At 32.2% G+C, this 72,089-nt stretch overlaps 6 protein-coding genes, 1 long non-coding RNA gene and 2 pseudogenes across 7 annotated transcripts in view; 5 read left to right on the top strand and 4 right to left on the bottom strand.

The window, feature by feature from the left end:
- Positions 1-842: 842 nt before the first annotated feature.
- Positions 843-2,334, top strand: LOC105126965 (cytochrome P450 94A1-like; annotated as a pseudogene).
- A 30,317-nt stretch (positions 2,335-32,651) lies between these two features.
- LOC105126754 (transcription factor bHLH3-like) lies at positions 32,652-34,995 on the top strand. Its single transcript, XM_011027716.1, has 2 exons — positions 32,652-32,827; positions 33,095-34,995. Exon 2 carries the CDS (start codon positions 33,183-33,185, stop codon positions 34,695-34,697), a length of 1,515 nt encoding a protein of 504 aa, XP_011026018.1. The 5' UTR covers positions 32,652-32,827; positions 33,095-33,182; the 3' UTR covers positions 34,698-34,995.
- Positions 34,996-38,309: 3,314 nt separating this feature from the next.
- LOC105126753 (F-box/kelch-repeat protein OR23-like) lies at positions 38,310-42,782 on the bottom strand (annotated as a pseudogene).
- Positions 39,821-41,509, bottom strand: LOC105126752 (uncharacterized). Its single transcript, XR_842474.1, has 2 exons — positions 40,771-41,509; positions 39,821-40,738 (listed from the first exon to the last, which is right to left on the bottom strand). It is a non-coding gene; the product is annotated as an uncharacterized LOC105126752 (long non-coding RNA).
- Positions 42,783-47,448: 4,666 nt separating the features above from the next.
- On the top strand, positions 47,449-48,661 carry LOC105126751 (transcriptional regulator SUPERMAN). The gene is made up of 2 exons (XM_011027714.1): positions 47,449-47,540; positions 47,693-48,661. The coding sequence occupies exon 2, from the start codon at positions 47,725-47,727 to the stop codon at positions 48,313-48,315; it is 591 nt and encodes a 196-aa protein (XP_011026016.1). The 5' UTR covers positions 47,449-47,540; positions 47,693-47,724; the 3' UTR covers positions 48,316-48,661.
- Positions 48,662-54,924: 6,263 nt separating this feature from the next.
- On the top strand, positions 54,925-56,249 carry LOC105126750 (transcriptional regulator SUPERMAN-like). The gene has a single exon (XM_011027713.1). The coding sequence runs from the start codon at positions 55,260-55,262 to the stop codon at positions 55,815-55,817; it is 558 nt and encodes a 185-aa protein (XP_011026015.1). The 5' UTR covers positions 54,925-55,259; the 3' UTR covers positions 55,818-56,249.
- Positions 56,250-59,561: 3,312 nt separating this feature from the next.
- LOC105126964 (acyl-CoA-binding domain-containing protein 4-like) lies at positions 59,562-61,237 on the bottom strand. Its single transcript, XM_011028027.1, has 5 exons — positions 61,181-61,237; positions 60,828-60,914; positions 60,414-60,731; positions 60,227-60,286; positions 59,562-60,071 (listed from the first exon to the last, which is right to left on the bottom strand). The coding sequence occupies exons 1-5, from the start codon at positions 61,235-61,237 to the stop codon at positions 59,910-59,912; spliced, it is 684 nt and encodes a 227-aa protein (XP_011026329.1). The 3' UTR covers positions 59,562-59,909.
- A 384-nt stretch (positions 61,238-61,621) lies between these two features.
- Positions 61,622-65,539, bottom strand: LOC105126749 (bet1-like SNARE 1-1). The gene is made up of 6 exons (XM_011027712.1): positions 65,431-65,539; positions 65,142-65,220; positions 62,974-63,124; positions 62,194-62,250; positions 62,057-62,116; positions 61,622-61,910 (listed from the first exon to the last, which is right to left on the bottom strand). The coding sequence occupies exons 2-6, from the start codon at positions 65,153-65,155 to the stop codon at positions 61,821-61,823; spliced, it is 372 nt and encodes a 123-aa protein (XP_011026014.1). The 5' UTR covers positions 65,156-65,220; positions 65,431-65,539; the 3' UTR covers positions 61,622-61,820.
- A 3,578-nt stretch (positions 65,540-69,117) lies between these two features.
- Positions 69,118-72,089, top strand: part of LOC105126748 (deoxyhypusine hydroxylase-like) — a 3,040-nt gene continuing 68 nt past the window's right edge. Inside the window, exons 1-7 of the mRNA XM_011027711.1 lie at positions 69,118-69,412; positions 69,854-69,987; positions 70,084-70,322; positions 70,404-70,542; positions 70,828-70,954; positions 71,542-71,660; positions 71,751-72,089. The exon at positions 71,751-72,089 is cut by the window's right edge and continues 68 nt beyond it. Coding sequence (XP_011026013.1) covers positions 69,247-69,412; positions 69,854-69,987; positions 70,084-70,322; positions 70,404-70,542; positions 70,828-70,954; positions 71,542-71,660; positions 71,751-71,786 — 960 coding nt within the window. The 5' untranslated portion in view covers positions 69,118-69,246 and the 3' untranslated portion in view covers positions 71,787-72,089. The remainder of the gene's footprint in view (positions 69,413-69,853; positions 69,988-70,083; positions 70,323-70,403; positions 70,543-70,827; positions 70,955-71,541; positions 71,661-71,750) is intronic.

The following is a 72,089-nucleotide window of genomic DNA, read 5'->3' as shown; positions in this document are numbered from 1 at the left end:
AGAAAAAGGAGAAACTTTGGCTATCTCAATAGAGATATATTGAAAAGGTACTTGAGAGATTCAATATGAACAACTTCAAACTTGTTTGTTCTCCACTTGCAGGCCACTTTAAACTAAGTTCTAAGCAGTGTCCTTCAAGTGATCAAGAATGAGATGAGATGAAAAAGGTTTCTTATGCATCCACGGTTGGTAGCTTGATGTATATCATGGTTTACACAAGACCGGGTATACCTTATACAGTTGGTATGGTTAGTTAGTTCCTCTCCAATCCTGGTAAAGAACACTGGTCAGCAGTGAAATGGATACTCAAGTATCTCAAAGGTATTTCTAGTTTCAGCTTATGTTTTGGTAATAATAAACCTGTGTTGGATGGATACATAAATGTAGATATAGTTAGTGATGTTGATTCTAAAAAGTCCACATCATGATACTTGATAAAGATTACAGGGGAAGCAGTCTTATGACAATCAAGGTTGCAAAAATATATGCATTATCCACTACAGAAGTTGAATATATTGCTCTTACTAAAGGGGGCTAAGAGTTATTATGGATGAAAAAATTCTTACATGAATTTAGCCTAGTTTAAGAGAACTTTGTGTTGTACTGTGATAGTCAAAGTACAATCCATCTCAGTAAGCATCCAACTTTTCACTCTCGATCAAAGCATATTGAGGTTAGATATCAATGGAGCTGAAGTCATTTGTTGTTGAGAAGATCCATACTGATAACAGCATATCAGACATGATGACAAAACCTCTATAGAGAGAGAAGTTTGAATTTTGCAGAAAGGAAGCAGGCTTGGTAGAGCCTCTTGAATTGAATCTCGTATGTTGATCGCCAATATGAAGAATTCCTCATATGGTATATAAGGAGAAAATTTGTTATGTGTGGTCCCATACCATGTGATGGTGGGACCACCACATTAATTGTCAAGAGATAGCAACATAAATGTCTCTTGAAATTAAAAATGTAATGCTCACTATTCATAACATATTTGAAAGATAGAAAATAAAAGAAAGAAGAGAAAAAGGGAGGAAAAAGAGACATATGTACTCTCTGTCTTCATTCTTTGATTTCTAGCTTGTTCATCGTTGGATTGGACTAAGATTTTGACAGCAGTTTCTAGACATGTTACTCTTTATTTTGAACGTTCGATCGAAGATTGGTGGTGTGAAAACTGGTTGTTTTGATAGAAATAGAGTTGTCAATATTATGAGTTTTTGTCAAATACTTCTTCTTTAATCTTGTTATATTTTAAGAATAAGTTGTTCTTGATGATATGTATGTTGTAGCCCTTAGTTGAATTTAAGGAAGAACAATTATGAACATATTATTTATTAATAGTGAAAGTTTTTAAGTGGACTACGATCTCGTAATTTTTCTCGTATTGAGTTTTTCATGTAAAAATCTTGGTGTTGATATGTATGATTGTTGCATTATTTTTATTGATTATTTAATCCTGATTTTGATTGCATAAAAAAAAATTAAAACTTATAAATTATGAATTGATCCAAATAAATTGATCTTAGTTATTTGTTTTTAGTTTTTCCAATATACAACTATGAGAAAGATAGCTAATTTCGGTGAGCTCTCTTCGATTTTCTTGGAAATGGTATCTTTAACATTGATGGTGATTCTTGGAAGTTTCAAAGACAAGTTTCCAGCCATGAATTCAACACCAAATCACTGCGTAAATTCGTCGAGACCGTTGTCGATACTGAACTATCTCAACGCATAATGTCGATTCTCTCCACTGCTATGGTTAACAATACAGTTCTTGATTTGCAAGACATACTTCAAAGATTCGCTTTTGACAACATCTGCAAGATCGCTTTCAGATACGATCCTGCATGCTTGCTGCCTGATCTCCCCGAAGCTGCATTTGCGAAAACTTTTGATGAAGCTGCCAGGATATCCAGTGACAGGTTCGCTACGATATTCCCCTTTCTTTGGAAGATTAAGAGGGTCTTCAATATTGGATCAGAGAAATGCCTTAAAGAAGAATCCTCTGAATTACATGAGTTTGCCAAAAACATCATCAAAGAAAAGAAGGAACTCAGCAACAAATCATCCCTTGAAACCATGGATCTTCTATCACGTTTCTTGAGCTCAGGCCATTCTGAGGAGGACTTTGTCACTGATATTGTCATCAGTTTTATACTAGCATGCAGAGATTCCACTTCCGCTGCATTAACATGGTATTTCTGGCTACTCTTTCAAAACCCAAAAGTGGAAAAAGAAATACTCAGAGAAATAAAAGACATATCGGAGAGTCCAGTTTATGAAGAAGTCAATGACATGGTCTGCACACATGCTTCCAATTATTTGATGTGATTATTTGTCGCATTCGACATTGAAGGGTTTTTGATAAAATAAAAATATAAATAAAATAATATATTTTTAAGCTTTTATTTTTATTTTTATTTGATAAAATAAGTTTTTATTTAAAGAGTTTTTATCTTATATTATAGTCATTAGAAATTATAACTAGTCTATAAAAATTCTACAATACATAATTGATTACATAAAATAGATGATATTATCATCTCTTAAACATTCAACTTGAAGTAAATTATATTACTAATTTTGTTTTAAATTATTAAGAATTTATTGTGTTTTATCTTTGAAGATTTGCTTATAATATTTATAATATTTCTAACTCTAATGCTAATAAATATTTAATTACAGATATTTTTAATTATGATATTGATAAATATTATATAGCAAAAAAAAAATGGTATTCGTGGCTTTAATGCTAATAAATAAACCAATAAAATGAATCTAAAATAAAGCATATATATTTTCTTATTTTTTTAAATAAAATGTATCAAATATTAAATTTACATTTCATAATAAAAATACATAAATTAAATATATAGTAAAATATCATAAAAACAATATGAGAGAAAATAAAATATCAAAATAAAAGGGATTTAAAATAAAATGGAGTAAAATAAAGAATATTGGGCGAGTTAAGCATGAGGGTCAGGTTTAGTTTTTTTTTTTTTTTAAATCTGGTTTAGCTAAGCTATTATGGGCTGGCCGGACCCAACACCCCAGTTACTGTTGTTAACCAGTAGCCTGCCCGGTTTGATTTTATTGTCGGTGTCCTACTCGTCTCGTTGCTGTTGTTTTTGTCAAGAAACTCTCTAATACATTCTAGTTTTCTTTAGTTTCACACCATTTTAATTTCGAGACAAAAATAATCCATAAACAAGAGATATTGTTGTTGAAATAAAATCTATTGGAGGTAGGTCATGGCAGTAAGGTAGCATCTTAACGACGCCCTGTATTTGCGAAGAGAGTTCAAGAGATTTAACAGAAGAAATTTACAAACACGTAAATTAAAAAATCATACACATGAATATTTCTTTTGTAGAAACATATAAATCATACAATTTAAGAAATAAAAAGACGCATAATTAATAAGAACATACAAACAAAAAGTACCTATCCTGGAAACACAAGACACATGCTTAATAATTTGTGAGGATTTATGATTTCTTTCTATATATGTAACCATAGCTTTGCAGTAATTAAATTACCTGATCTACACACAGATCGACATGAAGGGCCTTCACCCATTGAGTGCATATGTTTTCATTCGTATTTAACGTTAGAAAATGGAGAAGTTAAATATCAGGAGGAAAATAACGGTAGCTTTCCACATCGCGTAGGGACAAAAACCATGTCGGTAAAGAAAGGAGCATTGGGGCTGCAAATAATTGACGGATACATAGACGGAATGTCTAAGATTTTCCTATCTTTGAACTGCATGGATTATTCTGACCTAATTTCTGTTTCTCCTTCTAATCTCAAATATATATTGTTTTAATTAAACACAAATTCAAAACCAAACTCGAACTCGAACTCTAATTCGTGTTCATAGCTCATCAATTTCCTTATCGATATTAGGAGAATCTCTAACTTGATGTAAGAAGAAAATTAAAAGGGTATTTAGGAATATGGGTGAAGATTGCTTTTGAAAGTGATATTTGTTTAGATATATAATAAAATACTATTTTATTTTTATTTTTTAAAATTTATTTTTCATATCAATATATTAAAATAATTTAAAAATATAAAAAATATAATTTAAAATTATCTCAATGTTTTGTATTAGTTTATTTACGGCATGCGCAAGAACACCGGTCTTTTCCAAATTCAAGGAGCTAGTTCGAGAACATTAATTTGGCTACGAATATAAATAAGTTCGAGAAAGAATTTGCAAATCAAAATCCCTGCTGGTCAAAAAAAGTTAAAAGATTCTTCAACTTTTCTTTTTCTTTTTTCTTTTTTTAATAGGAAAAGATACTTCAAGAGCAATAACTTCAAAGATGATGGCATTAATTAAATGTGATAGTTTTTTTTTTAATTTAAAACTTTTAAATAAATGTGTTTAATTAAAATAATGATGGATAATTTATATCTCTGATATTCATATTTTATTTATACTTTTTAATAAGATATTTGATTTATACTTTATATACATGCTAAGAATTAAGTTGCAAAAACTTCAAATTGAATTTTGACTATTCGTGACTGCTTAATGGGTTGATATACTTTGGTACTATGACGAATAAACAACTAAAAATTCTATCAGAAATTAATTTTTAATGGACTTCTAATAAAAAAAAGGTAATTGTATTTGATTTTTTGACGTGAATAATCCGTAAGCAATCCCAATACTATTATAAAATACTGACGGGACAATAATCTTCGATAGGTTTTCGTTGACAATTAAAATACTGATGATATTTTTTTTTTAAATCCCGGCAGAGAATTCTACTCGGTATTTTTTATTTTTCTAAGTAGTGGCTATGATGCTATCCCATTGCAGCTGATACAGCGTGCAATGGAATAGCATCTTGTCTACTTTTCTTTATCTATATATTATCATTAAAGTATTTATATGATCATGGGTGTTCATAAGTTTTTGGGTGAAATCTTAACTTTAGTACTTAAGGAAGTATATAGGGTTTCAAATCTTGGCACTTAAGAATCTTATGTTTTGATTTGTTAGCACTAAGAGTTCTTCAGGATTCTTACAGCTTCTTCTTCTTCTTCTTTTTTTCCATATTCTTGTGCCAATCGACCAGGATGATTACTAATACTCTCGCATACACCAAGTACTTATGAAATATATATACTCAATATATTATGTACATATATTCTAATTTTATTCAATATTTAATCGTAAAATAGAGTAATCACATATATCAAATGAGTTTAACTCCATCCACCCTTCCACCGATCATCCTGCACCTCCAAATGGCCTCCAACAGACTGTCTTACGATTGCGCCAGCCGTCCTTGAAACCAATTCCCATCAAAACTAAAATAGGAGGCGATGGAGATTTGAGAGATATATCCCCAACACATCTGTGACAAGCCACCCTGTGGTTCAGCTATATTTTGAGAGATGTCCATCTTGGTCAGACTTCACTCTCTGCGGGAGACTTTTATTAAGCATGGAAAGGTTACTGCCCTGTTTCTAGCCAGCAAAAAACAAAATAGGAGGCGATGGAGATTTGGTTTCGTCACGATACAATCGCAGTCTACAACATCAATGTCTGTAAGCAACTCAACAACATATGGTTTGGAACATATAAGCTACGGGTCAAAATCAGGCGATACCAGTCTACAACAGCAAGGACAACACATCAGATTACTAGCAGGAAATCTCCAGCCCAACATGCTCCAGTTACTGTTACAGAGCGCGACTCCAGAAGTTATGCCATGGTGGTTCGCACAGGTCATCGCAAAGATTTGGCCGCAGCCAATCAGGAAATCTGCAGTGAGAGTAATTCTATTGTGCATATGCCTGTAGTTACTCCTGGTCCTTTGGAGGAGGAAAGGGTGAGGCTTCAAAATTACTTGGTGGGTGTAATAACCGGAGGCGTTAATTATCAGCAGATACGGGATTCATTGTCTGCCAATGCAGTGCGGTTCAATAGGTTTCGCTTTATGGGTTCCACAGAGGCTCTTATATCATTTGCATCCCATGACGCAATGATGGAGGCATTTGAAAAGGATATATCAATGTGGCGCATCTACTTTGACGAATTAAGGCCAAGCATTATTTCAGATGGTCCTATTGATCGATTTGCCTGGGTTGAGATCAGTTATCGCTACAGAAGTCTGGGGTACATTAACATCTTAAACGGTACAAGGCGCAACAGGTTCCTTACGGAATAAGTAACTATACAGATAAGGGGCTCTGACTACAAGATTTAGGTTAAGGAATTGATCCTCTGCATTTTCTAGCGTTTGAGGCTTTTGAGTACAACATTAGGACTTTCAGTCCCATGCTGGATGAAGAAGATGATGAAACAGAGTCCACGTCAGACAGTTATGAAAACATTGATGCTGCTGACACAGAGAGTAACAAAGATGGAGTTCCTCAAGCAGTAGGTTTGGAAAGAGACGTTGATGGAATGAGAGTTCACCAGGCTCAGAATGCGGGCTTGTTTGCTATTTTCAAGGACAGTTGGGATTTAAATTCTATTTCCGTTAGTGCACCTCCTGAAGTCCTGTTTCCTGAAGCATTTCAACCACCGTTATCCCTTGAGAGGGTGGTTTATTAGTTAATCGGAGTGCAGTTCCAAGCCCATCATCTATGAGCCCAAATGAAAGGCAAAAAATGGTGGCCCCTCACGACACCAACTAACAATTGTTCAGTACTTCATTTAGGCCCCCGTCTTTCACATGCCATGCAATCACAGATTCAGAATATGCCAGCAGCTGGATGCACATCAATCATCCCTACTATGTCGCATCCACTGGTCCTCGGACACAGGAAGCACATGGAAAAGCTCATCACTTCAATTGGAAGTCTGCAGCAGAGCGAAGACGTATGTGAGGTGGAATCAGAAAGCTCAATGGACTCTGGAATCAGGCAAGAGAATCTCCGCTTTTTAACAAGTTCGTGGGCAGCCTCATCAGAATCTATCGTTGAGACAGAGGTGCAGGGACTATTGGAACCTGGGCAGGAACTGGGATTTGGGAATATTGAGGACTTGCAGGTGTTGGCAGCTTCCATTAGAGACCAGGTGGATAGAGAGCTGGACGATTAATGGAATGATGCCTAGTAGTTCTAATTTCACGGACGACTCTAGATAGGTATTAACTTCTTTCTTCATGAAGATTTTATTGTGGAATAGTTGTGGATTGGGTATGTCTGCTAAGAGAGTATCAGTTAGAAATATTATTAGGAAAAATGATATTGAGGTGTGCTTCCTGCTAGAAACTAAGAGAGCAACGTGTTGTGATGGTTTTATTCGTATGCTATGGAATAATTTATCAGTAAAATGGTCTGCAGTAAATTCATTTAACAAGTCTGGAGGAATTTTACCTATGTGGGATGGCAGTAAGTTCATGGTTCAGTCAATCGATTATGGTGGGCAATGGGTAGCACTTTTTGGTCTACACGTGGAGAAGCAATTTAATTGTGCAGTAATAGGAGTCTTTGCCGGAACCACAGTACATGAGAGGCGTGAACTGTGGGATGATCTCCTTATCTTACAAGCTGCATTTGCAACATCTATGTTCATTGTTGGGGACTTCAATGAAACTTTGCATCAATGTGAAAGGAATAGTGGGTTTTTGAATGCAATTGAGTCTGTAGATTTCAAATGTTTCATCTCAAGCTGTAACCTTTTGGAGCATTCCCTCTAGTGGCCACCGATACAATGGGATCATTTAGTTTCACCAAGCTCTCCACACAGCAAGCTCAACAACTAGAACATGAGGTAACTATTGAAAAGGTCAAGCAAGCAATTTGGAGTTGTGATGGGTCACCTTCTACAAGACAGCATGACATCTAATAGGGCCTGATATTTTTGATATGGTACATGAATTTTTCTGGCTTGGGAAATTACCAAAGGGGGTTAATGTCTCTCATGTAGTTTTGGTTACAAAGACAAAACTACATGCTAAATTTTCAGCTTATAAACCGATAAGTTGAGTGCGTGGCTTATACAAAATTGTTGGAAAATTGTTATCCAACAGATTGAGACAAGTTATGCCTAGCATTATTAGTGCTAACGAAACAACTTTCATCTCGGTAGGCAGTTCTTAGATAATATTATAATGGCAAATGAAGTTGTACACATTGTCAAGAAAAGTGAGCAGCATGGTTTTGTTATGAAAGTGGACTTCCATCAGGCTTTTGATTCAGTTGTTTGGGAGTATCTAGAGGAAGTGATGTCATACACGGGCTTTGGGAAGAGGTGGATTTCTCTAATCCATGAATGCATTACGAGATCTAAGTTATCAATTCTTATTAATGGTTCACCAAGCATGGAGTTAGTCCACCATGATCTACGTCAAGGCGACCATTTTGACATGGTTGTGGAAGGGTTATCAGTTTTGTTCAAGGGAGCTTCAAATTCTGGCTTGTTTAGAAGAATTAATTGCAGAAATGACATGCATCTGATTCATCTGCAATAAGCAGATGATACCTTGGTATTTAGTCCTAATGACTTCAATTCGATATCAATTACTAGAAGGATTTTAAGGTGGCTTGAGTTGGCTTCAGGTCTGAAGGTAAACTTTCATAAAAGTTCACTGGTTGGAATCAACCTAGATGATGAATAATACGGTAGGAATGACAAATGCAATATATTGCAAATGGAACTCGCTCCCAATCTAGTACTTAGGACTTCCCTTGGAAGCAAATCCAAAATGGCTCTCCACTTGAAAACATGTAATAAATAGCATCCGAACAAGACCAGGCCTATGTAAAGGATGCTTATTGAGCATGGCAGGAAGAGTGTCTTGTTAAAACTGTGTTATCCTCTCTCCCTTTATATTACATGTCTGTGTTTTTTATGCCAAAGGGAGTTGTTAGGGTCATTACTTTAATTACGAGGAGATTCTTATGGTGTGGGGGTTTAAAAGATCGGAAGGTTTATAAAGTTGCATGACAGATGGTGGTCAGGGGAAAGAATAGAGGAGGTCTAGGCATTGGTTTACTGGAAGGAAAGAACAAGGCATTGCTATTTAAATGGCTATGAAGGTTACGAGACAATAATCCAAGAAGCTGGCAAGAGCTTATTAGTAAAAAGTATTAGGCTTCCTTCACTAATGGCCTACCAATACTTCAACCACCTCTTTTCAGAAACATGGCAATCCATAAATTCTCTCGTCAGCATAGACTCTGCAGTTGGAGAGCCTTTAAAGAACAATTATTGGTATCGGGTTGACAATGGTAAACACATCCATTTCTGGACACACAAATGGTTATGTGGTGAGATGTTAAAAAATCTCTATCCATGCTTATTTTCCTTGTCCACAACACCTTCATCATGCTTGCTGGATATGGGGGAGTACCGAGTACGTCTCAGCTCAGTGGCAGTGGAGGCCACACTGGAAAAGACGCCTACGACCATCAGAAGAGGAGCAATTACAGAGTATGACTCAACTGCTAGCAGGTATAACTCTGTATGAAAACAGAGCTGATACAAGAATATGGGGAGGAAAAACAACTGGTTCTTTTATTGTCAAGTCTAGAAGCAAATTAATTGATAACATCTCTTATTGAAGGAACTTCCTTTGCTCATCCCTCTCGTGGAAAGGATTTTCCCCACCAAAGATCAAAATGTTCATATGGCTGCTACTTCTTGGCAAAGTGTGTACTAGAGCCTTCCTTACGCACCGTCATTTGATACATCCTAGTCAAGTAGTATGTTCTTTTGTGAACTTCAAACAAAACATGATAATCATATTTTCCATTCCTACCACACGCGGAGACTGTGACAACAATTTCAGAACTGGTTTGGTATTTTTAGGTGCATGCCGTGTAGAATAGATCAAATCATAACTTTATGATAAAATACGAGTTCCAGCGAAGTGCCTTAATGATAAAATACCGGATTGGAATGTAGAATTTCAACTCATTCTCCATCGTTTTACACTTTGATTAATGACCTGGAACAATAACTTTACATGCACGAGGAATAATTTAATTAGATGCCATGACGCCATTTTATCATGGATTAATAAGTGAAGTGCTTTTGGTTTAGGAGCTTTCCAATGCCTTTTTTTTTTTTACATCTCTTAATGGTTTTGAATTCTAGTTTATCATAGCTTTAATGGTAACTATCAACAATATCGTTATTATTATATATAAAAAAGAGATGTAATTAGAATGTTAAGAGCACATGTATTATGTATTATCGCAGCCAATACTAAAATAATTTTTTTTTAATTTTATCTATACCAACACATTTATGTTGGATTATTAAATTAGAGCCTATATTTTCTATTTTCAATATACACACATAGTTTGTATCTAGTAAGAGCTTAAGACATGATTTTAATTTGTTTTCATAAGTAAATCCAGCTTTTTATCAAATATATATATATATATATATATATATATATATATATATATATATTCCTCTAACAACTTTATGCCAATATTTTTTTAACTATCTTCACTTTTCAACCACCGTCACTCATGAAAATTACTCTAAAGTCAGCTATAATATTTTGTAGTAGTTAGCAGTTGTTTGAAATTATTGATTGTTGTTAAGGCTTTCATTTCTTCTATAAATGATGACAAAGAGATAACAAGTGTATGTAGTGAGTGTAGGTGCAATCTTGAGAGAAAATAAAGAGCAAATTTGCGAGAAACACCAAATGTAAGAGTGAAAAACTGGATTTTCTGGGATTGTACTGGGTTGAGTTGAGTGTTTGTATCATTTCTCCAATAATATACAATCTGCTGCCTTTATAGACGTACCCGATTTTGGGGAACCATATAAATCTGCTTACTTGTATTTTATTTTTGTTTACTTTCGGTCCAGTAAGCATAATAAATTGGTATCAGAACATTAAGGAAGCTAGAACACTGAAAAACATGTTTTTTTCATCTGTCAGTTCAAAGTTGCAGAATTTTTAAAGTTTTTAGATCTTGATTTTGACCACCTATAAAGATTCCTCTCATCGATACGAGTCCGATAGTATAAAGATCATTAAAATCAGAGTTGAAACGAGCCATGTAGAGCTTGCTGAGATTTCACCTGAAATCTACCGGAAAAACTAGATAGTGCCAAAATTCTAGCCTGGTAAGATTGTCATGTCATCTGACATGTCAACATTGAGTCATCATCCACATCATCAATAAATGGTCCATATTGCCAAATCATCAGTCACGTCATCTAATAATGATAGAATATTCTCTTGACAGAATAAGAATATTCCATTCATAGTGACAAAATATTCTTTTAGTAGACATAATATTCCTTTCCTGAGTCAACTTGGTCAGATTGGTTTTTCGACCAACTTAGATATGTTTTAGCCCCTTTTTGGCCAAGTCAAGCTTATTGCTAGCATTTTCAATCGTTCAAGACGCAATCGTAAGTTACTATTTTGGCTTTTTTTGCATAAAAATACATGTTTTAACAATTTTAGAAGTCTATTTGTAATCTAAACATATACTAATGGTTGATATTTTAGAATAAAGATTAATGGAGAATGGTAGTATACCTCTACAATACATTTCAGTATCAAGTACCAAATTTGAGGTGGAGAAGTTTGGTGGGAAAGGTAATTGTAGCATGTTGAAATGTGAAGTTATAGATATGTTTGTCCAAATGAATTTGGATTTCACTTTAGAAGATAAATCGAAGGATTTGGATGAGAAAAACTCGGAAAGGATAAATTGATTGGCCTGCAGTTCCATCCGACTTTATCTTGTAAAGGATTAGAAGTATGCCTTTTCAGAACAAAACTTTGCAAAGGAATTATGACAACCACTGGAGGACAAGTTTATAAAGGAGAATATAAAGAATCATCTCTACTTGAAGAAAAGGATCTTTCATTTTCAGCACAAGAAAGGTATTTCCATGAATGAGCATCTAAATGATTTCAATAAAATGATAACTGATTTGAAGAATTTGAATGTGAAAATTAATGATGAAGATAAGGCTCTATTATAATTGAATTCACTACCTGACACATATAAACATCTCGTCACCACTTTATTGTATGGTAAAGAAAAAATTAAATTTATTGATGTGTCCAATGCTTTGGTGAATAATAAGTACTAGAACAAGGACCAAATTAATTACAAGAAGTCAACGTTAGAAGCATTGATAATTAGAGACAGAAGAAACCCGAGACGATCTCAAGGGCGAGGGAGATATCACTTAAAACCCAGAGGAGAATCATCAAACAGATGAAATCTTGCAAAAGATAAGGGCTTTTTATCATAAAAAAAGGTACTGGAAGAAAGATTGTCCAATCAAAAGCAATAAGAAAAAAGATAAACTAACTATGAACATTGTATGAGATGAAGATAAGTGAGAATATACATTCATGGTCTCATTAATAAAAAAAAAAAAAACCAATTAGGTGAATGAGTTCTTGATTCTGCATGTTCCTATCATATATGCCCTAACAAGCACTTATTCTCGTGACTCGAGCAGTTCGGTGGAGGAGTTGTGTTGATGGGTAATGATGATGTTTGTGAGATCAAAGGGATTAGGACTATCCATCTAAAGATGTATAATGAGGTCGTCAAGACACTAATAGAGTTATGGTATGTACTTGACTTGAAGAAAAATCTTTTCTCGCTTGGAGTTCTAGAATCTATGGTTATAAGATTATCATGTATGGTGGAGTCCTGAGAGCAATTTGTGGTACATTATTTATCTTAAGAGGCACAAGGATAGGGAACTTATATTTCCTGGATGGATCTATAGTTACTAGTATAACAGTTGTCTTCAAAAGCTTAAAAAATGATGAAATAGATAATTCTAGACTTTGGCACATATGCTTAGGGCATGCTGGTGAAAAGGCTTTACAAGGATTAGTCAAACAAGGTATATTAAAAGGCACCAAGACTAGAAAGCATGGGTTCTATGAGCATTGTGTTCTTGAAAAACAGACAAGGGTCAAGTTTGGCACTGCGGTACACAACACAAAAAGGATTCTTGATTATGTTCATACAAACATATGGGGACCTTCGAAGAATGAATCTATTGAGGTAATCGTTGGTTTGTTATTTTTATTGATGATTTCTCAAGATGAGTATGAGTGTATATAATGAAACACAAAGATAAAATCCTTGATATCTTTCTGAAATGCAAGAAAATGGTGGAGACTCAAATTAGAAGGCGAGTTAAGACTATTTGATTAGATAATGATGGTGAGTACACTTTAGATCCTTTTTTTGAAGTTTGTCATGATGAAAGGATCAATCTATATTTTATTGTTCATAAAACACCACAATAAAATAGAGTAGCTTAAACTGTATATTGGTGGAGAAAATCCGATGTATGCTATCATATTTGGGACTAAGCAAAGTGTTCTAGGCGATACATTAAGTTATGATCATCATATTATTAATCGGTTACCTTCAGCAGCATTAAATGGAAGAACCCCCTTAAAGGTATGGTTAGGCTTTCCTATAAATGATCATGACTCTCTATATATATTTGGTTGTTTAGCATAATATTATATTACCGAGTTCAAGCTAGGTCCTAGAGCTAAGAAAGCTATATTTTTAGGCTTTAGTGGAGATGTAAAAAGCTATAGACTCTGGTGTTCTGAATTAAAGAAAGTGATTTTGAGTAGAGATGTGACTTTTGATGAGTCTGGTATGTTACAACAAGAGAAATCATAAGAGAAGGAAAAATTATCTAGTTGTGCACAATAAGTGGAGTTTGAGACTTCAACCATTCCTATAAAAACTATTCAGGCAATTCATATTGAAAGAGATTTAGATGAAAGTTCAGAATAAAACAACTCTAGTAACTACATAATAAGAATCCATTACAACGAGTAAACCAAAAAGAGTTATCAAGAAACCTACTTAGTATTGTAACATGGTAGCTTATGCACATCCAATGATTGATGATGGAATCCCCTATACCTATAAAGAAGTAGTACAAAGTATAGAAAGTGCAAAGTGGAATTAGTTAATGGATGAAGAGATAAAATCTCTCCACAAAAATCAGACTTAGGATTTAGTATAACTCTCTAAAGGAAAAAAGACAATTGGTTACAAGTGGGTATATGTCAAAAAGAAAGGTAATCCTGGAAAAGACAACATTCATTTCAAAGTAAGATTAATAGCAAAAGGCTATGCTTAAAAGGAAGGGATAAATTATAATGATGTATTCTCTCCAGTTGTTAAGCATTCATCAATTCATATTTTGCTAGCCTTGGTTGCACAATTTGATTTGGAGTTAGCCTAGTTGATGTGAAAATTGTCTTCCTACATAGAGATTTGAAAAAGAAAATTTATATGTCTCAGCCAAATGGTTTCAAAGTCACTAGAAAAGAGAATTGGGCTTGTAAACTGAAGAAGTCATTGTATTAATTGAAACAATCTTCTTATCAGTGGTATAAGCGATTTGATAAGTTCATGACAAAATATGGATACACACGGAGTTAGTTTGACAATATTGTATTTTTTTGCAAACTTATTGATAGTTCTTTCATTTATTTGCTCTTATATATGAATGATATATTGATTGCATTAAAGAACAAGATAAAGATTGATAGATTGAAAGCTCAACTAAGAATTGAATTTGAAATGAAGGATTTTGAAGAAGCTAAAAAGATTATTGCCATAAAGATTCAGAAAGACAAAAGAAAAGGCATAGTTTGTTTAACACAGACCCAATACTTGAGGAAAATTATATAGAGATTTGGGATAGATAGTAAGAGAAGCTTGTAAGCACACCTCTAGCTCCTCTTTTGAAGCTAAGTGATTTAATGTCTCCATGTACAGAGAAAGAACACAAGCATATGGCTCAAATTCCATACACAAATATAGGTGGTACATTAATGTATGCAATGGTTTGTATGAGACCAAATATTTCACATGCTGTCAGTATGGTGAATAGACATATGCATGATTCGCGAAATGATCTCTGGCAGATAGTTAAGTGGATTCTATGACACATTCATGACACAACCAATATTGATTTGAAGTCTGAGAGGGATGATAGACTCGGATGAAATTTAGTTGGTTATGTGGACTCGGACTATGCCGGTGACTTAAGCAAACATTGTTCCATAATAGGTTATATGTTGACACTTGCTAAAGGGCCTGTAAGTTGGAGGTCAACATTACAATCAATAGTAACTTTGTCAACAATTGAGGCAGAGTAAATAGCATTAACGAAAGCTTTCAAGGAAGTTATTTGGTTACATGGGTTGATTGAAGATTTGGGAATTGTTCAAGAGCACGTGGATGCCTATTGTGATAGTCAAAATATTATTTGTCTTGCAAAGAATCAGGTTCATCATTCCTGCACCAAGCACATCGATGTTTGATTTTATTTTTTTAAGAAATTATGGATGAAGGGAATATTCTATTGCAAAATATTAGTACAGTAGATAATCCAACTAACATGCTCACAAAATGTGTCTCAAGGATCAAGTTCCAACATTGTTTGGACTTGGTTAACATCTCTTAGTGTTGAGCACCTTTAGGGTATAGTGCTATATGACGTATTAGAGGCAGTATTGATTGATCACAAGAATTGGATGAAAAAATCTTGCCAAGGTGAAAATTTGTAGCAACTTTATGTCAACATTTTAAACCACCATCACTTATGAAATTTACTCTAAAGTCAGCTGCAATATTTTATAGTAGTTAGTAGTTGTTTGGTAGTTATTAGTTGCTGCAAAGACTTTCATTTCTCTTATAAATGGAGACAAAGAGAGAGCAATAGAAGAGCAAGTGTGTGCAAGTGTAATTTTGAGAGAAAGAAAAGAGCAGATTTGAGAGAAATACTAAGTGTAAGAGTGAAATACTAGGTTTTTTGAGATTGTACTCGGCTGAGTTGAGTGTTTATATCATTCCTCCAATAATATATAATCAGCTACCGTCGTGGACATATCCGGTTTTGAGGAACTACGTAAATCTTTTTTTTTTATTTGCTTTCAGTCTAATATGCATAACAATTCCATGCCTTAAAAACATTAAATTAAAAGAAAGATTGATTTAAATTAGTTTATTTTATGTGATCACATTTCATTTAATTAAGATGAAGTTGAATAAAAATAAAATATTTATTAAAATATAAATGTCGAATATATAATACTATATTTGAGGGGATGCATGTGAGAGTGTATTAATTTGTAGTCATCTAGGTTAATTAGCATAATAACAAAGGAGATAAAGAGTTTGGGCAATTGAAAAATATTATGAAAAACTCAAAGTGCTAATAAATCAAGCATAAGACCTTTAAGTGAAAATCTTGGAATCGATCAGAATCCTTAAGTGGAAAGCCAACAGTAATTAATTTTTTGCACATTGCCCTAATTTCTTTAATCCAATTGTTAATGCGTGAAATGCCCTTCCCTCTCACTCTTCTTTTACTTTAATTTCTTAAATTCCTTTCGGTTTTATGTTCAGGTAATGTATTCTTAACCTAGTCTTATTATCAGTCAGTTCTTTCTATATTTCTAATTACTTTATAAAACAATAGCTTCTCTCCAAAATTAGAATATTAAAAACTACCCTAGCATGCACAAACCACATCTGATGTTTCAAAAAAATAAAATAAAAATAAAAAATTCAACTGCACTAATGAATCTAGCTTCAGTGTTCAAGAATATAGATGTATTAATCTGCATATGAAATACAATACAAGTGTTGAAAAATAAAAAACAAAAATAACATCATTGTTGGTTGTTACGGTTTCCGAGTTTAAGTGAATTTGTGTTAGAAAGTACTGACTCGAGGGTATTATTTGCTTTCTTTTTGTCTCTGCGTACAAGATCATTTGTTTGACGACATGTTAAATATGTTATAAGCTTAATTAAATTGGTCGGAAAAATTCAAATAATGATTTTATATTAATTTTTTTATAAATTTCTTAAATTAATATTATTTTATTTTATTTTTTCTGGTTTTGTTCATTATTTTCTCATGGAGTTTTTCTAACCCCTTTAGTTTTTCATTTTTATTTTAAAAAGAATGAAAATAGTAGAATATTTCAACAGCAAATCACTTAGTTGATTGAATAAGCTATGGAAACAATATCGACGGTACAATATTCAACACAAATTCTCAACATGTTAATTTTATGTATTGTATTGATTTATATTTATATAAAAAATAAAAATATTTTAATATATTTTTAAATAAAAAATATTTTTTAAAAAAAACTATGGAATACGCACTCCTAAACACCTTCTAAATTTATTTTTTTCACATCGGTAATTAAAACCCTTTGAATATAGAAAGCTATAAAAAATTAGCATAGGCGAGCTAGGAAATTTCGTTTGATGTAGCTCTCCTTTAGTGGAGCGGCTTCAACTTCCATTCCACCTATATATAAAGGTGAAGCTGAGCACCACGGGAGTTGCTCATTGCAAAAACCTAACCTAAGGTTATTGGTGAAACAGTTCCAAGAGAGAAGAAACCCTTATCCGGCCACTTGTGCTCGTAATCTTCTAAATATCTGCCTCAATCCTTTCATAAATATTTGAAAAATTATGAAAACGAGCAGAAACTTAATACTCTGCAAGACAGTGATGATTGTAATTATCTTGTTGGTTCCTGCAACCAAACCTTTTGCCGATTCTAGGTTCTTGAAAGAAAAGAAACCAAGTGCTGGTGGTAGTGCTGATGCAGTTGATGAAGTTTCCCTTCAAAGGAGCCCGGTCCCTCCATCTGCTGCTTCACCATGCACTAACATAAACAAAGGGAACTCCAACGGTGGTCATTGCCCTTAATCAAAGGTAAAATTGCTTGTATAAAATATGCATGCCCTGGTACAAGTCACCACATGTGAAGTTTGTGGTTAATTATAGGTATCATAAGACTGAGATGTAATTTATTTCTCTCCTCTTTTTTTTTATGTTTGGATTCGATGTAAGAACTATTTATATATATCATCCATTTGTGTTTAGATAAAAATACTTGCTTCTTCTGAATTCTTCTTTTCTTAGAGCACTGCACTCTGATCCCTCTCTCTCTCTCAGTTCCTATATAAATGTAAATATAACTTAAAAAAAAAAATGAAGAGCAAGACTGTTCTCTATTCTAGTTTTTAACTGTATTCTAAGGCTGATTTGAGATATACAGAATCCAGACTAAAAAGAATCATCAGAACTATCGCCGGTACCTTGATAATAGGTGATCAGAGAGAACTGAGCGCGCGCGCGCATGTTCATGCATGTATAGCATGAAACTGAAAGAAAAATAATTAGCACAACATTTATCTCTTGTAACCACATGCTAGTCTATCCATTTACCATTTGAATTTAAGTTTAAATGATCAATATCTGGGATAATACACATGACTGAAATCAAATTTAAGATTTTGATGAGAATATTCTTATTCAGTACTCCAAGTACCCTTCTTTCTATATCTATTTATGCATGTATGATGCTTGTTTAATTTGTGATCCTTCTCTTTTGCTTTAATGGGAAACCCTATCGACTGGCGTTGTTTTGAGTTTTATAGTGGAGCTGGTAACATGAGGGAACCTTTTTGGATACCTTCTCTTATGATTCCGGTGGATGATATATTTAGGGTTTCATTTAGAAATGCTATCAGAATCCATATTCCCCTGGATAATGGTGAATTTTTTTCTTATTTAATAAATCTTTTTCATTTAATCTACTCAGTCCTTGAGTCCTTTCTACTTTTAGAAAGCTTTTTTTGAGATTCCGATTGATCCCAGTAACTAGAGCGTGATTTCTCTTTTTTTTTTTTTTGTTGAATAAATTAGGATGTGGTTTATAAATTGATTTGCGCATTGAATAGTATATACTATGGGAACGATCCATCAACAAGTTTCGATTTTATCATATATCTAACACTTGCTCATGCTTATATTTGGGACGACGAAACTAAGACCTTCGGGATTTAAAGTGTGTATTGGCTAGAAACTAGCTGCTCTTTCTTTCTTTTTTTGACAAGCAAATGAGATTAAGCCAACAGATGGCAAAATAAGCAATCCAAGGGGTCACAATGAAAAAATAGATACAGGGAGGAAATGAAGGAACCCAAGCCAACAAACTAGCCCGGGGAATGACCAGCAGACATCATTTTCCCAACACAAACTCCGATACTCATCTCTGGCTACTTTTAGAACAAAGAATGGAAGCTACATAGCACAGAAAAAGATCTGGGCTAACCCAAAAAATACATGGCTTCTTTTGATTTTAATTCATAATCCCTAATCCAAGTGAGCATGCTAATATTAATTTATACCTTTTCTTCCCCCTTTCCGACGTTCTTGAAGACTTGAGTTGCTTTCGAAACCATCGAAACAGGTGGGACTAATTCCGGTGTTTCTATCGGAATCCAAGAACATACTTTTGGATTAATATGTTTTATATTATTTTATTAATATATTTTTTTAAGTGAAAATTTTTTAAATTTAAAATTTATATAATTTTTCACTACTTGTATTTAATTCTATCGGAATCCAAGAACGTAAGTTTTTTTTTGCCTTATTGTTGAATGATCATAGTTGATCAAAAGATAAGACCCGGAGCACTCAATCTCTTTTAAAGAGCAAAAACTTCTAACATATCATGAAAGTTAAATGAAGGCTTTTTAAATAGAAGAAGTTATTTGTGAGATTTGAATTCATAACTATTTAATTGTTAAAAATTAAGACTATATAAAAAGATATCTTAGCCTAAAATTTTAAGCTAAATAAAACGTTAAGATTAATAATGTTTCAAAATTCAATATACTCAGGAATGAGTTTATTAAGTATTTGGATAGTGATTAGTCACAAATTCAAATCAATATTCTTTTCTTCAAAGCTCACAAAGTAAAAGATTTGGGGTAGAAAATCTAACACTTACAAAACGATCTTTTTTTTATAAGGTTTAGAGATCTTTCGATGATAAAATCAATTATTTTTAGTAAAAAAATATAATAAATACTAGAAGGAACTTTAAAATTTGAAAACAAGTATATTTGTTCTTGTTTTGGTATGGCAAATACTTTGAGAATAAAAATATAAATACTTAAATAATAGAAATTATAAATCATTAATTAGGTGATTCAGGGGGTATTTATAATCCTTGAATCTTGTTGTATTGATTGAGTGAAGAGGCTGGAGAGTTATTTTCTTATTATAGCATTAATAAAAGATAAATATCCCTTACACGATATTAACGGGGGATAAATATTTATATCACTAATGAAATAGAAATATAGTAGGCCCTTCAAAGAGTTTTTATACATGTAGAGAGACAAATATCTTTGACATAAATATTTTACATTAAAAGTCTTAAGAATAAGTAAACAGGGTCTTATAACCCTAACATAGACCTAAAACAACCTCAGGACCAATTGAACTTGACATGTAGCCAAGTTCAAGAATAGTAGGTCTGCTAGCTTCCTAGATCCATGTCTACCTGAGATTAGCATATGGCTACTCTAAGAATATTAGGTTTGATGGTCGTCACACTCTTATTTATTTGTACTTAACATGTGATTAAATTCAAGTATATTATATTTGTTAATTTGTTAAATTTATGTTTGATTAAACTCAGCACGTGGCCGAACCCAAGTATGCTAGGTCTATTATTAAATATTTTTAGATAAGGGTTTAGGCTTTTTCACAAAACCTCAAAAATATTGATTCATCAAAGATCTATGATTTATATTATTACAAATAGTAATAACTTTCAATTGTATAAAATGGGGTTTGTCTTGACTGCTGGTGTTCAAAATTTTGTTCTTTGTAACCTATGGATATTCAGTAAAGAGAATAGAATGTACAATATTACTTGCTGTACAGGCTCGAGACTCCTCGTGCGATCAAGAATTTTTGCACACCGTGAAATTCTTAGTAGCGCAATAACAAATGACTTCTGCAAGTTAATTTTGCTTTGCTCAATCCAGTTCATAGTCCCAACTACCAATCTGCCAGCAAATATTGCACTTGAGATGCACTTCATTCCAGTCTTCCTTAACAAATTGATATTCAAAAGCACATGTGGTCCCTAATTTCATTAGATTGCCTGCGAAGAACAAAAAAAAAGAATCAATAACTCTATCTCTCTTGATTTGGTTGTCGACCATCATCTTGTCTTATTATTTTGTTGCAGAATGTATATCCGCATCTCTCATCTATGTTGAAGCTAGATCTTCTTTGGGGGTATATAATCTCACCCAAATTCATGAGCAAAAAGACGCAAAGAAATCACGTGCTTCCTCCTTGCACTTATGAAATTTATCTATGCCAAAATGCAGCTGGTAGGTCTCCTCTAGCTTCATCAATTTCATGGCATAGCCAGCCATTTCCACAGGGTAATGATTAATTAATTGCAGTATTAATTAATGTAGTAGCGTAATCACTAGAAAGTCTAGAATATGCTTTTGAAAGTCATCCGGGCCATGATCGCTATTTTATGCCTTAAGCATGCCTTCCCAATTGAGATGGCCGGTTTGCATTTTTTAGCAGCTACGAGGAATCACCACAGATTTTAGCAAATGTAGCTATCAATCTTTCTTGAGGAGCTTTTAGTAGTGGGGCTTAAGGAGATTGAAGGCAACCGATGAGCCAATTATTTACTACTCCTTATTATTTTAACTATATCCCTTCGACTGTATTTGAGTTTTGATTTGCTTAAGCTATACACACTACCATAAAATAAAAAAATACTGATGAAATGAAATATTCTGTAAGCATATAGTGAGGATTCCATTGGTATTTCTCAATGCTAATAGAATATTATAGTCAAAAACATACTTGTCAAGGTTTTTTATTTCTCATTTAGAAATACCAACAGGATATTTTATTGGTATTGAAAAGAATATTCCATCAATGTTTTTATTTTTTAATTTTATTTAGAATGTTATGATCGCAAAGCTAATAATAGTTTATAATTGTTGCAAGTGAACGTGCGGCGTTAGGGGCAGGAAGTCACCACCTAATTGTTTGGTTTAGAATAATTAGGAAATTCAAATATATTGGTCTTATCAGAGATTTTAAGTATAAATGATTGATTGTGGCTAAAAACTGTACTAACATCCCTAACGCACCCTACATGAGCTAAGCAGCATTGTGTAGTCTAAACGTGGTTTAAAGGTTTTAATGGGTGTCGCATGTGTGAGGTGTTGCTGCAATTATCCACTACTCAATGAAAAATATAATGATCTATCTAACAAATGTAGAGAGACAAGGAATTTTTATCTCTTCTTGTTAAAAATAGAATAGAAGTTGTCATTTACTATTTTGCTCACTAAGAACCCTAACTAGTCTCATAGATTGGGTATAGAGATTGGTTGCTTAAAGGTAAAGTATTAGCACCCCAAATACACCCTATCTAAGGTAAGTTATATTATTTTGTTGTCTAATAAAAAATTATGGTATTATTTTATTTTTTTAATTATTGGTCTGTCTAAGATTCAAGAAAAGTTCTTCTTAATAAGGAGGTTTTTCCCTTAGTGGGATAAAACTTAACCATTCCAACATCTAAAAACAAAAAATTTAATATCCAAAATAAATATTACATGTAATGTCATACCCTGGATACTAAAAGACAAACAAAATAAATTTTTTGTTGTTTTTAAAATTTTGATCAATGTTCTCTGACTTTAATAAACTGCTTATTAAAGCCAAAATACATATTAAAATATTATTTTTTCATGTATGAAAAATACAATATGATTTTTTAGCTTTGAGACATTTAATTACATGCATAAAAATATATTTTTTTTCTTAAATTTTTTTAAATTGACAAACATTAGGTATTACAGGATTTGTATTTTTTGATATAAAAATACAACCTCATATTAAGCAAAATTTAGTAAAAAAAATACATGAAAAAAATATAATTTTTCAAAAGTATTTTTTTAAAAAAAATTAGAATTGGGTTGGACCTAGCCCAAACATTTTGGGTTGGGCTGGGTCTGCCAACCCATCTAAATAGTGGGTCTATCTACTGTTCACGTGCAACATGAAAAATGGTGAGACTCGAAAAAAAAGAAAAGGAAAAGAAAAGGAGGCTAACCTAAGATGGCTCACGGTGCTACTAGTGTTGTGGTTCGTCATGGTTCTTCTCCATTTTCCTCTCTTTTTTGCTTCTATCTCTTTATTTTTCTTTATTTTTTTCCTTTTTTTTCTATATTCAAACCATTCATAAATCAAGTTCCTTTCATAGCTCAGGTGTCGGTTATACCATACATTATGGGCTATGAAAGTGCCAAGCATTTGTTGTACCAAGTGTTATACAACATAAATCAAGATTAGTCATTTAACAAGCAAAGTATTAAAGAGTGAACAAGATAACAAATATAAAACATGTTAGTATCAAACATTAAAGTCCATATTAAGTTTACATTATACTTATTCTTACACCATTAGTGTAACCTTTTCACCTTGACATAACTAACTTAGCTAGACATAATGAAAGAAAGCAAAATAGATAAACAAAATAAGAACATAAAAGTTAACTAAGTAAAGGAAAGGAAATGAAAGGCATAAACTTAATATTAATGAAAACAAAGCATAAAAAATACAAAGAGAGAAAGGAAGAGCATGATCTTGATCTGGAAACCAAGATGCCTAAATGCATGGCAAATGCCTCCTTTTATAGGCCAAAATTGGGAACTATTGATTTGATGACTAATTGATAAGTGGGTGTCCAACTTTTGACTTGGTGACAATCCTTATCTTCTCGTGTTTTCCCAAAACGTCATTGATAACGTCAAAATTGGAGCCACTCAACATGAAAGTTGTAGGCAATTGTCTCAGCTTTCTTGTGTAAACAATTCAGCTCGTTTGGATTTCTAGAACTCTAGATGTGGCCAAAATACTTAACAGTGCTAGGGCTGGAGGACAAATTCGAGCTTCTTTTTTGTTACTATAATTTAAACTTGAAAATGGCCTTTTTAGATCTTGGCCTCCATATGAAAGTTGTAGGCCTATATCTTACCTTTCCATCCATATAAAATAGACCTAAATCTGAGATCTATAGCTCCAGATATGACTCAATTACCGAACAGTGTTCTGGTTTGGATTGTACCGACATCTCTTTTCTAATTTTGGTCATCTCTTTGCCCTTACAATTTAAGTTCTTAAAGTCATCAATCAATTCTTTCATTTATATGGTAGGCCTACATTTAAAATGAATATTTACCATAAATTAAAGGTATCTTATATTATTAGATTTATTATTATAAAACATATTTTAGTTAAGGAGTTATTGATACTTCAAGTGCAAAATGATGATATAAAACCATGATAAAAATGCACTTTTAAGTACTAATCATTCTTCCTCTAATTCTTTTCTCTCTTTTTTTTCTTTTCTTTCCCTTTCTCAGCTACCCCTCTCTGTATTTAAAGGTAAAAACATATGGGGGGAACCCCTACTACCCCTGCCCAAGGGGTACGGTAGCCTAGGAAGTCACTGTGTAGCCGCCTCATGAACGCTCAAAGGGGTACGTTCCATTTGAATTTCAGCAAGTAGGGAGTGGTGTTGGTGTCTTTGAAAGGGAGTCGAGGTCTTTTTAAAGGGAAAGGCGGTGGAAAACAGAGGAAGAAAAATCTTCTTTCCCTTCTTCGCGGTTCTAGAGGAAGAAGAAAAGCTACAGTGCCGTTTAAAAGGGTACCATTTTAAGATGTCTTTTTTTTTTAACAGTGTATGAAATAGCGTCCGTTTAACCAAAACACATCGTTTCATTTAAATGGAAATGACACCAAACTTATGCCAAAGTTCAAATCAGACTTCAATTTGTAACTTATTCAATCAAGTTCTAAAATATAATTTTAATTTAAAAATTAATGTAAGTGTATCCCTGTCAAAAATCAAACAACAACCTTGAAGTTTATCATCTTTTTCACTTTGATCCTTTATCTTGAACATGCAATTTGACCATCAATTAATCAATAAACTTTTAATTTATTTAATTTAGCCTCTGATTCAGTTTAATTATAGCCCCTTTGTTTACACGCGTTTTGCATTTTGGTTTTTGATTTTGGATTTCTTCAAATAAGTTCTTAATTAACCATTAAACTTCAATATTTATGCAATTAAACCCTTAATTTGATAAATTAACCCTCAAAAATTATAATTTAACCCTAGAACTTTAATTTCTTTCAATTAAAGCCTAAATTGACTTCAAAATTAATTTTTTTTATAATCGAATCCTCCATAAATTCAATTAAACCTTCAATAACATTTAATTGAGTGTATAAATATCTGATTTTGAACTTTTCTTTCTCAAATTGAATTTTTTTTGTGAGTCAAGCTCTCATCAATTAATGATATATTGTCAAATTTTAATCTTTATATTTTAAATTTCCTTAACCAATCTTAGTTATTTTTTGGGCACTCTAACATCCTTTTTTTACTACTATTATTTTCTTTCTCTTGACTATATAATTTTGTATTATTTTTTTCTTTTGTATTTTTTTTTTTATGCAAAGACCTAAAAATGGGTTACAACAATGGGTTTCTAACTAGTAGTCTGTCTGTGGCTTAGGATAAAGATTTATTCAGGTGAATAAATATGGTGTTTTGAATTTATTATAGGCTTGTGTGCCTAAATAAATTTTTATGGAAATGATCCATAAAAATGCCTTAATAGGGTTTATTATCTTGAAAAGCAAAAATATTTTCCCTAACTTATATCATGTGATAAAAAAATCTTAATTAAAATTAATGAATACCTAAAATAATTATATGAATTTTCTCCATGATACCTTTAATGAATTGATTTTTAGATTTACTACTGTTGAAATTGTTCATTCGATCAACTTTATGATGAAAACATCATTTAAAGAACCATTATTTCAAATGAGTCAACTTCATGATTATCCTAAATGGATGAACATGGTAGATGTTTTTTGGAAAATTTTTTAGTTTAGATAAAAAAGACTCTAGTTTGAGTTACTATTTTTTAAAACTAATTAATGTTTGAAATTAATTCAAGAAAATTTTTGGTAAGATAAGAGCAATAAGGTGTTTATCAAGAGAGTGTAAGAAAACCACAATACAACTAAGTAAGTTTAAATCAACTAATGTTATATTATAGTAAATTTATATTATTTTATTTCCTTACCTTATTTGTTTAACAAATATTTTTTCCAAGTTGCGTGATTTGTGGCACTATGCTGATAAAAAACCAATTAGGCCTATAACAAAGTAATTGAAAATTGTTTCAACAATTTATGAAATTAGAAAGTTTTCGAAAATGCTCACAATCTAGTACACAAAACAAAAATAAAGAAATTCATGGTTCAATGAGCAAGCACACTAGAACAATTATTAGCTCATTGTTATATTTTTTAAGTTTTATTTATATGTTTATTTGTGAGATTTTTAACATACTATTTAATTTACAGGAAAAACAACTTAGGTGAAAAAACTCATATAAAGTAGGGGGATAGGACGCAAAAAAAGAAAAAGTTTATCGATACAAGAACAAAAGTGTTTGTTGTATGCTTTTTATATATAGTTGTCATTGCTTCAAGATTGTTTATTTGCATTAATATTATGAAATAAAATTGGATTTAGGAATTTAACTTTTTCTTTTTTGTAAGAGACATATAACACCAGTATAATTGTGAAATTTGGTGAAGACACGTCTACCTATCCTACTCACAATACCTAATTATGGTTGAAGGCTGTTGCAAGTGATGGACTTTATATGAATCAAGTTTATAATATGCCTATGACATCGGCACAAGAAATGAGGACAAACCAAATTGTTTAAACTATAGACACATCAGCTTGTAACCCAAGCAATGCATCGCAAAACTTTGATGAACTGGTTTAGGAGCAACTACATATTGAGATGTAAAATATAAAAGCATAGATGATGGCAGAACTCCAATAAAAAAATAGGATGTATTTGGCTCAATTAAATGCATATACATGTATACATTTTCCTCTCCCTTTTGGACCTTTTAGCTCAAGATCTCCCGACCCCCTGTTATCTCACACAAAATTATCAATAGAAGATTCTATTCCATCAATGATTTTGTTAGAAATTTCTAGCAATTTACTGATGCAAACATTGATGAAGAAATTTGTCAACATAATAGTTATGATGTCATATTCCATCAACATTAAAAAATTCTGATGGAATTGAAATATTGACGAAATATATTTCGATAATAGTTATTAATAATTTCATTAACCTTACTCAATGCCAATAGAATCTTCATTATATGCCTATGAAATATTGCATTGGTATTTTTTTAATATTTTGATAGTGATTTGACAAGTAAAAAATATTTTTTCAGTTTTTTTAATTGCCTTGCTATTCTCAACTGCAATTTCCATTGAAAATTTTTCATTAAAATTTTCATAAATAAATAATGATGCAATATTTTTCATCATCAATTTCATTATTTTTTTTTAATTTTTGGGTGTGTGTGGGGGAGAGAGACGCTTTTCTTGCCATTATATCATGTTTCCACATACTTTATAGTTTAGTATTTTCTTTCCATGTATCGCCTGGCTGGCCATCCTCATGCCTTGGAAGTTAACGCATTTATATCCTACACACCACCTAATATGCGGGGGGGAAAAGTCTTGCCGCAGATGTAAATAATTGGTGAGCCTAAAGCAAGTCCATTGCGTTGATTACTTTGATTGTGCCTTGATTAATTAAAATTAAACTTGTATAGTAATTTTATGGTGAGATTGAAAGCTAGCGTTCATATCATGCACACACTACTTATTGTCTGATAAATTGTATGTTTTTTAATTATAATCTCACACAAGCACTAGTTAATATATATTATCCTAGCATGGATATATGGAAGATGTTTTGTGGAAAAGGTTTTAGTTTGGATAAATAAATTCAAAGTGAAAACAAACCAGTACCACGGCGCAGCCCAAGGTATCACTTTTGCAGGTCCTTTCGTTTTTGGGTGAAAGACAGTTTGCGCTGGACGTCCTTAGAAAATTTAAATGCATCTATCCTTTTCATTATTTGTTTTTTAAAAAAAAAAAAACAAAGAAAGAAAAGGAAGGGAGTGTGTGTGTGTGTGTGTGTGTGTGTGTGTGTGTGTGTGTGTGTGTGTGTAAGCTTTAGGGTCTTTGATATACTTAACGCACCATTCCACTGGAGAATATTTATACCAGTGCTTGAAATGGCAGAAGCTTGTTGGGATTGGCTAAGAGGAAGAACTTATAAATGGCCCCAGAAGATTGATGCCTCGGGATAAACACTTCTCATTCAAATCCAGAAAAGCAAGGATGCGTGGCAAACAGGTCTAATTAAAGTGCAGCTGGTTTTACATTATTAAGCTTGAAAGTATGCCAGAAAGGTTACTGTATATGCATAAAATCTCATAGCGGAAGCACCACTATTGTAAAGTCTTGGGAGAGTAGGTTTTTCTTCCATCGATTATGATAATTTTAATGGAGGATTTTTAAAATATATATCCATCCATCCATCAGCTAGCTAGTTAAGTCTTTTTCAAAGTTAGTTTGGCTTTACACATCGCAGATATTTCTTGACCACGTCAAAGTGCTTATGGGAATTATTTAAGGTACCTCTTCCTTACTTTTTGGTAACTTCACGTTTTGTTGTGAGGGAAGACGCCAACTTATTGCTCATGAATTTCTACGAACAAGACAAAATAAATAAAAAATAAAAAATCGAGCCATTTGTCATGAAATGGATTTATGTTGATAAGTTTCCAAAATCCGCCAGTGGAAAAGGTTGGATGTATGAAAAGGCAGCCCTTCTTTCTGTAAAAGCAATAATATATACTGGAGCTTGATTGATGTAATATATATATATGGTTTTTTTTTATGCGAAGATCTCTTTATACACTCATCGAGCTGGGAGATCTGTGGAAATGTGAAAGATTGATATGATACACTAAATTTTAAACTCTGTTATGCCTTTTTTATATCATATTAAAACATACTCATCATTGCTTACAAATCTTCGTGGCGGCTGCAAAACAGGAGCCACTGAATCTTCCTTATATTTTTTTTTATAGTAAATGAAAATGCATGGAAGAGACGGCTCTTGTTGTCACAGCACCACCAATAAGTAAGCTTTCCTTTCTTGTATTTTATAGACAATCACAAGATAATTAAGGCCAAATTAATTGAATTGTCTGCATTCTATGGTAAGCAACGAAAGTTGAATGTCGCTTATAGGACTAGGGATAAAAGACGTAGAGAGAGAGAGAGAGAGAGATAATGTATATGATTTTGTAATTGAAGTCTTGTTTGTGGTGACGATTGCATGAGAAATTATTAAATGGGAAGAAGTTAATTAGTGTTACGGTGGTTACTAATTAATGGATCCTAGTTTTTTACACAACAAGTGTACCTAGTTATAAACATATTTCGTTTATTATTCCTAATTAATGTAAAAACATATTTCTAATAAACTTGTTTTAAAACTTGGTCCAATAAATCGGCTTGAGATCCGAAGGTCGGTTTGTGTTTAAAAAAAATAAAAAACATAAAAAACTTGGTTGATTTTGGTTGATTTGGTGTCATCAACATGTTGACTCTTTCAATTCTTCTTCTTCTTTTTTCTTTTTCAAAACAACCTTAATTTGATTTTTTTAAAAAGTAATTAATCAACTTTTTTGATTCATAACCTCAGTTTACCTTGAATTATTTTTTAATTAAATTTTAAAATTATATCTAAAAGTTTTTATTTTGAAAATATAAGAGTAATTTATAGAGAATGAATATGAATTATTGTTGTAATTTATAGCTCATATGTAAATATATACTGGAGTAGAGCGGGGTGTGCCAAGCAAAAATAGAAAAATTATTAATTGTCTTTAAACAATTAGGATTTCTTAAACGGCGTAAAAACTACTATATATACATATAATATAACTCTATTTTAAAATACTAAAAATAAAAACTTCCTCCTGTAAATATAAGCATGTTATCAAATCACATTAAATTTTGTATTCTTTTAAGTTTATTTTTATATTACAATATTCATGTATAATTACTGCATGTTTTTCATAATAATGGATTATGTTTCGAGCTAAGTTGGTTTTGATCAAATAAAGAACTCCTGAAATTCAAGATTAGAGCAATACAAGGTTCAGGACTCCAGAGTTGAGTTGATCCAACCTAAAAGGGTCGGGTCTAGGGCTTGGAGAGTCGAATCTTGAATTCTTGATAAGTACTTTCTTGGACGTTACCCCCAGGTTCAATTAACATAAGCATAACAAACGTTATATGAGCCAACTAACCCAGCCATGGCAGCCCGGCCCATATAACAGGTACAAAATCAACTAAAAAGGCCTCAGGCCTGTATGTCTAAGCAAGAACCCAGCAAAGCATCGGATACAAGTCTTTAGAAATAAATAAATAAAAGCAAGCAGAGCGCAACCAGCACAGCAGCCCCGGATGGTGGCGCTCTCATTCCTGCACCACCCGCTGCTGGCTCAAGACAAATTCATAACTGTACCGCCAAATCCATCCTCTACTCCTCCTGCTTGCCGATTGTAAGGCGGGTCATCAAAAATTAAACTTAAGTCCTGTTCATGGAAAATATTTTAAAAAAAAAGTGATTTTCATAAAAACATAATTTTTTAAAAAATAAATAATTTTTTATTTTCAAGAAATCACTTTTTATGAACCAAACATGAATAATTAAAATTAAAATTAAAAAAAAAAAGCTAATAAGGATCTACATTCTATTATATACAAAACATGTCATTACATATCAAACATTAAAATAATTATTTTGTTATTCTTAAACAAAATTATTTAATTAATTATAATTATTAGAGGTAAAATAATTTTTTTTCATATAATTTGTATGTTATTATTATATTAAGTATGGATAAATTGAACTTTTAGTAAAATAACTTAAATAACCTTAAAAACAAAGAAAAAATAAACATAGGTTGAAAGGCTTTTTGTCTTTTACCATTTAATTATATAGTAAAATGATTTCATTATCTTTTAAAAGCTAAAAAATAAAATTGATTCTCAAGGGCATTTTAATATTTTTATCATAAATTTTTAGTTATATTTGATTTAGGTGAGGAGTAATTTATTTTTTCAACAAATATAAATATAATTAAAATAAATAAATTGGTTCGCACGTGTTACGTTCATGCTTGCAAGGCACTCATACTTTTTGAGCAATGCATACGATACCTCTTGGAGGTCAAGCATCATCTTTCCTAACAGCAGTAAACATGTTGTATCTTATATTTATAATGATCGAGGTACACATGAAGAGACAACGAAAAGTCTATAATAGATTTTTTTTCTTGATTTTTTTTCTTTCTTTTCCTCTCTTTTTTCTTTCTCATTACTTTAAATTTCATGTTAGCCCTAGAAAAAACCAAATGTATTATCTTAATTTGATTTGTTTTTATCAATTTTAGTTTTTATTTTTTTATTGCTATTTATTTTATTTTTTATGCCTTTTGAAGTTTTTTCTTTCAATTTTATCCATCAACATCTTATTTAATTTAATTTTTTATCCAATTTTTTTATTCTTTTGATTACTGTTTTTATTTGCTTTTTTTCCTTTCTTGATTTTTTTTTAATTTCACCCCTCAACATTTTATTTCATTTAATTTTTGTATTCAATTTTAGTTCTCATTCTTTTTATTGATATTTTTTTCTTGTCTTTTATCTTATTTATTTTATTTTTAAATTTAGCCCCTTATTATTTTCTTTCATTTAATTTTTATATCATATTTGGTCTTTATTATTTTAATTTTTTTAATATTGGATGATTAGAAATTTTGTTTCATGATTTTTTCAAGTTTTTATTTTATAGAATAATCATGGTCTCATGATCCAGTTCATGAGTTTCGATTATTAGTTCAATTTTACTTCTATCTTTTTTTCAGGTTTTTTTTTAAATATTTTTTTTTCAGTTTTATCTTTCAATATGAAATTACTAAACCTTGAATTTCATGATTTTTTTTCATTTTTTTCTCTATAAAATTATCCTAATCTTGTATCCCAAGTCACAACTTAATCAAGTTGACTCAAGTTTGTTTATATATATATTCCAGTTTTGCCTTATGGTTTAGTTTGCTTAAGAGTTTATTTCTATTGTTTTATTTAATTTTTTTATAAAGAATTATTTTAATCTTATAACTAGATAACGAGTTTTACATATTGACTTGAGTTATTTTTTTAAACTAATTTTTTTGCAGTTCATCCTTCTTACTTTGATAGTGATTGAGCTTGAATTTTTTTTTATTTTTCTATTTATTAGGCTTGAGTATTCTTATTTAGTTTTTTTATTATTAAATAAGATCAATGTGGTATTTTAATGATATTTAGATAATATCTTTTTATAATATTGAAAAATATTTTTATTTTTATTATTCATTATTTTTTTAATTATATAATTATTTTTTTTAATTATATTATTAAATCAATCACGATGATTAAAAGTTGTAGATTTTTTTACTCCTTTAAAAACATTATAATCGCTTGAGCTTCCGGCACCTTTTCTGTCCTAATGACCCTGTAAAGGGGTTGACAAATACGAGTAACAGATGCCCAACGAGTATAACGGGACGGAGCTTATTTGGGTTTCTTTGAAGAAACTCCATCACCACACGGCTCTGGGCTCTTAAAACTGCCCCTTTGCTCTTTTCTTTTAAAAAAACTAGTGGCTACGGTAGCAGGAGGATTGCCCGAGCAACGTGCTTCGCATGTGGCAGACCGTCAAAAAGCAAAAGTGACCAACTCGTGACACGAGCACGCTACAACCTTATTGGTTATTACACATTTACACCCGCTGAAATAACGAATAAAAAAACAAAAAGAGTGAAAAAGACAACCCTATCACTAGATCTAATCTTGAATCCGAAACACCGAGAAAATCTTCAGACAGCTGAAACTGAAGAATCATTGGAAGCTGAAAATTCTCGAAAAGACAAACCCACATACATAGGTGAGTTCCCTGCTCTACATTTAGACAAGTATTTGTTGACTGTCCGTAACTAGACAACGTGTTGTGTTGTGGAAATAGGGTCAAGATCTTATCTTCCTAGTAAGCTTTTTTTTTTTAAGCTTGTTGTAAACAGACATTTTGCTTTATGTGAAACTTGGTGTTCTGTTGAGTTTGTGTGATCTTTAAAGTCTGCTGAGAATCCAAGCCTTGTATTTAACTTATTTATTTATTTATTTTTACTTTTAAACTGGGGAATTTATGGATTAGGAGTGGTTTGAATATTGGAATGGGAGCAGGATTTATGTAGGATACAGGTTTTTGAGAAAGTTGAGGTTGGTTTGATAGTGAGACAAACATGGGCGAGAAATTTTGGGTGAATGGAGAAAAGGGTATGGTGGAATCAGTGTTGGGTGTTGAGGCCTGTGAATTCTTGATCACGTCGGCTTCCAAAAACTTATCGAATGATTTGGTTTCGCCACCTGTTAGTTTGGGTGTGCAGCAGGGTCTTGTCCAGCTTGCCGAAGGTTTCAATTGGAGTTATGCGATTTTCTGGCATGCATCTGGCTTGAAAACTGGTGGGTCTATATTGGTCTGGGGTGATGGAATTTGCCGGGACCCGAAGGGCCAGGGGATTGGAGATGGAAGCTCTAGTGGGGATGGCAAATTGGAGGGAGCTGAGAAGAGAAAAGAGGTGAAGAAGCGTGTGCTTCAAAAACTGCATATGTGCTTTAATGGAACAAACGATGATAATTTTGCAGCCAGTTTGGATGAGGTTTCAGATGTGGAGATGTTTTACTTAACCTCAATGTATTTTACATTTCCGTGTGATTCAACATATGGCCCCGGGGAGGCATACCAGTCTGGTAGATCAATTTGGGCGCTGGGCATGCCTAGCTGTTTAGGTCATTATCAATTGAGATCGGTTTTAGCAAGATCAGCTGGGTTCCAAACAGTGGTGTTTTTGCCTGTTAAATCTGGAGTTCTGGAGCTTGGTTCGGTCAAATCAATTCCTGAGCAGCATGATTTTGTGGAGAAGGCAAGAAGCATCTTTGGGGCTTCTAATACTGCACAGGCAAAGGCAGCTCCAAAAATTTTTGGACGTGAACTGAGTTTGGTTAGCTCAAAATCACGATCAATTAGCATTAACTTTTCCCCCAAGGTTGAAGATGAACTGATTTTCACCTCAGAACCTTATACAATGCAAGCAATGAGTACGGATCAAGATTATGGAAGTACTTTTAGTGGGCACCCTAGTGATAAGAATGAAGCAAAACTGTTTCCGCATCTGAACCAAACCATTGTGGGTTTCAATGCTGACACATTGGTGGGTGGTTTGGAGCAGCCGAAGGATGACTTGTCTCCTCAGGGTGATGAGAGGAAACCTAGGAAGAGAGGAAGAAAGCCTGCCAATGGAAGAGAAGAGCCACTGAATCATGTGGAAGCAGAGCGACAGAGGAGAGAAAAGCTCAATCAGAGATTTTATGCATTAAGAGCTGTGGTTCCCAATATCTCTAAAATGGACAAGGCCTCTCTGCTTGGAGATGCCATTACCTTTATCACTGATCTCCAGAAGAAGATCAGGGTTTTAGAAACTGAAAGGGGGATGGTAAACAATAATCAAAAGCAGTTGCCAGTGCCAGAGATTGATTTTCAGCCTAGACAGGATGACGCAGTTGTGAGGGCAAGCTGCCCTATGGAGTCTCACCCCGTTTCTACCATCATAGAAACATTCAGAGAACATCAAATCACTGCTCAAGACTGCAACATGTCCGTGGAGGGTGATAAGATTGTTCACACATTCTCTATCCGGACGCAAGGTGGTGCTGCTGATCAGTTGAAGGAGAAACTAGAGGCTGCACTTTCTAAATGATCTATCTGTATATTTGTATTTATACCATCAGACATAGTCCTCGAAAATTAGATTTTGTACCGATGAATTAGCTTCTATAGTTAAGTTCGAAGATAGAGCTAGCAGTCACTGTTCACTTTGTAGCAAGTCCAGGGGCAAACTCTGAAAATATCCCTCAGGTAAGCTCCAGCTGGGAATTTGGACATGATTAGAGCAAAACAGCCTGTGCTATCCCATTACGTTGGTCCGACTATTTTCTTTTTTCAATGTGATTCTCCTTTGCATCTTGAGGATTTCAAAGTATCGGACCTTACTTTCAGAACATTGCGTGAAATGCTGGAAACAAATGATGCCTGCACTTGAATGGAAACTAGGCATAAAAAATTGAATGGAAACTGATATTGCCTGAGATGAAATTGTGCTTATATAACTGCATCAAGATTGAAGCACATTTCATTGAATCGGATTAGATAAGGAATTGGTTATAGTAATTAACATCTTACTCCCTCTTAATCTTCGAAGAACAACAAGATAACCCTTGTTTTTCTGGTTAAAAAAGCCGAAGAGATGGTGTCGACAGAGGACCCTCATCAGCGATTTGCGTGTCCTGCACTTGTATGAAACAGAACATGTTGGCCCATGAAATCTTTTTTTGGTTTCGCGGCTATATTTTCGGTGTTATTTTTTTATAAAAAAAAAACCATAATGTATCAATCCTTGTTGTTTTCTTTTTATGTATGCTATTTAAATAAGTTCATGCATCAATTAAATGATCTGTTAAACTATATGATATTTCTATTTACTTAGGAAAAAAACCTCATGCAACATCCATTTAATTAATTAAGAGCAGCATTAAAAAGAATTCATACTATTCAAAACCACTGTTTGCAGCCGTGTAGATTCTGGTTCACCGATTTGAATTCAATTTTACAACTTCAGGTTCTCCAATTTGGAATTCAATGACAAAGAAAACCTCAAACCTTTTTGAGTTGTGCCTTTTTCCCACGCCGAAGTAAGGCTTGCATTTAGCTTAACTATAATGCAGCAAATTAAAGTAATTTATAGTCTTCATTATGATTTTGAATACCTTGAATATTTTTGGCCTTTGATAACGAACAATTTTTTTGGGGGATCAACTTATAGAACAGAAACTATTCCTCGGTTTGTATGACAGTGAATCTGGGGTCTAAGCTAACGGATGTTGATCAATTCTAACACTAGTTTCAACCTTCAAACCCATGGCTAAGTCAAACTCAAAAGTATTTGCAAGCCCACATAGACATCTATCGGTCAAACTTATGGCAAAGGTTGGGGTTCTCTGTTTATATATATATGAGACCATTAATTCTCTTTGCTGCACCACAACAAGAGCTGATTTCCCTCCATCTCAAGAAGATAAGGCATTTAGGTGAATAGAGGAGGGAAAAGAGAAAAGCTTCAAGAACAACGTTCTGATCATTTTGTAAGAGATGGGGTTCTGTCACAGGGAAAGCACGTTCATCATTTTTTTCATTTTATCGATTCTTTCTGCTTCTCTTCAACCTGGTGCAACGAGGCCATTAGGATACCAATTGCTAAAGCAAGAGGGGTTGTTGTTGCAGTCCCTCCCAAAAGGTTCTGTGACACCATCAGGTCCCAATCCATGCACTTACATACCGAGAGGAGCCGGCGGGACTTGCAAATTTAAAGGGATGAATATAGCTGGGAATGTAGCACGTTCACCTCCTGCGTTTTCCAAACATGCCGTGGCTTCTTCCATTTCTAAGAACATCCGTGAAGAAGATCAAGTTTCTTAACGTTTTCTTTCTTTTAATCGCCAGGAATGGAGATGATGAGGCTTGATGATCAATCCTTATACCTTGATTATTTGTTTTTTTTTTTTTAATTTGTTTGGAGCAACCATTTCAAGTTAAGTTCGGTTGTGATGTAAAAATAATGTATAACTGATGATGTTACACAAGAAAACAAAGGAATTAATTTGACTTTTTTTTTTAAAAAAAAAACTTGAATAAATATCAATTTTCTTTAATTATGAGGCTTTCTCTAATTATATTTTATTTTTGGATCATTCCATTATTACGTGTTTCCTGACACTATTTATCTTTTTACTAAAAATATTTCATAGAATAAAAATTCTCTCTCCTTTTATTTATTGGATATACGAGTAAACGTGGATAAATATATGATTTTATATCAAACTATAATCAATAGAACTTCCGTAAACAATCTAGAAAAAAATGATCAAATATATCGAACAATCCAATGTGACAAGAACAGACATGTTTCTCCGTCCAAGCAGTAAAGTTTTTTCCTTACAAATTATGAAATTTAAATTATTAGATAATAATTTAAAATATAATTTATATTATATTTTAACATACTTCTTTAAATTTACATTTAAAATTTATATAGATTGATATTACCTTATACTTGATTCTTATCAAATAAATAGAAATAATAAGATTTAAACTCATAATTACTTGATCAGACTTTAAAATCACGTCAAAAAATTATCTCAATTTAAAAATTTAAATTATTAAATAAAATTTTAAGATATTATTTATATTATCCCATACGCACGCTCATGGAACTATATTATATATTTAATAAGTCTAAAATAATATACTCGATGCTAAAAGTTTTAGGGTGCTCCTTCACTGTTTATATAAACAATGAAGGAGGTGGGTTATTTTTTAACATGCATTTTCTCCTTTTATTTATTTTATTTATTTTCATTTATAAAACTTTTTATTTAATATTTGTTTATTTTTAATTATTTTAATTTATTTTTTTATAAAATTATCACAATCTCAATAAACATCATGATATTTGATTTATATTCAATTTTATAAATATTTATTTTTATTATTATATAATTAAGTAAAAAATAATTTAAATAACACAATCTTTTTAAACACAATGAAATTCATCATACAAATTATAAATTTAATGGATTAAACTATACAAATTTAGTTGATTGAATATGTCATAATCAAATCAAAGAATTTAGTTTGAATATCTCTTCAAATTCAATTATATTTTTTTATTAATTTTCTACATTATTTTTTAATATGTCAAGTCAACTAAAGAATAATTTTTACATAGTTTAATTTTAATTTAGATTAAAAAAATTGTACTGAAAGATATGATTTAATAATGATACTAAATAATTACCCATGACTTGAATTTTATTTTTTTTGTTAACCGTATAAGCTATTCTAATTATGTAAATTTTGTAGGGTGGCACCCTCCATCCTCATGGAGTTATGGATGGGTTAGTCGCAATACCAACGTACCTGCATGACTTGATTTTTCGTTTGTAGTTGGTGGTAGATTACGCGGGCTCTTGACTCTTGACTACAGAACCGAACTGTTCAGAAGGAAAGGGAAGGCTGGGGTTTGCTTGCGTACGAGGCAATCCTAATGTTCACACGTCACATGCATAGGCAAATCTACCTGTGCTTCAGCACTAGGAAATTCACAAAAGCCACGAGAAAAAACCATCAGTTCACAGGTCTTTCGAAATGAACATTGAATGCCCTCAAGGGTCAGGGTCGAGACTTTTTCAGCAGAAAATTCGTTAGGATGCAAGAGCCGGTGAGCCTGCCCCAAAACCAAAAACTATACGAGCTGTATTTCAAGTGGGCATTTATTTCCGGTGATGATGAATTATTAGGCCATCTTTACCTTTACAAAAGCTCAACAACACTGTTGCTTTTATACATGCTACATATTTATGTAAAAAAACGATGTACTTGAATATAATTTATTGGTGCTGTGCGGCATTTCATCAATCTGTACATTGGCTAAACACCAGATGCTATGAGTAAAGTACGAGATTCGGGAACTCAGGTAACGCAACTATTACAGATATGGGGTAGCTGTAAGCCTGTTAACTATGATAACCACAAGATGTAATTGTCTAAAGCTGGATGGTGTACATTATTGCAGTCTTGAAATCCAATGGGTAATAGAATGGTGGTTTTGTAACAAGTGATCTCCATGTCTTCATCTTAGGATGATAGATTTGAACTAAAAGTGTTCCTCCCCTCTTCTGCTGCCGTGACCTTCGAGTTTCCATCAAATCACCCCCTTGCACTGGAGTCATTACATGTAGCTCACCGTCCAACACAACAAAACCAAATGAGGAGTTGTAAGTAGCTTTTCGAGGTACACTGGACTCTTTCTGCCAAGAGTTTGAAGCCATGTCATATCTGCAATATGAGGAACACATGAATTAGTTAGCATCACCGACTCCTAGGGAACATCAAAAATAAATAAATAAATCATTTTGTAACCCATGCATAGTTAACAACAACAATAACCAAGCCTCAATCCTAAAATACTTCAGGCTGGCTAAATTGATCCTTTTGTGCCTTTCTGTGTGGTCATATAATAAAACCCACACAACGATAGTAACATCAAAATTATCAGGCAGTTTTGTTGCTGCTAGCATGTGTGTTCAGAGGATCGGCACGAGCATGTGTGCATAGGAGAAAAAGCTAAAGAGAGCATTATTTTTACATGTTAAAAGGCAGAAAATCTGATTGAAAATTGCATATTAAGACAAAACTTATGGGGAACTTAACCAAATGCAGTTTACCATCCCATAAATGCATGCATGACCCGTCTTTTCACTTGTTAGTGCCCTCGCTTAACACATTGTATACTTTATTACAAAATTCGACAGAAGCCCTCAAATGATCTACCGTTACAGACACATAAAAATAGCAACCCATATTTGTTCATTAGCATTTCGTTTTCACCAGAACTTATCAAAAACAAAGCTGCCTTACTACTAAGTCGATCATACAAACAAGGTAACCTCAACCTATCAAGGACTTCAAATAACCATTCCACTACCATTAATCAAACCAAATTTCAATGACACAATAATAGAAGAGAGTTGATCAGAATGAAGACCTTTCAATAAACATGGTCATATCACATTTGAAAACACCTGAAAATAGATGCTGCAGGTGTTCTAACCATTCCATTATACATTCTTACTAGCCTTGACAAGATGAATTAGTATAGAATAAACAAGTGAATTCCAAAACTCCCAAGATAGAAAGTTACTATTTATTCAATCAATAAGACATATACACAAACATGTCTAAGAAAAACAAATATATAGATATGTGTGTACACAATAGTCCATGTACATGTGCAAAAGCAACCACCCCCCATGCAGAGAAAAAGAGAGAAATAGCTTCTAAGCTTAAACACATTTTGTAACTTAAGAGAGGGCAAAGGTACAGTGGAAACACTAGCTGGATCATTAAATGGTGAGTGGAGTGAGCACAGATCAACATTTATAGCCTAATGCAACACATATCCACCTGAATCATCTCCTATATGAAAGATAGAACTACCTTAAAAGGAAGATGCTAATAAACACTTCAACTAACATCCTACACATAATATTTTACATTTCAAATAATTCAATGCAAATGAATTTCAAATAAAATTCTGACACCAGAACATACATTTCTCTCACATTGCCAAAGGGAAATGGCAAGTTTATTGTTTTTCTAGGGAAAGAAAAGAAGGAATATGCCATTACATGTTTCATTTGAATAATGCATAAGGCTGTCTCATTAAAAGAGTGGAGGGACACTCTGATATATCTAAGGGTACTTGCAAATTGGAAGCAATGGTTTTCAAATTTGTTTTGCTGAGACTACTTTGAATTGCAAGGCTGCTTCAGCAGAACCATATTTTAGCACGGGTAGTGGTCTTAACACCAGTTTTAAATTTTTAAGAAAATTCTACCAAACACTAATGCTAGCTACTTAAAAAAAACACAATAAAAGAACCTAAAAAGACTAGAATACCCGTGATAAACCGCCATTTACAGAACCATATGTATTAGTCTCTGCATTACCTAGCCACGCATCCCCACATTAATCAGTGACCAAGACTTATTATAATCTGATAATATTAATCCCAACTGCGATTACTAATAAGGCACTCCAATATATATATAGCGACCAAGACTTACTATAATCTGATAATATTAATCCCAACTGCAATTGCTAATAACACACTCCAATATATATGTATGCATGCATGCATGCATGTATGTGTGCATGTATGTATCCTACTCTTGTTAGCATGCAATGTGTCAATAATTCATGAAGACTCTTGATTGATCCTAAATAGTATTCATTCTTGTTTTATGCAATCTGCAATGGAATACGAAGGTTATTGAGTTTGTAGCATTTTTTAAAACATCTCTTGACAATTAAAGTAACTGAAATGCACAACATAGAATACAATGACATTGGAGGATAAAAACACTAGAAAAACACAGAACATGTCTATAGTATTATGCTGGCGTATTTGGCAATCTAATAACCACGTGACAAATATATGCGGTTTAGTCCACCAGAACCCTGTGGCCAGCTGGCCTCAGAGACACGATACATGGAAACCTAGAAGTATCCCATGCACGTGTTGCAACGACATGAGTCAAGTTCTACGCACAGGTTTGGAAAACTGCTTTCCCTTTTCTAATAAGGGGTCCAATGGATCCTATGTTGCCGCAATAGTTTACGTGTCTACTTAAACAATCTACCTGTTTAAGCATGCTTCTTTAGTTCATTAAATGGAAGTGAATTGTTACTACTTCTGTATAGCACAACAGCATCTAAAACAGACAAATCAAATAGCATCTAACAGCAACGTCAAGTATAGCATAAACCCTAACTAGAAATGCAAGTGACTTAGCTAATTACTTCAATTCAATAGCTAGCACCTATCACTTCGAATACAGAATAAACACTAACAATACAAATAACTTCACCACAATGACAGGAAAAACATTATAATGACTCACCTGAAAATCTCATCCCCATCAAGCATGAAGACAACAGGGCGACCCTGATTCACTCCCAAGCCCTCAGCTTCAGCCTCCTCAACAGCAACAATCTTCCCGAGCCTCCCTCTCCCCGCAACACCCCACAAATCCCCAACTTCCCTCCATTTCCCACATCCATTCTTCTCCAGATCCATCACAACAGCATCCTTGTAATACTCATCTACCGGAAAAATCCCCGAAATCGTCCTCGACTCTCCATACCCTCCCACTACCCAAAACTCCTTTTCCTCCCGATTCCCACTCAAAAACCCCGCACACCCTGCCTTGTATCTCGGCAACCCGTCTATTGCCACCCACTCATCTTTCCCAACATCATACCTCTCCACCGAACTTATCCTACTCCCCGCCGCACCAAAACACGTATGCCTCGACCCTCCTCCAGCCACAATTATTTGGCCCAAATCAGGAACCGCCACACAAGCAAAAGAACCACGCGTGGAAATCATCGGACACAGTTTCTCCCACAGGAAATCAACAAAATTAAACCGAAAATCAAACGATGTTGTTGTAGGACGGTCGATGGGGTAAGACCGGGTGTCGAAGAGGGACCCACCGAGGACGTAGAGTAGGGCCCATCGAAACCGAAGTGAAATTACTGAGTCCGTAAACGTGAGGGTTACACGGCATGGGTGGGAGTGGACGCCAAGCGAGGTTTTGCGGATCGAATAGGTAAGGCAAAGAGATGAATGGATCCTGCGGGAAGATTATTAAGAGGTGGTTGGAGTGGCGGAGATGGTGGCGGAGTAAAAATAGGGTCCTGGACCAGGATTGATGCTGTGCCATGATTTGCAAGTAGGTTTGATGCGTGAATGGTGCGAGTACGGTATCATTGACAGGATTTGTGAAGCGATGTCGTCTGGAATACCTGGGATTAGGGTTTGGGTTTCATTAATTTGAAGCTGTGATGACGATGAAGCAGATGGAGCCATTTTATTTTCTTTTCTTTCTTTTATTTTCAAATATTATAAAAATAAATAAAGCTCTATTTTCAGGATCTGGAGATGATAAAGCTGAGGAGTGGCTTTGAAATCCGCATGGAGGAAGAAGGCTGTGGTGGAGTGGTTATGGCTGCTGCCTGCTAGCACGAGTGGCAGCAGTTTATAAGCATTTTGTTGTTGATCAAGGAGCTTTACTTTATGGCAATGGAAACTTCTGCAGGAAAGTGCAGGGGTGATTGCCTTTTCTGGATATGACCCTTCTTGTTTTTTGACACGTGGAATGCGGGTTTGTTTTTGGTGCTAACTGTGGAGAGGAGATATGATTATATTTGTTTGGATTTGGTCTGTGCTTTTTCCTTCGTCTAGATTTGTTTTTTTGGTAAAAATATTAAATTATTTTTTAATATTTTTAAACATTTTATATTAAAATATATATATTATTATTCAGCACAATACTAAATAAACATAAATATTAAGTGTATCTAGTCACTTTAGTTGTTTTATATTTAAAAAAATATTAAATTGACATTTTTATATGTTTTTGTATTACTTTTAATATATTGATATTAAAAATATAAAATATAAAAAAATTATTTTAATTTGTTTTTAATTTAAAAATATTAGCACTGCTTTACAAATATACATATATTTTTATAAGTAAATTTAAATAAATAAATAAAATAAATAAATATATATTGTATAGCCAGTGCAAGAATTCATCCCTATGTATTTTGTTTTAAAAAAAATATTTTAATAATTTTATAATAATTAGTCACTTACCCTAACATTCTATAAGATTTTCATGATTAAAAAGAAAATACACGATCCATTACTTGTTGTAATTTTTTGAATAATCTCTCTATCATGATCCCTAATAGCACACATTAATTTAAATAATATGAATGATTTAATTTACATAGACAGCGATATTAAATTATGAAATAGGATCTTATTCAACTATTGAAATAAATCAATTAATAATATAAATGAAACCTTTCAATTAGATCCATTAACAGATCCCCTCGTGCCATACGCTAGAAATACCCATAAATATATTTAAAATAGTTTTTTTTTTTTGTTTTAATTGCTGAAAGATTTGAATCTTAGAACTCAGGATTGCTTAATATTCTTCACAGCAGAGCTAAAAATAGAGATCCAAAGTGAAGCCTAGCTCATGTTAGTGGTTTTATTGGTTTTACCAGCAAGGTTTCCACGTGGGCCAATGACACGACAATCTAAGTTGCTCAACTCTGGACATTAGCCTGGTAGGTGTATCCATGCCCTCGGCCCAGGAGGAACCTTAGAACAAATAAAAGTGAGAGGTGACCTGCCGTAATTAAATCAAAGCCCAAGTTAATTTATAATCGCTGATTAAAAAATCCATCAACTTTTTTTAAGAAACATTTTTATCAAAACGACGTAACTTTTGATATTTTAAGGTTAATTTGTCAGATTTATAACTCGGGTATTATCTCAAGCCGGTTTAACTACTATGTCCTCAACCAGGTTCAAGAAAACAGTAAGGAAATGTAGTAAAATTCCAGTTTGCAAAAACTCAAACTCTCTCTCTGGCTTGGATTACACACACCGGCTCCTGATGGGTTGGGCTGAGGAATGATCTTTTGTTTATGAAGAACAAATTTTGCAACGTCAAGTTTTCTTTTTTAAAATTGTATTTCAAAAATGTTAGAATTTGTTTTTATATTTTTTAAATTAATTTTCGTGCGTGTTTTCAAGTTATTTTGATATATTAATATCAAAAATAAATTTTAAAAAATAAAAAAAATATTTTAATATATTTTAAATAAAAAAATATTTTAAAAAAATATCAAACAAGTTTTTAGTAATTAATTTATAATGCTATGAATTTAACTGCTGTTGGGAACGACAGCAGATGTGGAAAGTGGTTCTCATGTTGGTTGAATCGGATAAATAGAGTTGTTATTATAGTATATTTAAGTATATTGTTATGATTGATTTTTGAAGTATTTTTATTTAAAAATATATTAAAATAATATTTTTTATTTTTTAAAATTATTTTTGATATCAGTTTATCAAAATTATCTAAAAATAAAAAAAATATTAATTTAAAATAAAAAATAAAAAATTTTAAAAATTTTAAAAATTATTTTTAAAATACAAAAATAAACCAGCATAATGATCAGTAATCTTCTTCGTTTTGTGGCCGACATATCTAAACAATACTGTTTTAGCTCCTCCCGATGGAGTTGATGACATGATCATGCTGTTTTTTTTTTTACAGAGTTTATTTAAAATTATGATAATAGTTATGGTTTAAAGTATTTTTAGTTTAAAAATATATTAAAATAATATATTTTTTTATTTTTTATAAAATTATTTTTAATATATAAATCAATTTAAAAACATAAAATTTATTTTTTAATAAAAAAAATTAAAATTTTAAAAAAATGCTGCCAGTATAGGTGTGGGCCATTATAATATTTTGACTTAACAGCAGGCTTGCAGTGGAAACATTCTTGTTGCTGTCAATCCATTTCAATGGTGGAAAAATGGTGGAGAAGAATTTATACTGAAAATAATACTTGGTAGAGCTGCAGCTCGATGCTAGTACAAAGTTTTTTATTTATTTATTTATTTATATATGATACAAGTAATAAAAAAGAAAATAAAACTCTATTTAAGGATATTGAGAAATAACTCTAGATTGAGAAACCTAGAGACACGTACGGTAGTTTCAAAGTCTAGGAAAAACAAAAGATAAACTCTTTTGACCGATACTAATTATTGTAAAAAAAATACAAATTACTATTTAATACTTTCTCTTAATTTTTTAATTTTAAGAATTTCTTGAACTGTTCAAACTTTATAAATATCAATTTTAATAGTGAATTTTTTTATATTTATATTCAACTGAAATTTCAACAAAAAATTTTTATACTCACAAAGATCAACCATAAAAAAAAATGATATATACTCTTAAGCTTTTCTTAACATAAAATGATGGCTCATATTGACATCTTTGGAAACTATTTTGATGAAAATATGATTTAATCTTGTTACTCTATGTTTTTGGTGCTTGTTTGGACATGTAAAAAGCCTTATGGAATCGACAAACCTTGTTAGTTTGTTTTTTTGTCATTTCATCACATAACCTAAAGGTTACTTTGCAAAAACCTTTTCCTTCAATTCTTTAATGAGAAAAACTAATTTAATGTAAAGTTAAAAAACCTATAATTATAATTGAGCTATCAAAACAGAAACAATTTTGATAGTTTATATTCGAGCAACAAGATTTATATAAAATATATTCTAGGTTGTGGTGAGTAGTTTTTAATAACAAGTCTTATCTTATACTTTTGTATGATTCTATCTTTGTTATATTTAGTTTGTAAATATATTTTAATCCAATTGCTTTCTTTTCTTTTAGATATATCATTGACTTTCAGTTTGGCTCTTCATTTATAGCCTTTCTCCATGCTTCTTTTTTTATAGTCTTTTTCAAAACATTGTGGTTCAAAAGTAAAAAAAGCAACATTATATGAATTATAAATATCACTTAATGACCAATACCTTTTAAGAGGTAAGTCTAGATTTAAATTATCATGGTGAGAATACATTATCAATGAGCTAGTTTTAATTTAAAAAGTTGAGTTGGCCTCTATTTTGAGAAGTTATTTTAGAAACACCAAGCTAACTTGAAGCTTCAAGAAATTCAAATGTTGCAAGTACTTAATCGGTATTTTATTCTCATTTCTATATTTGATAAAAAAAAAACATATTTTAAAAGTAATAGTTGATTCTTTTTAGGATTGAAAAGTCAAAAGTCTTGGGACTTATCATTGTAACTAATAAAAAAATGTGTTTCCCCCCTTTCTTCACAATCTTGTCTTTTTTTTTCGGAGGAAACAAGGTTACAGGCAATGTAGCTAAAAACTTTTAGCTAGCTAACTTCTGGTTTATGGTTGCATTAAGCTTCAAATGAAATTCAATTTTGAGCTACTTTTATTGAAAAACAATTGAGGAAATAGGCTTTCGTATTGATAGCTTTAGCCTAAAATTTATTAGTAAAGCCTTCACCTTTAAGTATACTTTATGCCATCTCCTTTATGGTGTGATTTTTTTTTTATATACCATGCCATTTGCTAGAGTGTGTCTAATTATAAGCTGCCTCTGAATTTCGTTATTCTTATAATAATCAAGAATTTTTTTTGTTTTTATAAATTTAAAAATTATAGATTCAAGTGATTTATTTTTAATGATGATGAATCTTAATTCAAAACTCCAATTTAAAATGAAATGTCAAATCAAAGAATTCATGGCATACTATAACTAGATACTAAATTCCAACCGTAACACTAATAATTAGAAGGCTAATTTTCAGTGATATAAAATTAAAAATTATCATTTTTTTTAATTTTATTATTACTCCCCATTAATCTAGCAAAAAAAAAAAAAATCACTTTCAATAACTTTCTATCAGGTTAAGACTCCAATACTATAACACTTGCTCTTTAGAAGTGATTACAAAATCAAATATTAAAAAACCATATTTTTTAAATATTTTTTAATAATTTTAATATTCTTAATAATCTTAATATGCATGTAAAAACTTAATTAAAAGATAAAGATAGAAAGCATATATTTTAAATTGATAAAAGAAAACAAATATTTTAGTCTTTGATTACATGACAAACTGTTAATTGATATTTTAAAATATAATTTATATTATTTTTTAACATATATTTCTAAGTGAAAATTACTTGAAACTAAAATTTATATAAATTTATATTATTTTTTGAAATTTTTATTAAATAAATAAAAATAATAAAATTTAAATTTCTATCTATTTATTCATTAAAATTCTAATACAATATAAGAATTCTAATACAATATAAGAGAACCCCATGAAGCTTAAGTTGAGATGGTTTATATAATTCTCCAAGAGCAAGTATCATCCACTCGATCTCCCCTCGATTTAGCAAAAAAGAACAACACTTCACACTGAGTTTTCTATTTACATATGTTCAACTATTATCCAAATATAGCAGCAGACATCTGCAGGTGAGTACACTTTCATTGATGGGCTTTTCAGTTTCTGGCTTATAATTACTTCGACAGCTTCAATATGAAACAACAGCATTTCTCACTTCATTGAGCTTTCTCTCACCTTCTGAGCTAGATAAGTAAATGTTCTTGTTGTTTGGTCTTTTGAGGTTGTATTGAAACAGAAGGTATACATCTAGCCATGGTCAAGAAATATCCACAGGGAAGCAGCACAGTTAAAGACAAATGGGAGAAGAACAACGCGATCTTTCAGGGAGAGCATTCAAGCGTTTTTTCATGGCCTCAAAGAAACTACTCATGCAACTTTTGCAAGAGACAGTTCATCTCTGCTCAAGCACTTGGGGGCCATATGAACGTTCACAGGAGAGATAGAGCCAAGCTGAGACAGCTACCTTCTTGGTTTTTTAAATGTCCAAAGTACCCTACTAGTAATCCTAACCCCGATCATTTACTTTCTTCGTCGTCTAAGTTCTTGCCGTACCCGGATGATCACACTCATGATCATTCTCCATACCTCAGCTCTTTCTCTTCACCTTCTTGCCGAGAAAAGAAATCCATAGTTGAAAGTAATGAAAGTAAAGAATTAACAAAGAAGAAGAGCAATGCAGGAGCCGTGTTCGGGGTTGGAGAATTGAAGAAAAATTTCGCGCAAGAATGTGATCAACTTGAAGTTTTGAGGAGAAGTGAGACTATTAACTTGGACATGAAAATGGGGTGCGAAGACCCGAAGGAGGTTTTGGATTTGGAGCTTCGACTTGGCCTTCTAGTATAAAATTAAGTATCAATGTTTACTCTAAGTTCACACTATGTAGTAGCTAGCTAGATCTTTGGCTTATTTCTAGCCGGTCTCTTGCATCTCCTTATCATCTGTCGTGATTTGTATGAAATATTCTCAGACGCAGGCTAATTTGAAGGGAGACGGTCTTTTGCGAGGATTTCTTACACCATACCTGACAGATACTCTAGCTGAGAACCCTTTTTGGTCTTGTCTGTTGTCAGTTATGATCATTGTCGTCAATGTAATCTACCATGCATTAATGCTGTTTAGGTATGGCTTTAATTATATTCAGCTTAGAAATCAATTGTCTGTTTTTAATCCTAAACTTCATGATTAGTTTAGGGTGGCCTTGTCCTTGCTGATTAGGTTAACTGTAACATAGTTGAAGATGAAGTTGTTGAGATGCATCTCTCATTGTTCACATATAATTCGTAATTAAGGAAGATGAGGAGGATTTTAATTAGGTGAATGTTTGCCTTAATCAATAATTAACACAAAACTATTTACTTCTATTTTTATTTTATTTTCCTCCCTGCAAATTCTCATTTATTCTCTTCAATTTCTGCGTGGATATCCACTCAAAACTCTATAGAAAATACTTTGGGTTGGCAATGTAGAGTGCCGAAGTAGGTGAGCCTCTCACAATCCATTCACTAATTTGGTCGAAATTTGGTGCCCATAGACTAATTAATGACCTCGTTAGTTAAAGATTAATTCATGATGAGCACATCTTATTGAATTAAACCTCTTAATTAAGTTTCCTTTGCATTAACACTCGGGCTATCCGATCCATTGCCTTTGTCAAATGATTCAAAGAGTTACATTACCAACATCTGACCCTTCGCATGTTCCTGCCATTGTCTGTGCCACATGACCTTTCCTTGACAAGAAACACACAGTTTGTTCTGTGTATACCTAAAGAAAATGACTTAATTCCACCAATCTCTTTGTAAATAGTAAACTGATGAGACTGGAGCAGAGATCATTAAATTCAAAGGATGAAAAGATTTCAACTTTGAAGTGGCGGTACAGAACAGGAGAGGTAAGAAAAATGGACATGGTAGTGTAGAATAGAGCCTGCCAAAGTGCACGTTTTAGTGAAAGAAAATAGTGAATGGGATGAAGGAAGTTAAGCTGCCGTCATGATCCTCGGGGATTCATGCTTTCTCCACAATTCTTCATCCGCCAAAAGTCTTGTTATTCAACCTGTCTTTCTTTGTTCAAAAAAGAAGAAGAAAGAAGCTTGGCCTTGTATCATTATATCTTATGGTACCGATGATTAATTCTAATTAAGGGAGTAAGTTATAAATTAATCTCTTTAATTCTGAAAAATAAATTAGATGGTTCCTGTAATTTAAAAAAATTAATTAATTAATTATTCATTTGATAAAGTTTTAATCATGTTTAATTTCATATTACTTTGTTCCGAAAATTATCTTCTTTTCTCATCAATATTTTCCTATTATTTACTTCTTCTTTTTTATTTTTTAAATTATCAAAATTGAAAAGAAAAAAAAACATGATGTACAAGAAAGGGATTGATTAATTAGTTTTTGAAACCGGAGGAATTCCATAGTTTGTTATGAACAATGACAGGGATTAATCTATTCTATACTCAAATTTAATTAAAACTTGTCCGGATCAAGTCTAAGGTATCAATGAGGCTTTCTAGAGGCTTTGTAGAGTTGTAACTAGATGATTGGCATGCATTATACCACAGACTAAATCAATTTTTTTTAACATGTAAAAAAAATATTTAATTATTGTTAATATTTTTTTTAGCAATCAAAAATTAATTATATGAAAATTGATCTGATGTAACATGATTAAACAGTTTAATGGGTTCAAAGATAACTCAGATAACAAATAAAAATATAGTTTGATTCATAGAAATTTAAGATAGCATTTTTTTAAAAAATAATATTGAAACAATAATTTATTGAATTGATTTAAATTAATCCAGGTTAATCTATTAAATTCTCAATCTAGATCATGAGATTATGATAACTTTATATGAAATAAATCAAAACAAATTATAAAACTCATTCTCAATCAATCTAATATTAAATAAAAAAATAAAAAAATATTAATTAAAAAAAAAGCTTAACTTGAGTTATTCTGCCAAATCTGTGATCCAAGTTATGAGATTGAAATAATCTTATAAAAAATAAATGAATAATAACTTAAATCAATTCTAGTTAACATATCAAATATGCAACCAAAATCAATATAACAAAATCTTACAAGGTAAATTGTAAAAAAAAAAGTAGTAATAAAAAAAATAATAACTAAATTTAAAAGATGAAAAAACTTTTAGAACTTATGATACATATTATAAAGCTAAAACACAACATGAGACAAACATGAAAGAATAACAATGTAAAGTTCTCAATTCTCATAGTGAACAATGTATCTATGAAAAAGATTTTCCAACCCTAAGACCTAGCTTAATGAAATTTATCTCAAAAGGTAAATTAGTAGTTTCACCTTACAAATTATACAGTAAAACAATGATTTCTTTTAGCTTTACGTAATACTATTAAGAAAATAAAAATTAAATATATTTAGAGTGTTTGTTTTTTGCATTTCAAAAATATTTTTGAAAAAATTTGAATTTTTTTATTTTTTTTTATATTTTTAAATCATTTTTATATGTTGATCCTAAATATAAATTTTAAAAAAATTATTATCTTATTATTGTTTTAAAACAAATATTTTAAAAAATAATCTCAGCCGAAACCCGAAACTCACGCCTCGTAGTTCTGCTGCTAATTTCCAGACAAGAAAAGATGGGCAAGGTCCATTCATAGTCTTATTTAGAATGGCCCAAGATACCAAATCAGCTAGGCCTTGGCCCCACTAGTTTTTCCACTCCACTCTTCATCTTCTACCTTTCTTCTTTGCAGCTTCACTTCCGTCATCAAAATGTAATGTTGATCTAATGTCTTGCATCAACAATTAGTAAGATGAGTTTTTTTAATGGTGTTCCGTCCTTGACCATTATGATTCAAGCTTCCTATAAGAAGTAAGATATTCATAAATTCCCATCACAAATGATTTAATTTCAAAAATAAATTTAATCAAGAGTGTGTTGTTGGATAATGTGGAGTATAATAATTTAAAATTAAAAATATATTTTTTATTTTTTTATTCTTGATATCAGCACATTAAATCCATCTAAAAAACATTTTAAAAAATATTAATTTAATGCATTTTTATATAAAAATTAATCTAAAAAATAAAGCCGATCGAACACAACGATCATCCGATTATACTATTTAACTGTAAAATATAGAATTGTAAGTTCAATGACCTTGTCCATTTTACATATTTGCATGATAGAGAAGGGCGGCTTTCTTCAATATTAAAAGATTACTGCTCCCCTTTGAACAATTGAAGTTTACTTTAATTTAGATTCCAGAAAAGCTGTCTGTTTAGAAAAATTGAAAATGGTTTTACAATTCAAGATGATTGACCAGAGGCCCATTCTTCAATCTGATTGACCGTCTGGATTTGCATCTACGAGTTTGACCCTGTGGGGCGGCACGTAGATTACTGTCCAAGCTCCTGTTTCCATTAATTTCAATTCATGAATGATGAATGCTTTGATTTTCCTTTCTTGCTTTTCTACGCGCAAAACATTCCATGTCACTGTGTGTATCTACAGGCTCTCGATCTCATCCAGTTCCTCAGGTTGGATGATGTTTTTAATTAAAATTTGATTTTTTAAATTTTAAATTAATTTTATTTGTATTTTTATATCATTTTCATGTGTTAATATTACAAATAAAATTTAAAAAATATATTATTTTGATATATTTTCAAGAAAAAAAACATTTTAAAAATCAATATTTACTCACTTAAAAAAAAAAGACTATTTTTATTAATAGTTGAATTGGGGTGAAATTTTAATAACTTAATTATAAATTTTATTGGGAGATTTATAAATTTTACTGAGAGATTCTGTATACTTTGTTTCTCTCTCTTAAACAGGCTGAGATTGGAAAAACTTTTAAATGAGATTTAGGAGATGTTATTTTTGAATTTTGAATTATTTTTTAGTTATTTTCTTAAGTAGATCTAAGAGTTTTATTTGAATTTTTCCATATAGAGTGGTTGGCTTGCTATTGTCAATATTGAACATGTATTCTCACGAGTTTTGAAAGAAAAAAAAAAATAGCTCCTCCCATCTACAAATTCCGACCAAATTCGTGTAATTTCCAAATAAAAATGTCAGATTTTATGTGCTTGGATCTTGTCTTGAAATTAACGAGTTGAGGAGAAAGGGAATAAAAGGCTGCCTTCTAAAGTTTTTTATTTTTAATTTTTATGGTAGAATAACAACGATAAATTAAAGCATTAATTCATTTGAATTCTCAGCATCACACTTGGTCTCACAAGCAACATTCGCAAAGTTCCAAAATTCTTATTCTCATGGTTACATCTTCCAATGGATGGAACTAAAAAAGACGGGTGATTTGGTAGAGAAACAGTAGTAGTGGCAGCACTCACGTAGTTGTCGTCCATGATACAGTCCATGTCTTTACTGCCCAAACTCTTCCTCTTGCATTTTTCTTGGCATAGACTATAGACTTAGTCAAGTTCAATGCCCTAATCAACAGCAACCTCATTTCTCGTACCAATACCATAACCAGCTTTAAGTGTTATGTCTGTTTCTGGCCTTTTGAACCACCATTTTCCTTTTTGACGTCGCCCATACATCAGGCAAAGGAAAATCAAACGTTCGATTGGATCCTTTTTCAAGAGAAGATTACAAATCCCATCTTGCTCCTTGCCAATTTAAAAGGAGACTTTGAGTGGGATGTTTTGTCCATCTAGTCATTGAAATGACATGTTGTTCTTAGTTTTTTAGGTGCCAATGCCATTTTCCTCACTGGTGGCCAAAAGGGGCGCCTCGCATGCTAATTAATCCATAAGAAAAATCAATCATTTCATATACAAGTTGATGTAGAAGTGTTTTTGAAGTATATACATGATAATTCCCTTTCTACCACCTGTGAAATTCATATTATCAAGACTGGTGTATGATGTTGTTTTATTTAACGATCAGGCGGTATACGTCCCACCAATCTCAGTGCTGCCATTTTCCAAGCAAACTACAATATTTACCTCTAGATTTAAAATAATAAGAAGAAAAAGTTAAAGAAAACGTTTCGGCCTGCATATGCTATCAACTCCAAGTAAAAGCCAAGACTTTTTGGAGCATTCTTCATGCACAAGTAATTAATTCATATTGTATACACCCATGATTCGTTATAGCCGTGGCATAATTTCATGGTAAGCACCGCCGTGACTACCAATTATCCTCTTAAAATTAGTTTATTTTAAAAGTTTATTTTGTGATTATTTTTTAAAATATTTTTTATTTAAAAATTATTAAAATAATATTTTTTTTATTTTTAAAAAAATTATTTTTAAGACTAGAATATTAAAATGATTTAAAAATATTAAAAAATATTAATTTGAAAAATAAAAAAATTAATTTTTTTAAAAAATACTTATAAAATACAAAATGCAAAGGCAGCTGATGATTACCAAAACTTCAATTCTATGAAATTTATGATTTTGAATAGCTCAACAGGGGTTATCATATTGATGTGATGTTGACTGTGTGGTGACATAAAGGTGATGTGTTTTCCATTAGTTATGGGCCTATGGCCGATGCTTAAAGACAAAGTGTAAACTACAAAAGTACACTGTTCTTGTTCATCATATATTCTTCTAGGAAGTTTCCTACATCTTTCCTCTGCAATGTGTGAAATGCAAGTTCAGTCGTGTAGCATAGGCTGGGTTCAAAGACTATACATCTTGTTCTGGCAAAAAGAAAACCTTTTGCTTGTGTTATGCTTGCCCAGCGACTATTTTGAGACCAGGCAATGTAAATAATGGTTGACTTGACCACCGTGAAAAAACATCATCAGTATGGCGCCTGAAATCTCAGAGAATATGTTTCGCCCTTTAGTCAAATCAATCAATGCGGAAACTGGCTTGCTTTCACGAGCTACCAGGCACCACAAAGCTCCTTCAATCTCGCTCTTTAGCGCTAATTAATTATAAAAGTTGAAATGATATCATCTTAAGATGTTTATTTTAAATTTTTAAGAGTTAATTAAATCAATTCCATACTCTGTTCAAGGACCGGATTAGCTCCAATCAAGTCTCGTAGCTATATATGTAACTAGCTAGTTGAATATATATTTCTTTGGCAAGATCAAGTATAATGCAAGAAATTAACTGAAGTGACTATCCAAAAGAACTTAATAATTGGTGATGTAGTCACCTCGATGGACTTCTAACTTTTTGCATGTATGTTTATGCTCTCGATCGATAAACAGATATCGTTTTGATTTATTCGAGAAATCAAATGTTCCCTCCTTTGATCGGTACGTAACATATTAGATGTGACAAATTGCCTTTGATGGTCGGCAGGCCCCGGAAGAAATTTGTGCCCCAATGTGAATAGATTAACAAGTGTTAGAAAAGCATATAGATTTGCAAATATATGTGTATATAATATGCTACGCTACGCTATGCTATGCTATGTGTGCAGAAATGACAAAATTATGGCCGCGTTAACAAAGCCAACATAGATGAAAGCTACAAAAGCTGTAATGAGGGGACAGCTCAGGGAGAGTCATAGTTAAAAAAATAACTGTGCCTGTAAAAGATGGATCCACTAGCTCTAGCTGCAGCCGGCTAACAGAAACGATCTCCTAGCAAAAATCTAAGACTTTTCTCTCTCAAAATACCTTCACTAGAATTCATCACTTAGGCAATGCCTATGTCCTTTATTTGTCCCTTGTCTCCCACCCCCCTAAACCTTTTCCTCTCTATAATATATCATCATCTACCCTTCGTCTTCCTTGCTCACTAAGCGTTCCCACTATTTCTAGAGAAATTTTTAGAATTTCTATATCATGGAATCGTCAAACCAACATGATGAAGACTCGAAGAGCTCAAGCGACGAAGAAATTACTGATCGATCCTATCAAGATACAGGCACCGGCCGGTCCTATGAGTGTGTTTTTTGCAAGAGAGGCTTTACTACCGCTCAGGCTTTGGGAGGACATATGAATATTCATAGGAAAGATAGAGCCAAGTCAAGGCCTAGCTCAGTTCCTTCCTTTTCAAGCAAAGTTGATGAGGATTTTCCCAGTTTTCGAGGCTACCCTCCCCTTCAAAGTTACCCACCTCACTATCCTACAACTCACGAGGTACATACGAATTACCAAACATTTTTTCCGTTATCCTCGACATGGGGTATGGGATCCCCATATGCACAACAACACAATGGTGATTTCTATGCACAAACTCCACAGCATTTGTATCCATTCGGAGAAGATATTAGGAGAGGGAGTCTAAGCCAGCAAATCGATCCATCCCATGTAGATGATAATACCAAAGAAAAAATAGAAGACGGCAGTGAAGCAGATGATGATTTGGATTTGGAGCTTAGACTTGGTCATGATCCATAATATTCTATCTAGGTATTTCAACTTAATTACTGTGTGTTTATTTTATTGTAAAGCTGTGGATTTTTCAATGTTTCAAGCGAGTGCAAAGCATTTATGATGTTTAATTAGTTTGCTTTAGTAAGTACTAGATTTATGGAATGTATGTTTGTGGCAATTGATGTACCTAGAAAGACATTTGTAGAGCTAGGGAGAAGGAACGTTTTTCCTTCTCTGGTACCTCAAAGAAGGATGAGGGGGAGTACTGGCTCATTCTAAGATCATCAATTGCAGGTTACTACTGATGTTGAAGGAGGTTTTGTCTACCCTTCATTTAGTATCCAATAACCCTAGATTCATTTAGGGTTCTGTAAGATTTCTTTGCTTTAAATGTGTTATCAATTTAAGATGTAATATTTAAACAGTACTTAATAAACTTTCGCATTATTTCATGAAGCTTTATTCCTTATCATCCTACAATGAATTCCCATTAAATATTGCCAATATTCATGACAAGAGTTAACATAAATATAGCAAGTTAAAGTTGCTAGAAACCCTAATTGCTTCGTCAAAGGTGGAAGGAATACTGGAAATTAAGAAGGATAACCCCACCTTATATGAAGTGCTATCCTATTATCCTAGCTACTTTATTCATTGCCAGAGACTTACTAAGAAATGTTTTAGTTAAATTGTGAAGTTGCCGAAAATTAACTAATTCTAAATTATTACAAGTAGAACCCGGTTATCACATGCCGAAAATTAACTAATTCTAAATTATTATAAGTAGAACCCGGTTTCGAAAATCACGAAGATATTATGGTGCTAGCATTAATAGTAAGGTTTTCTGGAGAGCTTAAAGGTGCCTCTTCATATATATGCAAGGGCTAGATAGATTGCTTTATGATTGAGTAAGCTATGTATATGTGTGTGTAGAATTATTTCACCAATTAGAGAGATTGGACCAAGTAGGAAGCATGCTTGTGCATGAAGCCATGAACTAGAGCAGAAATTCCACAAGCATTTATTATTTTCTTATAAAAAATGCTTACTATGGAAGTAAGCAATTTATTCCCAAAGGTTTCAGTCTTCCAGCTTCTGAATCCATGGTTAAAGATGCCTACGCGTTAGTCTCATTAACCTTTGGGAAATATTCTCACTGTAGTTATTACATGCCAGTTTCACTGAAGCTCTCTGATTATCATCTGATTTAATTTGCTATATCTCTAGGTTGGTAAATATCTTCTTGTGTTTCAGTGCACTATTTTCCTTTGTTAAGGTGATTTTGTTGTATATATTGCCATTCCATTGCTGGCTTGGGTAAACTCTTTTAAATTATTAATAAAAATTCTGATCTCATCATTTACTCAGGAAAAAGAAAAGAAAAGGTATTTTGTTTTTTTTTTTTTGAGATTTCGTCTTTGAATCTAATTATATAAAAAGAAAAGAAAAGGTATTTTGTTTTTTTAGAGATTTGATTTCGTCTTTGAATCTAATTATATATGTGTGTGTGTGTGATAAATTGGATGAATAAGCAATCTATTACATCATGAACTCCATGAGCTTTTTATTCTAGCATCTTGTTTCTTCTCATAATTGGACTATTTATCTTCTTATCATGTTTTGTGTCTAATTTTGGAGTAATTAATGATAGTTTACAAATTACTAATTACAACAGCATAATAATGGATTATATACGCAAAAATTACAACAACAAAAAAGACGAAGAGGCATCAATTATTTATTATGCACCAAGACACACTTTGCTACGGATTGAAGCAATAAAAATATTGTTTTGTCCTTGCTTTAAAAACCCAAATAACAGTCTTAGGGGTATAAAGATATTTTTAATGAGATTTATTTGTTATTATATATTAATTAGGGTTAAATAAGTCCCTTTACATTTTACATAAACTGTTTAATAACTTTCATACCCTTAGTTAAAAAAATTAAAGTTGGGTATAAGGGCTTTTTAGTATTTTTAACCTTCAAATATTAAATTTCTAAAAAAATAAAACTAATAGTTAGGGTCAATTGAGTTTATTCAATGCAATTTTTTTGTTATTACCGACTTAAATATTAAATTTCTAAAAAGACAAAACTAATAGTTAGGGTCAATTGGGTTTATTCAATGCAGTTTTTTTGTTATTACCGACTTAAGTGAGAGATAATTAGATCTTTAAACATATATGAAAATAATTAAAAAATAAAAATTTACTAGCGATTGTCAACTGGAAGACATCAATGTTATTTAGATGGTATGTAAAGCATTTTGAGGTATTCAAATGTCACTATTTGTAATAACATCCATCTTTGAGTTGTTGTTTATTTTAATTTTGATTATTATTATTTTAATTGTTATTTATTTTATTTTTAATATTTTTTAAAGGTTTTTTTCGATTTTGTCCCTAAACATTTTATTTTATTTGTTTTTTTATCCAATTAGATCATCATTCTATTAATTGATTTTTTAAATTCTTTTCTTATTTTTTTTGTTTTAATTTCATCTATGAACATTTTATTTAATTTAATATTTTTATTCAATTTTGATCCTCATTTTTTTATTGCAATTTTTTATCCATTTTATAATTTATTTATTTATTTCTAATTTAGTTTCTAATTATTTTATTTGATTTTATACAAGGATTGGTCTCATGTCTCGAATAATTAATTTATAAGATTATCTTAACTTAACATCGGTATTTTTATTTATTTATTTTTTAATTTTATCATTGAATATTAGACTTTAAGTTTTATTATTATTTTTTTTATAGAATTATTTCAATCTCATATCCCTAGTTATGGAATAATGGAGTTAATTTGGGTTTACTCAAGTTATTTTTTTATCATTTTTTAAATTGATTTTTTTTTTCAAATTTGCTTTTTGATATTAAATTATTGGGCCTTAAACTTTGTTATTTTTTTCACTTTTCTTTCTCTAGGGTTATCCACGGTCATGGGTTGGTGAAGTTAACATGTATTGACTTGGGTTTTTTTTACATTTTTTTATGATTTCACTTCGGTCTTTTTTTATGTCCATTTTTAAAAATATGTTTTTTTATCTTGAACTCATGTCACGGGTTACAAGTTAGTTAACCTAAGTTGACTTGATTTTTTTCAATATTTTTGTTAAATTTTTTCTTTAATTTTATTTTTTTACATTAGATTACTAGTCATTGAGATTTGTGATTTTTTTACTTTATTTTATGTGTGGCTATCATGGTTCACGTGTTCACTGAGCTAACCTAGGTTTACTTGGGTTTATTTTACTTTTTTTTAATTGATATAACTTCAATTTTTTTCTAGGTTTTTTTAAACAATTTAATTTTTTATCGTGATATCATGATGCAGATCATAGGATAGCCTACTTAACCCAGATTGACCCAAGTTTTTTCTCTGGTGGTTTTTAATTTATTTTTTTTAATTTCATCCTTTAACATTAGAGTACTGTTTGTTGTTGCGGTAGGGTCATGCTTTTCAAGAAAATTATTTTTTTTTTACTTCAAATTAATTTTTTATCATTTTAATATGTTGATATCATAAATAAATTTTTAAAAATAAAAAAAATATTATTTTGATATATTTAAAAAAAAACCACTTTGAATGCTCTACCATAATGATCCTGCAGAGAAAAGTCATGCAGTATGACATGGAACTGCTTGCCACCGGAAAGGGAAACAAGTAACACGTTGGTTTTAGAAAGGCATCACAAGAATCAATTCCCTTCCAAAGAATTATATGATATTGTTCTCCATAAAATAAATAAGTTCATAAAATAAAAAATATTTGTTTATTATATGATATCCAATGAAATTTGTAATGTACCAGGAGAGAATAATTCAATTCTACAGAAACAAATAAAACAAGTGTCGTGTGGGATGGGGAAAAAATCAAACAATTACCCGTTTCACAGAAAACAACAGTGCGACTGCACAGACTATATATCTTGTACCCGTTTCTAACTTAAACCTCCCAAAAAAACTCTAACAGTGGCCGAGGATCAGCACCCATTGGCCAAATACACAGAGGCTATTTGTATTAGCTTGAGACGGCTATGGCTGCTAAAGTTTTGGCACAATTTTGAGGCTTTGGCCTTGAACAGTTCGATGATTTGCTAGTTTAGCCAGCTATCCAGCGCCAGACACCTCCAGAACCTTGTCTTTGAGCTGCACTACGCTCTATCTCCTGCTCCAGTGCAGATTTCTGTCTTCGAAGTAGTTGTACTTCATTCTCTATGGACTGCAATGATTCCAGTATCTTCTGTAACTCAGCAATTTGAGCCTGGAAATTACAATTAACCATAGTAAACCAGATTCCAGAAAAGGGAATCAAGGTCCACGCAATAAACCGGTCAGATCACCACGAGATGACATAAAAAGATTAGCAGAGGGAGAAAAAAAGGGATAGCGGGAACAAGATGAGAGAGAGGGGAGCACCTCAAGTTTAAAGCATCTTGATCTCTCAGCAGCTAGTTGACCTTGAACAGAATGGAGTTCCTTCAAAAAAAGAGAAGAAACAGAAAGAAAGAAAGAAACCAAAGAGAAATTGTTACTAAAACTATATATTACCACTTAATGAAAGAATGTGTTCCCTAGTACAAGAAAATAATCATCAAGAACATACCTTGGATAGTTCTGCATGAGTACCATTAACTTCATCAACCTTTTCTGTAAGCCTAGAATTTTCTGCTCTGACTTCGGTGAGGGACGATTCCAGCACCTTTTTCTCTTCTTTAAGTGCATCAATTTCAAATGCTAAATCTAGTTCAGAAGGATTGTTTCCAACTCCATTAGAGTTCAGATTTAAGCTGGAGAAATCTAACTTTTCAGATTTGGCTAAAGCATATGCAGAAGTAACAGAAGCTGCAGCTGCTGCTGCTGCTGGTGACTGAAAAATCTTTGGACGTGATGCATCACTTGGTTTAAGTCTCATAACAAAAACCTAGAAAATACAGGTCAATCAAGGAAATCAGGTTATAGTGAGAAAGATGGTGCATATAGGCACCATAACCAGCGCCAATGTTACTATAGCACATACCTCGTTATTGTATTTCCCATTATAGCCACCAAAGGCAACCAAATGCCTCTCTCCATTGATTAATGCTGAGCAAACACTAAGTCCCTGCTTTTGAGATTATAATTAGACAATTTCGCAAGCATGGAATGATCATGGCGTATTAGCTGGGAGGTATTGCTTGAAATCCGTCCACCTGGTTTTATAACGGAAGGAAAGACAAATCTTTTGTTTCTTTTATCTCCGGCATTGATATCTTTGTTGATTATGACATAGTCATGTATTTCTTCGACAACACCACCATGGGACAAATACCAGACTCCAAATTACAGACCTCATCGGTCCCCCTAGCTTTTAATTACATTTTAGAGGTGTGCAGCTGCCATGGCGTCCAGCTGCTTTCCTGCTGCTTCGTGAGTCGTGATTTTTGCCATTTTTGGCTTTAATGAAAGCTTAAAAAAGGTTGACAACAGGATAGGGGAGAGGTTCGAAACGGAGCAATAAGATTTAAAAGCTGCTTTGAACATGCCAATACATGTCCGCTGAACATAATTGGTTCAGTTAGTCAAACTACCCGTACAGCACCACCACCGTGATTTTCATTTTTCGTATTTTATTTTTTAGTGTTTTATGATAATATGTTGATATTAAAAATAATTTTTAAAAAAAACTAAAATTATTTTAATATATTTCAAAACAAAATACATTTTAAAAAACAATCTCAATCTCTATCACAATATGTAACACCACCTCAAATAATTATTTGCGGTCAAGTGTTTTACCTCAGAAGATTAAGCAACAGGCTGATTTCATGTAACTGAAAACAAAAACACGAGCAAAGACTTTACATCCATTCCATGAATTCAACACACGTTTAAGACATGAAACATCTTTACACAAAGCATGCCGGGGTGAGTCTATCACAAGCAGGAACATTGATTATAGTAAAAACGTTAAATGGGGTGATCCCGGTTCTAACATAAGGCCCACAGCTATACCAAATCCATCATAGGAATATTACCTAGTGAGATAGTATACAATTAGGAATAGGACCAGAAATGATGCCACGAGTGTAAACATTCTACGGCTTGATTTGGTTTCAAATACCTATGTAAAACAAACTAGCCATCAGTCGGCCATTACAAGATAGGTGTTCAGCAAGAAAACATGTATAAGAAAGATACCCAAAAAAGTAGAATCTGCAATTACTATGAGAAGTAAATGGAGGGGGGGAAATCATCTAATTTACATACCATCTTAAAGCGATCCATGGTTCCTGACAGCACTCCCCTGGAAGAATCCATATCATTGCCCTAACGCAAACAGTATCACATTATTATAACAGCAAAAACAGAATAAAAAAAGAAAGCTCAGGCTGCGGTATGTATACCATTCTGTCTAGCATAAGATTATGGTTGTCCACCTCTTCATTTATATCACCTGACAGCTGCATAATTAACATGCATTAAAATATGCTCGGATGTTTAAGAAATGTAGTTCATGGACAAATGAAATTATTCGAGTTCTACCAGCACAACAATAATTGCAGCTTAAATTTTAATTCCAGATACTGGATCAAGCTTTTAACACCTAGCCATTTCAAATTTGAACTGAATAAAAAGCTCAACATATTGGTAGGGCATGCTAACATGTAATTTAGAGATCATAACACCATTCTTCCTAGAAAACACAAGATGATTTTCAAGAAAGGCTAATTATGCTTGATATCAAAAGGCATTAAGATCTTATCTTTAGCAATATTACTCAAAATTACTGAGTTCAGATTGCTGAGAAACCAGAGAACAAATTTAGGAAAATTCAGATAAGCTTTGCAACTACATGGACTGGTGGGACAAGGCTCTCACTTCTTTTCCCTCTCATGTTCTTAGGTCTCAACATTGAAAAAGCAGAGCATAAATTAGCCTAATAATAGCATTGCCATACTCTCATCATTACTGCATTCAGATTCCTGAAAACCAGAAAAACGAGAATTCAGGAATATTCTGAGAAGCTTTGCAGCCACAGACAGTGAGATAAAGCCTTCACTTGTTTCTCTCTCATGTGTTCCAGGTCTCAACATCCAGAAAGCAGCATAAATTAGCCAGATAACAATATTGCGATACTCCTATCAATTGACTGACAACCTACTTTACCAGCTGAGAAAACTCACTCTCTTCAGCAGAATGACTCTATCTTGCAATCCTTCCAAAGCTCTTTCATTATCTTGCTCATCAATCTCATGAGAGGAGTAAGAGGGTGAGGCTCTGATTCCACCCTCCTCAATTCCATCAAAAAGAGCAGCTCTATTGTTTCGGATGTCCCTGTGCAGAAAAGGTTTCTAGTATGATGCTGAATGTCAAGGTAATACCACTATGGCACGAACACATTAGCCAAATAAATATGGGCAGCCTCCTCCAATAGTAGGAGTAACTCATGTAAACTAGGAGGGCAGTTGATAGATGAGGTTATGTTTCAGTCTCCACAATCAAGTTGCAAGGAAATTGTATCAGGCTTAACTAGTAACATGTGTCTTCAGTTATACAGGAACCAAAAGAAATGCATAGCTTTTTCAAGAACAATGACTTGTATCACAAAGAAAAATCAAAAGGAGAAATTAATTATGGTAAGCAAAAGGGGGGAACAGAAAATTAATGACTAGAATTGCAGTGCATGTTTTATCATTTTTTTTTGTGTGTGTGATGGGGCACATAATGTAAAGCCCATTACAAAAATGATTTTATATCTGCATGTCCACATTACAAAAATTCATTTTATGGAAAACCATCTCACACCGATATTTTCCATTTTATGGAAAACCATCTCAGACCAACATTTTCCATAGCATAAGTTTCAACAGAGTTCCAGTAAGGTTTTTCATCACTAACAAAAACAAATTCAATGCATAATCTAGAACTAAATCTTTTACATATTAGACAACATTGAAGGCTTTTCTGTAACAGTACACTCAGCGGTGTTATGTGCAGGAATAAATTAGTTTTATAAAGTAAACCCTGAATGAAAGAAAGTGGCCAGTACCTAGATACCAATAATGAGGATAACCTTAGAAAGAGAGGTAGGGGTTACTAAAATTTATACTGCCAAGTGACCAGAGTTTGTGATGATAATAAAATACAACATTCATCTGAGTTTAAAGGATTTTCCTAACCCAGACTAATCCACTTAAAAAAAATAAAACACCACATTCTAGTTATCAAACAAACTAAAATACCAGTTCCATCTTCAAGAATTTACCAGAAATAATTTTACTGCACACAACACCTGACTCCCAGAAAATTGACACTGTCCTTGTGCGAGATCAGATACTATGGTGAATATCCGGGATGCTATTTATGGTGTTATTTGTCCTTGATCTAACAATAAAGACGGTATTTCATGACAGCTAAACTCTTCCAGTAGTGTGGAATCTTAATGGGACCACATCAGGGAGAAGCAAGCAAGAGTAGACTGGTATAAATTAGTATGGGGTAGCTTGCACATACCAAGGCATAGCTTTATAGCATGGTTAGCCTCACTGAACAGGCTCGCCACCAAAACTAGACAGCTAAGAACAGGAAGGAGTATTTTGAATGTCCATGATATGGGTCATCAAAGTCCAGAAAACCGAGATCAGTTGTTTTTCACTTGTAATGCTATCAAAGAGGTATGTAGGAATATTTTACTGGTATGTGGTATTTGACAGGCCTGTTGGAGATTGGGTTATTGAACTGGACTGCACAAAGAGAAATATGCAAAAAGAGGTTTTGCTGCTACTGTCCTAAGGTTGGCTCAGTGCTCCTGTTTATGTAATTCAACAGAAGGCCAATAGGCGGATCCATGCAGAAAAAAGCTCAACTGATCATTCAATCAATTCATTACGAACTTACTAAAAGCGAGCAGTGAATTTCTAGAATTTTGTGAAGAATAGAATTGCTACGCTTCTTTTAGTTTTGCTCACGTATACTTTTCATGTATTATCATTGTCCTGTATTGCTTCGTAATGCGGCTCTCCCGTATATACATATACATGTGTATGTGTATGCATGTATATGTGTGTGCGAGCGCGTGTATGTAAATTGATGAAGAAGCACACACCAGTACTCCACAAAACAATTATCTCAACATAACCTGGAACCTCAAGCACTCATCCATCTCATTCAATCCCAGCTCCTCGTTTCTTATTTTACTACAATTATTTTTTTCTGGACAGCATGCACAGACACAATTTGGCTAATAAATCGTCCTCTATTCTAAATAAATAATACATTTACTATGAATATAAGTATCAAATCAGATATCTAGCAAAATTGCATCAAACATCGGAATCGGAATACAACTAACCTCCTCGAATTCATGGCTTCAAGATCACAGCCTTCTCTGCTTCTCTTGCAGCAACAATCTCACACAGCTTTTGAAGATGCTGCAACTCAAATATTCAAAAAATAAATAACGGCACTGAGAGTGAAAATATCAGATCTAAACAGATTAAAAGTCGAATTGCAGTTGAGTTCACGGAGTTGTAACGGATTGATCAAGAGTGAGTGAGATCGAGAGCGAGAGAGAGAGGACAGATCTGATAATGAACTAATAACATGGAAAATTAAGAGAGTGAAAGCAACACGAAACTTACCTTTGGGGTGAATTGCGAAGGAAGGAAAGAGAGGCGATGGAGATAGCTGGGAATTTTATTTACAGGGCAAAGGACAGAATACAGATAGATGAAGCGCTGTGAGCCACTGATGATGTCATCAATTGTGGTCGTTTAATCAGAAAATGGATAAATCCATTTGTGTTTTTTCTTTTACTTTAGCACTTAAAAAAAAACATTATATAAAATATTTAGAAAATTAGCATATTTTAAAGAGTTGCTGAAGGTATTTGACTCTCTTTCATTCTAAAAATACACTGGTACAACTTGTTAAAAAGAAAAATGAGAGGATGAAGAGAAAAAAAACAAAGAAAAAAACAAAAAAAAATACATTAAAATTTTAATGAAGATATAATTAATATTATTGAAAAGATATTGACAAAATAAATTCAATGATATCAAGAAAAGTCATCAATGTAACCAGATTGAGGCACACTAGCTATTTAAATGTATCTAAATTTATTTGTTTTCAAATAACTTGTGTAATTTACTCTGATTATCGTTTATGATTTTTTTTGATGTCGTTGAATTTATTTTATTGAAATTTTTTTAAATGTATAAATGATATGGTCACTAGAGCTTTAGTATGTCTTTAAGATTTTTTTTGTTTTTTCTCTCTCCTCTTGTAAATTGAAAGAGAGAGGAAAAGGTAAAAATAAAAATAAAAGAAGTTGAGAGACATACTAAAACTTTGATGACAATAATAATAATATCCTTAAAGAGGTATTTACAAAAAAAATCCAACAACATTACCAACTGTGACTAAAATGAATCAGACAAGCTGTTTGAAAATGAATAAGCCTTAGTAAACTTGAACGAATCGTGTGACCTATTTTGATAATCGTTTGTGTTTGTTTTTTATGTTGTCAAATTTGTCTAGTTAATATCTTTTGAATGATATTAATGATATCATCATCAGAGTTTGGGAGTGTCTCCAAGTGTTTTTTTGTTCTTTCTTTCCTTGTTTTTCTCTCTCCACTTTCCCTATTTTTTTTTTGTAAATCATGTAAGCTTATCTTTAGAATTTGAGAAAGTCACATATAACACTTGCAACTCACAATCTATAATTTTCTAAATTGTGTTATTTTTTATACTATATTATTTTATTCATTTCTTTTTTAAAAGTGTTAAACTACTCAAATCTATTTTATGTTTTTCTCTTTAAAGACAAAAAAAACCATGTTAAGAGTGGTTTGGATCTGGCATGCAAATTGTTGTTTGTTTATGAGAAGTGTGTTTGTTTTTGTATTTAAAAAACTTATTAGAAAATTTTAATTTTTTTGTTTTAAATTATTTTTTTAATTATAAATCTTTTTGATATGTTGATGTCAAAAATAAATTTTTAAAAATAAAAAAAATATTATTTTAATATATTTTTAAATAAAAAATATTTTGAAAATCAATCGCTATCAGAATTTCAAATATTATTGAAGTCTTTGAATTAAAATTTCAAATATTATTAAAGTCTTTTAAGGGATTTGATTGGACTCAATACTTAAATTTAGTTATAATGTGTGAAAATGGGTTCAATCTTTCCAATATTTGGTATTATAATAGCTTTTGTGGTTATATTTTTAAAAAATTAAAAATATTTTTAATTATAATTAAAAAAAATTAAAAACATATGTTTTAGTTGAAACTATTATAAGATAAATTTTTGCATGTATAATAATAATAAAGAAAAGAGTTATTTTAACTTTTACAAAACTAAGGTTTGAAATGCAATTATATATGGAGTTCATCACAAAGAGCTTAAAATTATTTGATTAAAATAGTGTTTGTAATTGTAATAATAATTATTTTTTAAAGTGATTTTTTTTATGGAAATGTATTAAAATAATATTTTTTATTTTATTTTCTACATCAACACATCAAAATAATTTAAAATTTTTAAAAATATGTTTTGAATATAAAAACAAACTCAACCTAACTACATGTATTTTTTTTTATAATTAAATAACAAATAAAAACTATCACAATACCAAATTATTTATATAGCTTTTATCATAAAACCTTTGTCATAAAACCGATATATATATCCGTCTAAAAACATTCTGGATACACCATTCTATAGAAAAAAAAAGGATAGCTAAGAAAGAAAATAGAGGGTTGAACCGGCAACTGCTCAATGTTGAAGAATATCAATGAAAATGACTTGTAATTAGTGTTGGATTATCACTAAAACTCTAAGTTAACTAGCTAGTTCTCCTCTAAATTCTTGAGGCACATCTAAAGTTCTTATGATTTCCCTTTTAAATTTTAAAATAAATTTATTTTATGACATTGTAGTTTTTTAAAAGAAATTATTAATTTTTATTAATTTACAAGTAAACATTATTCCACCTAAATCTGCCCGGGGAACGGAGTGAATTGTCACTCAAATCCAAAGCTGGCTAATTCTCCACCTCTTCTGTTTTTTGGATCAGGAGGCTAATTCTCCTCTTAATCATGTAGATGGACATAGCCTTTCACCTAAAATTTATTTGATTTTTTTCTAGTAAAAATATTTTCGAACTGGTATGCGTGTGAATTACGATTAATTTTTTTCTTTTCCAATAATCTTAAGGACACATCCATGGTATCATCCACGTGTATTTTTTTTTTAAATAATAATAACTTCTGCGGGATGGTAGCCCTAAAATTATTTGAATTTTATTATGGTTTTTTTTTAGATGCATCCGATTAGCCGTGAGTGTTTTTTTAGACATGCACTTATAAGTCATCTAGGTTAATAAAAACTAAACCATGTAAAAAATTACATGATATAATTTGGTTGATTTAATAAATTTAAAAATAATTTAAATAGTAAAAAATATAAAAAATATAGCTTGATTAAAAATAATTAAAATAATATTTTTTTAAAAAAAATATTAAGAAGACGACATGTTAATTAACTTGGTTTAGTCTGAGTTAATATTTAAAATTTATAATCTTTGTCGTGTGATTGTGATAACTTCATAGAAAATAAATAAAAATATATATTAAAATTTAATTTTTAATTAACCAAGTATCAAAGAATGAAGTTGAAAAAATTAATTAAAAATAAAAAAAAATCTAAATCAACCTGATTTAACCTTCTAAATCTAGATTACGAGACATGAATAATTCAATAAAAAATAAATTATAATAAATTATAAATTTTAATTTCTAATCAATCTAATATTAAATGATAAAATTTAAAAAATTAATTAAAAAAACAAAAAAAATACTGAGTTTACTTACCAAACTCTCGACTACTATCATAAGAATGAAATAATCTTATAAAATATAAATCAAAATAAATTATAAAATTTAATTTACAATCAATCTAATTATTGAAAAATAAAATTTTAAAAAACTTAATTAAAAATATAAAAAAAAGTTAAGAAAATTGAATTAACTTGTAAAATCTACTATTTAAATAACAATATAATTTTATAAAAAATAAATTAAAATAAATTATAAAACATGTAAAAATTTTAAAAAAATGTTGTAGTACTGCATGAGGACGGCACCGGTGATCTCCCTCTTCAATAAGGTTTTATTTTTGTATTTGACTCCTGCATTTTGCTTTAAACACAAACGCCATCTCATAAACAAACGGTCTCACTAGTGTCACTAATTACAAGGGCCCAAGCAACTTAAATATATATATATATAACCAAGCAAAATACGGTGTGTTTACATATATATAAACACACCGTATTTTTACAAGCTTGCAAAAGAATTAGCAGCGGATTCTTGTAATTCTGCGTGGCTTTGTGGTGCCACTGCAACAAAGACAACTCCAGAACAGCCGCTTAGCACCACCGCTATCTCATGGGTTCCTTGAAAGCAACCATCCCAACAGATTCGCGGTCCAACTTGGAACAATTTCTTTTTGATCGGTTGCTTGACCAGAGCCAGCCTATACACGAGCGCTTTAGAGCTCTCTTCTCTCTCCGTAACCTCAAGGGCCCTGGACCCCGCAACGCCCTCATTCACGGTTCCTCTCTCTCCCTCTTGTTTTTTTTTATTAATTTTACCTTTGTTTCGGATTTTGATGCTTAGTTAACCATTGAAAGGTGTCTTATGAGTCACTTGGTTGGGCTTTCTGGAAACAAATTTTGTTGATTTATGTTGGAAGAAAACATCTGATTATGGAATTTGATTTCTTGGAGCGTGTCATTGTTTAGGTGGCTTCGTTTTGCTCAAAAATTGCTCGACGAAAGAAAGTTACTGTCCTTGTTTTTCTAGTTGAACTCTATGTTTGTGCGTGTGTGTGTAGATTATGCATAAATTGGTTCTCCCTTGCTACTTGATAATGTATGAGTGATGGGCGGAATAAATTATGGGCGAGAAAGTTTGATAATTTCAACTTGTGAACTTGCTGATAAATTTTCTGTCTAAATCTGGAGTTTTTCTTCTTTTTTACTTGCATCTTCAGCAACAAGGGATTCTTCAAATTTGCTGGCACATGAAGCTGCATTTGCGTTGGGTCAAATGCAAGATGCTGAAGCTATCCCTGCTCTTGAAGCAGTTCTAAATGATCTTTCTTTGCATCCTATTGTTCGCCATGAGGTGTGTTAACATCAATGTGTAGCATGTTTTTTTTTCTTTGTTATATTGTTGATGGTACTGATTTGTTCTATGTTGTTTTCGCTGTTATATTTACAGGCTGCTGAAGCTCTTGGTGCCATTGGTTTAGAGAGTATTGTACCTCTTTTGAAGAATAGCTTGACTGGTGATCCGGCTCAGGAGGTTAGAGAAACTTGTGAACTGGCTCTCAAGCGAATTGAGGAAATGAATGCTACGACAAGCACTGTTGATGGAACATCTGTGGCTGAAAAATCACCCTTCCTGTCTGTTGACCCAGCCGCACCATCTTCTTTAAGCTCTTCTGTTGATGAGCTGAGGTATTTTGTTTATGGATTAGAACCTTTTCCATACGTACTATATTTGGTTAGATTGCTGACCGAACTCAATCGACTTTTCAGGGGATTTCTTCTGGATGAAAAAAGAGGCATGTATGAACGCTACGGTGCTCTTTTTGCACTACGGAATCATGGTGGGGATGGAGCTGTTTCTGCTATAGTTGATTCTTTGGCTGCAAATAGTGCACTGCTCAAGCATGAGGTTTATTGAGCTTTCTTAAACCAAGTTATGATTATGCTCATTGTGACTTGTCTTGCGTCATCCTTTAGAGTGGATATGCATATGTAATTATGATATATTGTAGTGGAAACTCAGGTTGTCTGATAATTGGTGAGAGTTTTACTTTGGTAAATAGTAGTAGTGTCTAATGAGAATCACTAATTAGTTCTTCCTTTCTGAAATTTATTTGGGATTATAATGGTGCTATAACTTAAATATGTTTTTTTTGCTTGTTTCTTTTCTCAAACACTTTTCTATAGTTTTCAGGTTGCTTATGTTTTGGGCCAATTGCAAAACAAAGCAGCTTCAGCTGCACTTTGTAGAATACTTAGAAATGCAAATGAGCATCCAATGGTCAGGCATGAGGCCGCAGAAGCTCTTGGTTCCATTGCAGGTACATCGTTTGATATTATTTCTGTTGTGTTTTTGTGATTCTTCTTATTATGATCAAGATCCAGCAAAAATGGATAGAAAATTCTTTTAGTTTAAAATCCCTGAAATGGTTGTAGAAGATATATAAAAGCATGGAATTCATTGTTGTTGGATAAGTTAACAATGGTCTGTCATAACACCCTTTGGAGTAACAATCTATGAATATTGCTTGAGGTTGAAGAGAGAATCTTATGATTGTTCTCGCGAAAGCAACTCCTTGTAATTATGTGTGGGTGATGATAGCTGTTAATTTCACATAAACACAAGATTATTTTCTATTAAAAAAGAGAAGGGGAAATTAATAAGGCAACTATGTTTTTATGTCATATATATGAAGATTGTGTACTTCTATTGCTATTTCCTGTACATAACTGTCCTAGTTGGGGCTGTGTAACTTGTGGCAGATAAATCTTGTCCTTTTTCACTCAATATGCTATGTAATTATCAGTCGACTTTTGCCTGTATGTTTGTGCACAATGTGACCTTTGAAACCTAGACTATATTCAGTCTGGCTACTCTAATTAGGTTTTTATTCTGACTCTCTCATAGATGAGAAAAGTGTTGCACTTCTTGAGGAATTCTCAAAGGATCCTGAGCCTCTTGTTGCACAAAGCTGTGAAGTTGCTCTGAGTATGCTAGAATTTGAAAGATCAGGAAAATCATTTGAGGTATGCTTTTGAAAATTAAACATCAGAAATGCATTATATTTGCTAGTTAGCATACTTTAGAAGAAATGACTCTAATTCTCTTCCTTGCAGTACCTCTTCATGCAAGACCCTCTAGCAGAAGCTTAAATTAACCGCACTTCTTCATGCCAACTTCACTACTCCTCCACGGTACCAGTTTTGTTTTTTATATCGTCAACGAGCAGGCAGTCTTTGTGGGATTGCAAGGTAGGAAGAATGTCATGGGTCATACAGAGACTCGTACCTTCTGGGGCCATGGCTTCGCTGATTTATTTATGTTGGGGATCATATAATCTCTGGTTGCTTGGGAATATGATTTTGTTCAGCTTTTTAACAAACTGCTGAGATTACCTTTTTTACTCCATCTCCATCTTGCAACATGTTGGCGCTTTCTCCTGTGTTTGTCAGGAG

Source organism: Populus euphratica, unplaced genomic scaffold (assembly GCF_000495115.2).
Source record: "Populus euphratica unplaced genomic scaffold, PopEup_1.0 scaffold30.1, whole genome shotgun sequence".
NCBI classification, from domain to species: domain Eukaryota; kingdom Viridiplantae; phylum Streptophyta; class Magnoliopsida; order Malpighiales; family Salicaceae; genus Populus; species Populus euphratica.
This window is presented reverse-complemented; position numbering and strand designations above follow the sequence as displayed.

Bases quoted from the DNA above. Each gene is read 5' to 3' on its own strand.
- LOC105126754 (XM_011027716.1), top strand. From the start codon at position 33,183: ATGGGCGAGAAATTTTGGGTGAATGGAGAAAAGGGTATGGTGGAATCA.
- LOC105126751 (XM_011027714.1), top strand. From the start codon at position 47,725: ATGGTCAAGAAATATCCACAGGGAAGCAGCACAGTTAAAGACAAATGG.
- LOC105126750 (XM_011027713.1), top strand. From the start codon at position 55,260: ATGGAATCGTCAAACCAACATGATGAAGACTCGAAGAGCTCAAGCGAC.
- LOC105126964 (XM_011028027.1), bottom strand. From the start codon at position 61,237: ATGGCAAAAATCACGACTCACGAAGCAGCAGGAAAGCAGCTGGACGCC. The intron at 60,732-60,827 runs GTATGTGCTATA...TGTATTTTCTAG, and splicing joins ATGGGAAATACAATAACGAG to GTTTTTGTTATGAGACTTAA. The intron at 60,072-60,226 runs GTGCTCCCCTCT...TGTAATTTCCAG, and splicing joins CAAGATGCTTTAAACTTGAG to GCTCAAATTGCTGAGTTACA.
- LOC105126749 (XM_011027712.1), bottom strand. The intron at 62,117-62,193 runs GTATACATACCG...TGTTTGCGTTAG, and splicing joins ATCTTATGCTAGACAGAATG to GGCAATGATATGGATTCTTC. The intron at 61,911-62,056 runs GTATGTAAATTA...TGTTTTACATAG, and splicing joins CCATGGATCGCTTTAAGATG to GTATTTGAAACCAAATCAAG.